General features: G+C 39.1%; 5 protein-coding genes across 6 annotated transcripts; 1 reads left to right on the top strand and 4 right to left on the bottom strand.

The window, feature by feature from the left end:
- Nucleotides 1-12,791: 12,791 nt before the first annotated feature.
- slc25a10b (solute carrier family 25 member 10b) lies at nucleotides 12,792-33,372 on the bottom strand. 2 transcript variants are annotated; one of them, XM_042485131.1, is made up of 11 exons: nucleotides 32,845-33,372; nucleotides 25,806-25,925; nucleotides 20,165-20,279; nucleotides 19,251-19,299; nucleotides 19,122-19,163; nucleotides 18,979-19,022; nucleotides 18,828-18,898; nucleotides 16,674-16,766; nucleotides 16,498-16,575; nucleotides 16,342-16,398; nucleotides 12,792-15,344 (listed from the first exon to the last, which is right to left on the bottom strand). In XM_042485131.1, exons 1-11 carry the CDS (start codon nucleotides 32,932-32,934, stop codon nucleotides 15,243-15,245), a joined length of 861 nt encoding a protein of 286 aa, XP_042341065.1. In that variant the 5' UTR covers nucleotides 32,935-33,372; the 3' UTR covers nucleotides 12,792-15,242. The 2 variants fall into 2 exon arrangements, with proteins under 2 accessions (XP_042341065.1, XP_042341066.1); XM_042485132.1 differs by lacking the exons at nucleotides 25,806-25,925; nucleotides 32,845-33,372 and adding an exon at nucleotides 22,940-23,123.
- A 3,387-nt stretch (nucleotides 33,373-36,759) lies between these two features.
- LOC121941799 (claudin-9-like) lies at nucleotides 36,760-38,048 on the bottom strand. The gene has a single exon (XM_042484675.1). The coding sequence runs from the start codon at nucleotides 37,857-37,859 to the stop codon at nucleotides 37,197-37,199; it is 663 nt and encodes a 220-aa protein (XP_042340609.1). The 5' UTR covers nucleotides 37,860-38,048; the 3' UTR covers nucleotides 36,760-37,196.
- A 2,206-nt stretch (nucleotides 38,049-40,254) lies between these two features.
- Nucleotides 40,255-44,116, top strand: LOC121941664. Its single transcript, XM_042484491.1, has 5 exons — nucleotides 40,255-40,381; nucleotides 40,498-41,364; nucleotides 42,681-42,688; nucleotides 42,797-42,881; nucleotides 43,007-44,116. The coding sequence occupies exons 1-5, from the start codon at nucleotides 40,360-40,362 to the stop codon at nucleotides 43,843-43,845; spliced, it is 1,821 nt and encodes a 606-aa protein (XP_042340425.1). The 5' UTR covers nucleotides 40,255-40,359; the 3' UTR covers nucleotides 43,846-44,116.
- Nucleotides 44,117-46,512: 2,396 nt separating this feature from the next.
- On the bottom strand, nucleotides 46,513-50,682 carry LOC121941797 (GTPase IMAP family member 7-like). The gene is made up of 3 exons (XM_042484672.1): nucleotides 50,591-50,682; nucleotides 50,320-50,391; nucleotides 46,513-48,450 (listed from the first exon to the last, which is right to left on the bottom strand). The coding sequence occupies exons 1-3, from the start codon at nucleotides 50,598-50,600 to the stop codon at nucleotides 47,519-47,521; spliced, it is 1,014 nt and encodes a 337-aa protein (XP_042340606.1). The 5' UTR covers nucleotides 50,601-50,682; the 3' UTR covers nucleotides 46,513-47,518.
- Nucleotides 50,683-51,651: 969 nt separating this feature from the next.
- LOC121941798 (GTPase IMAP family member 9-like) lies at nucleotides 51,652-54,597 on the bottom strand. Its single transcript, XM_042484674.1, has 3 exons — nucleotides 54,428-54,597; nucleotides 53,561-53,674; nucleotides 51,652-52,638 (listed from the first exon to the last, which is right to left on the bottom strand). The coding sequence occupies exons 2-3, from the start codon at nucleotides 53,652-53,654 to the stop codon at nucleotides 51,815-51,817; spliced, it is 918 nt and encodes a 305-aa protein (XP_042340608.1). The 5' UTR covers nucleotides 53,655-53,674; nucleotides 54,428-54,597; the 3' UTR covers nucleotides 51,652-51,814.
- Nucleotides 54,598-60,537: the final 5,940 nt, after the last annotated feature.

Here is a 60,537-nt window from a genome sequence, read left to right as displayed (position 1 = left end):
TTGAACACTAGTTTAGTAAAGGCTTTTTTCTTCAACTCCGGTGCCTCCTTGTCTGCGTTTCGTTCTTCAGTCCTGTTGTTTCATACACATCCGTGGTACACATGCTGATAAAGCAATGAGACTCGTGAGGGAAACGATAGTAGAGACCCTGTTAGTCTGTTATCTATTTGCTGAGTACAATCCCATGACTTGCAGCTCTGTAAACTGTCTGCATGTCTCAGTATCACAGGATTATCAGGCAATATAAAGAGGAAAAAGAATTGAAATGTATGCAAGTTTAGGCTTGCCAAGATTAAAATAAAATCACCCTAACAGATATTCAAATCAAATTTTCTGCAACAAAATAATAAAACAGAATGAAGTCAATATACAGGAAGGCAATCCAGACACAATTTAAAAAATGAGGAATTACATCAAAACAAGGATTACATCAAAAAGCCTTTAGTGGTTAAATCATTAAATGAGTCTACATGTTGAAATCACTGCTAGTCTTTGTCAGGACTTTAAAAATGAATGAAATCATCTTAATTATTATTTTATTTAACTTTTTTCTTTGTTAATATTTTTTGTTGTATGTGATGTAAATTACAAAATATCAGTTTGACCAAATCACAGCACGACTTATAGTGTACTTATTGCCCTGGTATTAGGCCTGTTAATTGCTTATAACTGGCATCAGAGTATATAATCATATTTTCCCTTTATTTTAAAATACACTATAAGGTGGTATAACCCATTGCCATATATGTCATTTTCTTGTCTGCTTTTATTTTTTACGGATGAGTTCTTTAAATATGTAACAATCTCCCCTGTCCCTTATGATTTTCCATTATTATGCTACTCTGCATTATTAAAAAGACCATGCTATTCATCATTACTCAGACAGATTTATTTCAGGGTCAGTGGCCCGTAATTGACAGCATAACCTCATTGACCAGGAAGAAGCAATAGGATAAATTGAAAGATGCTGTAAAGTATGAATGGATAAGAGCCACGCAGCTCAGCTCTATCAGAGTGATGAATGACACAGAGAGTGAATGAAGCAGTGAGCCCTTGCAGAACAACATTTTACAGTTAAATTACATGCAAACTGTAAAGAAATCATCTATTACATTTCACAAATGCACCTACTTAGTTCCCCTTTATATGAAATTAGCTGTGAAAGCACACAGGTTTACAGTGCAACACATTATTATTTATAATGCACATTTTGGATGTGTTAACCCTTTCACCTGAAAATAAGTGGTTTCGGTCAGTAGTATTAAACATGGCAAAACTTTCTGACCGCTTAAGTTGCTCTCTTGGATGTTGTACATCTGTCCTATGTTATTTCTACATGACATGGCTGGAGTGAAAGTGGTTGTTAAAACCCAGAATTTTTGTAAAACAGAATTTTTACTTGGGTGGACTCTAATCAGCCTTAATTAGACTTATAGAGGGTCAGACTGTTGAGAAAATAACATGTTTTAGCACCATAATCCTCATTATGGAAAGGGTGTGACTAGTGGGGTTTTTTTGGGCATACACGATAGCAGGACACTACGCTGACGAGCCCATCATAGCTGCCACAGCCTCTGAATGAGATCAGAAAAGGCTTCAGGATTCACTGGGTGTCAGTTTTGCTGGCGCCTGGAAATGTATATGAGAATCCATTAATCTGCGGCCCAGCGCAGCACGCTCAGATGAGATCTGATCTCAGGTCACACGCTGAACAGTCCCTGTAAAAGACATTATTGTCTTATAGCCTCTGCCTCACTCTGTGTCATATTGCTGGTGGTCTTTATGAAAAATGCAATTCAATATCAGAGTGGCCCCTGAACTCGAGCTGTTGCAGCCTCGTATGTGCTTAACACAGACCAGAAGCATTAAAAGATGATCCGCTAACGTAGGCTCTTTAGCACACACAGTTTGACACAGAAATGCAGAGAACAGCATCCACATGTCCAACATCATTTGCATACACATACCTGTACAAATGTACAAACACACACAAACATATGCACATATGATGCCAATGTACACATTTAATTCTATGTTTTAACTACACAAGACAAAATGACGCACAGGGATTCAAGATGTAAAATCGGATTAGATTTTAAAGTTTAGACAGAGTTGAAAGCAGTAGAAATTTGACAATGTCTGTTTTTCTAGTCAGCTGACAGTATTTTGTTGAATGAACAAAGAATTCATTTACTTCAGCCATATATATATATATATATATATATCTGAAGTAAATGAATTGTTTTTTCATTCAACAAAAGAGATCTAATATTAATGCAAGTTATGAGTCTATGAGAAAAAGAAAAGAAAGACCCACTGACATCTGATTTTTGCGCCAGTTGTTGCTAATTCATTAAAGTGATCACTGCAAAGCTCTGTGAACAGACTGACAGCTCTCATCTGAAGTTGGCAGTCATGTTTTGAGTTCATAAAGATGAATCTGGGCAATTAATTTGTAAACACTGTGCAGATGGCAATTGCAGATCTTCAAAATAACGAAACTCTTTGTTACCATCTGCTCAACTTGATTAGTTTATTTCTAATTTCCCTGACTAACTGAGACAAATCCTCCTTTGATTTTGTGTCTGTGAATATGTTTGCTTTTAAATGTGAGACAGAGTAAAAAAAAAATGAGACCGTCCTCGTACTCAAAGTCTGAGTGCTGTTTCTTAAATCAATTCTTCAAAAAATAATTAAAAACTGCAAGCTGATGAAAATTATCTGCCAGATACAAATTCACAATTTTCTCTGAAAATGGTTACAAAGTTACATGTATTAGTGAACTTGATGAGCAGATAGTTTCCTGTTTACACATCCAGCAGATAACATTAGCAATAATCTAGATTTGCGTTTCTGTCTAATGTAAGTGTTGACTCTGGTTTGGTGTCCACCAACATATTTCTGGCCCTGAATTATGCTTAAAAAAAAAACTACATTAAGCTGAAGAACTGCAGTGTCAAGTGATAATTCTCATTGAATTTGTCACAAGCATCACTATTTGCATTATACATGATCATTTTATGTATTGCTGATACAAGAGGATTGATTAAAGCAGCTCTAAGATGTAGCAATTATGGACATGAAGACAAGATACAGTGAGTTACATCGATGATACCGCCAAAAGAAATATGAGTGTGCATCACTGCAGTACACTGACTCCATCCCCCACCCCTCCAACCACTGACGATGTTAAAGTCCACACTGATAGGATTTCTGTCCCTTGACAATGGAAAAACAGAAATCATTGAATACGCCTCAATGGTCATAATCAACCTCACCCTGATGTTTCTTCCTCCTGAGCACCTTTGATTTTCGTCACCAGGTTAACTGATATAAGCAGACTTAAATCCTTTTCCCTGTTCTGCATTGATGTATTTATCCCGTCATAAAATCTATTCATGTTTCTATGCAAACGGTATTCAACAATATGGATAAAAACACCCGGAGTTGTCTTGTTGGTTGTTGTATCCTAAATGTCCTCAAACTTTCTTAAACTTACTGTCAAAAAACCTGTGATTATTACTTCCCACCTACAAATTCAATAATTCCAATTAGTCCTGATAAGCTCTCTTTGCTAAGTCCAGAGCTGGGAATCTGGAAATGCAGTTCACTTTGGCCTTGCAAACAAAGATGATTCATATAAAGATGCTTTGGAGATCCATCTCCAAATTTAGATTTTGCCTCCTTCTGGCTGATCTCAAGTCCCCATGAGTATGGTCATTATTGGGATTATAAAAATAATCAGCTCTACCGCCACATACATGCACATCGCACACTATGCACAGGGCATCTAATGCCGGAGTGTGCACTAAAACAGCTAATGACCATTAATCATAATCCTAATGATGAACTATATAAATTTAAGATGAGGCACAGCCACAATAGGCACCATTAGACCATTAAAGGAAATCAAACCATTAAAGGAAATTAATCATGTCAGAGGGTCATTAAATTAAGCAGTTATACTAAGGACAGCAACGTGGCCAATTTTTGTGTAATTGTTCATGTGTAGATGTCTTTTTGTGCTGTAGTTCAGCAGTGAACAATGAATATATATTGTGTCATTTTTCAGAACCACTCCTTATTTCAATCATATTTATTGTTCTTTCTTTCATTCTTCCACTAACTACTTAACCATTATTATCCAATATATACTAACCTTGGGAGAGCAAGGTTTAGGTACCATGCATCATTTAAATGGAATAAACTGCAAACTGCCTTCAAACTTTTGGTCACCTTGAAGGTTTTACAACTTGAAGGTTTTTTTTCTCCAAATGATTCTTGCAGTGGTTTTCATTTATTCTGCAGAATTGACTTTATTGTGACTTTACACATTGAACGTGTATGCTGGTTAAGTGAGTGGGTTTTTTTTAAAATGTAAATATGTTCTTAATGAGACTATCTGATTTATAAAAAAAAGTTACCAGGCAAGCACACAGTTTGCCCTCCAGCAAAGCATGTCTGATACGTCCTGTGGCTCGGGTTTATAAATATAAATGTATGCAAGTTAAAAATAGATAGATAACTAATGAAAACATTTTAATATATTCAAAGATGCTTTTAGGCCCAGACACACCAAACCAACATCAAAGAGCAAGGAGAACTCTTGCATCACCTCACGTTGACCGTGTTTCAGCCAAAAAGTTGTACTGAACACATCGAAAGAGGACAGCCAGTGGCCAACTAGTGCGTAAATTCTGCGCCTGCGTGAGAGGAGAATACTCTCCAAACCATAAGGCTATGGTAGTCTGTATTCACCATTCAGAGAAGGAAACCAAAAGACTGACAGGGAGCGAGGACACTACCAGTTGGCACATTAGCAACATAACCCAACAGGATATTTATCATGCTCTAGCAAGCAAGAAAACAAACAATCATAAACTGTTTCTGCTAAAGAACTAAATGGTTTTCCTGATATTTTGTTTGTTTTATATCAAACGTCCTCTCGACCTTTGCCGTTTGTTTGTTTGTTTTTCTCTTATTTCTCTAGTCAGGGTGTAATAAAGACCTAAATAAACATGATGGAACTAATATTTAATAATGTTGTAAAACTTCATAGTGAAAGTTTCCCCCAGCAATTACTGTGTGGAGAGAAAAGAGCGCTTAAATATGCATACATTTCAAATTATGCAGACCTTCTTAAACTTGTCCGAAACACTTCATTACTGATTACTGTAATAACAATTACAGATGCATGTGTTCACTTGCTGATTCAGTTAGTTAAAATTAATGTTGTATAATGGGTTGGAGCTCCATTGAGGCTGCAAATGTACAGGATCCAGATTTATGTGCTACACCACTGCATGTGATAGCATGAGCAGGAGTGAGTAAGCAAAAGAGAAACAGAAAAATATGACTCAAAAGCAGCCATGATCTGCAAACCCCTTTTTGGATGTATAAATAAGTATTCCTGAATAAAGCTTGAAAAATTATAGCACCCCATACAACTGACGCCTTCTCTAAGGAAGTCAAATGGTGTTTTTGAACCATTGTTTCATGTCTGTTTCCATCCCAGACATGAATGGGAATCATTATATGCATAAATGCAAATGATCTGTGCATGTCTTTTTCTAACTAGCTTATATTCCCCCCACTCCTAACATTTATAAGAAATATGGTTTTAATAGTTTTTTTCTGCATTGCTTCAGTGCCCTGTGAGACAATGTGGCAGCAATCTGCAAGTCCACATTTCACCAAACACATCTTGCATCACTGTCACACAGACAATAAAAAGAAAATAAACATGAACCATGAGTGGACATGTAAGGATAATGAAAATGTGAGTAAAATGAAGCTGGAAGGGAAAGAAAAACAACATATTGAAGTTATTCATGGAAGATTCACAGACACGTCACTTCAATTACACATAAGACAGAAACCTAATTGAAGTCAGCTTGTGTTCATAGATCAGGCCTGGATATCCTTTCACACAGCCACAGACATGTGTGCACATATATATAACGCCCTCAAAGACATAAGTTTCCTTTACTTGTCTTTACTCCCAATCTCTCTCATCCTTCCTGACACTCTCTCTCACCCACATCTAAAACACATACACACACACACACACACATACATACACACACTGAGTTATAAGTGTCACACAAGAGAAAACAGGTAATTACACCACACAGAGACAATTTGTCTCAAAGGAGAGCGATCAGTGTGTGTGAGGCTGTGGGTCAAGAAGGATTATCTCCCTGGCCACAAAGCACAAAGCCCGATATTTATCTTAATGCCGCTGATCAGAGGAGAAGTCATTCTGATCCGAGCTAACGACCACACACCCCGCCTGCCTGCATATACACACACATACACAACACACACTTCATGCCGGCGGCAAACATCTGCAGCTCCCCCCTTTTGTCCCACAGTCAGTCAGAGGGTGAGTTATGATCAGTCACATATTCCTCCCAGCAGAAATGTAATGGGAGTGCGTCAGACAGAGAATTTTCTTCTTGTTGCACACCCAATTTATAACACTGTTGGCTAGAGGCATCAGTCGAATTGGTCCTGATGAAGTCATGCAAGTGTGAGGTGAGGTATGTGTTCTAGTTTGTTTGTGTGAGAGAGACGTGGAGAGAAACAATTCAGTTACACACTGCCCTCTTGTATTTCTTATACTCTGATACAAGCCCATTTCCACTTGTGTTTTTGGAAACCAGTCGCCAGAAGAAAATGTTGGCATTGTAAATTTCTGCAAACCATGAATACATTGTATTTGCACATTTCATACAGTTGTTGTCGGGTGCAAACCTCATAGCTCCACATTTCACAATTTTTGTTTTTTAACATAAATTAATTCTATTGGTCCCCCTCTACGTCTATCAGTGGGTCTTACCATTTCTTAACCAATGAAGTGTTTCTAAAAAAGCTTGTGACTAAACCTATCTCCATTTGATCCTTTTAAAAACATAGCATTTTTTCCTAATTCTGGAAAATAACAATTTTGGAGATGGGACGTTTGTGCAGCATTATGTACAATAACAATATTTCTAAAGTGATGTGATTTAAGAGCTGACTTGGAGGGGACAGTGGATGGCATGTCACCAAGGCGAGACACTTGGCAAATATGGTCACTTCTGGCTCCAAAAAAACATCTGAAATGCTAAACTCAAGGCTTCAAAGTGACAATCCACAAATCAATGGGTGACCTCACAGTAGCTACATCGATGATTTATTCTGTCTATAGACCCATCACTGTGTTTAGACAGCTTTTTATCAAACGTGTGTGTTCTGAGTTATCCGTCCCTGCAGAATTTTTTTTTTTTTTTTTTTATGAAAAGTGGTTGCTTTTTATGAAAACATCGCAGATTGTGCCCTTGAAACCAGGTATTTTAAGCCAAAACATGATCTTTTTCTCACCATTACCGAGTGGATTATGTGTCTAAACTTAACCACACTTTGTGTTGTAGAAAAGTAACGTTAAATGTATCCACTACATAATAATAACGTAACGTATTAGTGATTTGAGGAAATGTACAATGCCAATATTTTTTCTGAATAATGGGTTGCTTTGTGTCTGTTTTGCATTTTGTTACCTTACTCTACATGTATACCTTTCTGATCCTTGCTGTAACGAGGGTCTCACATGAAAGTCCATTTGGCTGAAAAACATTTCCTGATGAATTAAGTGTCAGCTCACCTGCATGTTCAATGCCTCGTCATTTAATCATCCCACTGATGTGAACTGAAATCCTACCACAGAACTGTAACATCTCACGTGTCGTGTATGGATCACCCATCCCTGCACACTGTTTGTGGTGGGGAGGTCACGACCTTGTAAGCAGAATAATGAAAGCAGAATGTGAACTGACAGCAGGCGCTGAACTCTGTCCATCTTCACGTGTCTTAGGGATTCGTGTGATTGTGGATGGAGTGGAAGTGTGTGGGTAGAGGCTGAGTAAAAGAAAGAGAATGTAGGGGTGTCAACGTTTACAATTTTTTCTACACGTGTAAACGGGACTTCTAACCGACGTGTACCCGGTTACACGATTTATGATCTTTTTCTATCGCAGTTGCGCTATATAACCACTAGATGATTCTGTCTCCATTCAAATACCTCCTAATCTCATTAAATCAAAGCCATTCCAGTAGTTAGTTATCGGACGAAAACGTTTATTCAGCGAACAGAACTTAAAAAGTAGGCAATCCATCTCACCATTTAAGGCTTAGACCTACTTATGACAGAAAGTAAAATGAGTTGAAAATAAAATCATCAATTTTGACAGACAAGAAAACGTACAAGTGAAAGCTGGAAAAGGTTTAACCTTCTTTTTTAATCATTGTTTTAACTATTGCTCACTTTTGTACAATATATTTTTTTAAGCTCCGCTTGTTCATCGCTTGTTGCTTGTTGTCCATGCGGCCCCGAGTCAACTCGAAGTGACGCGACACTGGCTGTGGCTGCGTTTTTTTTTTAATATCAACGTAACATTGCCACCTGTGCATCTATTATGTATGCGGATAACTGCATTAGTAGGAACATTTAAGTGTATAGTTAGTTAATGTTATTATCTTAAGCTTTCAGGCAACATTATCACCCCTAAAAATACTATTGGTGAGAAATGAACGAGGAGGAGGAGAGGAAAAAATGACGTGTAAACGGTTATTGATTTTTCTGAATGGTTATGATTTGTTATCCGTGTACCCGTTTACACGTGTAGATGTTGACATCCCTAAGAGAATGAGTGAGAGATAACATGGGACATTGATTTATTCCATTTGATGAACTATAATGATTTACACCAATTAAAAATGCTGTAAACGTAAACATTATAGACATAACATTTAACAGTAAACACGAAAAACAGATTATGTTAATGTTTTATAACACCTGTTGCCTTGCTACAACTGTTGATTTATATGGCATATTTCATATACAAAGGCAATAAAGTGCATTACTCTACATAAAGACAAGTCCTCCAAACCAGATGACCACACAGGTTGTTGTTCCAAGGGCAAATTATGAAACAAAAGGGCCCCTAGGCATAGAAATGCAAAAGGCCTCATCACCTCTCCAACATAAAGATGGACATGTAGACCTTAGCCCGATTCTTACTACACAAAAAACCTGCAAACACCCACTAACATCTGTCTTTTTAATTCAACGCGAATGCGTATGATCAGCATCCACACCTAGGTGAAATGACTCTGCAGAAGACATGGGTTTTTATCGCCTCCGGCTCTGATCAGCATTGATGGGAACACAACATCTGGGTGAATGCAGTAATTTCAGCTCCTCAACCAGTGAGATGCAATGGCACACCATCACTAATTATCCTCTGTCTCTTTCCAAGCTGCACTCAAACATTATTCCAACTTAGTCTGCACTGAGTTTGAAAGAGAGACTGAATAAGTAAGATTTAAAAGGAGAAGAAACCACTGAAAGGTTTTCAAAAGACCTCTGTCCTGCTGCTGGTGATCTGCTCTCCTGCCTGTCCATGATGTCACACGCACACACCAACAAAACAACCCACACACACACATATTTAGCAGGTTTACCTCTGTTTGAAAAATTCACATGCACACCGTAATTCTGGTGGGAAAGGGGTACTTGTGGCTCCCCCACTTTCCCTTTGGAGCAATATTTTTTAACCATAACAGCATGTATTGATAGGAAGTTCAAACAGTGGTCATTCAATGTTGTGATGTTTTCTGAGTGTATATAAGTTCAGTGAAATTGAGGCGGGCTTGGGCAAATATACATTATAGCTGCTTTAAATATGTGCACAAATCATAATGGGGGGAATTATTTCACCCTATCTTTAAAAAACAATAAAAATTCTAATTTATAATGGATATTTTTCCATAACCAGCTTAGTTGCCATTTACCAAGCAACAGGCAGAAAATAGAAAGTTAACTTTATTCTGAGCTCACTGTCTTTTGGGTTTCACCATGGCCTTTGAGATAACATGCTGTTTCTCCATCAGCCTTAGCTCAAAGCACACAATCACTTTTCTTTGAGCCCTCGACCATGCTCAGATTAAACTGAACTGTAGCAGGCCTTTTAGAATTACACACTGGCCACAGAAGTGAGGAGTTTCTTTGTTATTCCCACTCCGCCCAGTACTGTCAGCGCTCTCTCTGAGGCAGATCCCATTTCTGATTGAAAATAAATAACCCACAAACTTTACAGAGCTGAGTGAATGGAAGCCATCACTCTTATTATTTATTAATTATAGCAAAATTCATATCTGTATTAATTGCTTTGATGCATACATGCTTAACTCTCAGCCTCACATTTTGCCTTATAAAGTCTTTATAGTAAACAGTTGCATATTTGGGCCAACACATCCAACAGAGAGCGATGTTAACATTAACCGGGTGTTGTGCTTATGGCTTAGTGAAAAATGTAAGGGAATATTCACTCTCCTTTTAGATTTGTTTTTGTTTCCACCAACTCCTGAGGGAAATATTTTTCTCTAACGTGTGTCTCATGTTGTATTTTCATCAAATAACGCTACATTTTTCTCAGAGCAGTTGGGTAAAGGAACTTTGCTATTCGTTGCTATTTCAATAGCAACTGTGTATACATTTAGATTTTGCTATCAGCTGCAAGAGACTGTACAGCATGATAACATACTCACAATGGTAGAGCAAGAATGCTGATGTTAGCAGACACTGTTAACACCTGGTATAAACATGTGTTTTGGTGATCTGATCACAAGTGGATAGCACTAAATACAAGAGGTGGTCTGGGATTCATTTAGGCACAATTTTTTTGCAGTGTTAATGCTAATATTTCCTGATGCATCCCGATAAGGCCTATCAATGCTGAGTGTGGTGGATGTTTTGATGACATCATGCTAACAGTCTGTAACTTACCCATTTTATGTCGTGTTGGAGGAAGAGTTGCGTGACCATCTATCAGTTTGTCCATGGAAGACATGGAGACACGTTTAAGTCTTCTGACAGCGATAACTACAGCTATACTGATGCATACACTACACTGACCTCTAAGCGTGCTACAACTAGCAAAATTAATAACTATGCATCGGGAAGTCACAAAATTTAAACACGTGGTCAGCTGGAGACGCATGACAGACACAGGCATGAACAGCGATGTGTCCTGATGTCCACTTGTGTTCTGAATACCGAGGTGCATGTTAATACCAGGTCTAAACAGGCTCAATGTTGCTTGCTACCCAGCTGCTAAAGCAGCCAGTTTTGGGAAGCATATTAGAAACAGCTGATGCCAATCAGCCAGTAGACCCTGCTCTCCCTGAACTCATGCTATGCTTCATGTCGGCCACACATACTTGGTATTGGCTAATGTTTGCTTGTTTTGCACCCACTCATGACTTGAAACTTGCATCTCTATTACTTACTGTGGCTCCTTAGAGGTGCCTTTTATCAACACAAATGGAAGAAATGCTTGTTCCTGTTGCAAGGTCCTTTAATGGTCCTTTCAAACACTTAAAGATGATTTTTTTCACTCGGCCTCCATGTATCCTTGGAAAAAGGTTAAAGGATGACATAAGAGAATGAGTTCAAACATTTAAAGACATGATGCTACCATGTTGCAGAGAACAAAAATGGGAGAGTGGTGAAGTAAAATATGTTGCTTGACCATATGAACACAACTTAATTAGAAGTCATAATCATAATTTCAGGGTATTGCCTACACAAAAGCATATATTTATAGACATGGAACCTAAATTGCTTGACTGTCAATCGCATGGATGACAGACAATATGTAGACCTACAGCTTGAGTTTCCTTTTCATTCAGGCAGCATATACCTCTGTTGTGCAAAAATAGCAGTCCACGGAGCGACATTAAGTTCACAAAGTCCCACACATGCATGTGATAGTAGAGGTGAGTGCTCACGGTCATTAATGCTTTGCATGTGATGGATAGTATTAATAATACATTAGACAGCAATGTTCATCTAGGTGCAGGAACAGAGTGACACGGACACCATTCATCACTGCAGGTGAATATCACCACTTAATTGTAGATGGTCCTGCCACGTGGATCAGGCTGGGTGACTGTAGTTCTGCACAAGAAGTAATGATGTTAGGTCTGTGGGCTGGTGTCCAAAATGAGAAGTGCTAAGACTAAAATTTGTCCTTGTTCTTTGAGGGCAGATCCCAAAAGAAATACCAACACATTCTCATCCCAAATTGCCATGTTGCCACTTGGTCAGTGGACTTCCGTATCAACATATTAAGCTACAGGTATCCTTCTATATCTGCTGTTGATGTTCCAGGATGCTTCTACCGACACCAGGATGTCAGCAGAAGCACATGATGGGTTTACGCTCCAAAAACTCGTGGTTATGTCTAGGCAGTACAAGTACATGGCAACCACTGGGACATCAGCAAAAGCACATGCCCTGGATTAGGCAACAAAGATACAAATGGTTGGCTTTGGGCAAATAGGGCACATGGTTATGTGTACAAAAAAAAACTATCACATTCAGATGGGAAGCAAAAGCTGGAAGGGTTTCAACCTGACGCTGTCCAGAGGCATTTCATGTGGCCGTAACAGACTCCTTCTGGACGAGTTCTCAGACCATCCGCGTCGATTTTGGGCTAGGATAAGGGTTTAGGGTTAGGGCGCAACCCCCTCAATACTCAATGCTCAAAATGTGCATTTGTCCTTCTCAATAAAAAACATGAAAGTATCAGAGAACTTTTACTTTGTCAAAATAAAACACATTTAAACCATAAACTGATGCAGATTATAGTGATTTACAACAGATCTGATTAACTACCAAAATAAAAGTTTACAGCCAGACAGACTGAATAAAAGTAGATAGTGAGAAAAAAACACAGAAACACATATTTTCCATTAGTATTTTAATTCCAAAATCATTAGTTAGCAATCTACAAAATATAAAGTCACAACACCCAGAACTCTGGGTCCCTCCAGTTTAATTTCTGTGCATCATGAATAAAGCTGGGGTTAAATTACTTACTATGGCTGATCTACAGAACCTCACATTGTTGAGGGGAGCATAAGAACCTGTGGATTTACAGTCATTATCTGAGGTTACTCCAAGATTGTGGATCTTTTTTTCTTTAAATGCATTCCTGGATGAAGGTTTCTGGGTTTCACAGGAAACCCAAAAGAGGATCATTCAGGTTGTTGGCATTGAAATCAATTACACATTACTATACTGCCCTCTGGAGGACGCTTACTGTAAGGCAACATGACTTGACAAGGTCTCTGTCAACAGAGCAGGCACAGCACAGAGAATGCATTTTCTCACTGAATGATCCAACAATAACTGGCAAGTCACAAAGTATAAACAGACTGATCTAAACTGGAACCATTAACAATGTAAATTCAACAACATTTTCACTTTTAGAACAGGTTATAGTATGCAGCATGTGTGTTTCTACGCAGCAGGTTAGTCAGTATGAGTCCAGGGATTCTAATAAAGTGCCGTTTAAAACATAGCATCCTGAGTCATAGAGTCTGACATGCATTCAGCCTGACTAAACAGTAACAATACGGATGGAAATGCTACATGTACACTTGTACGGTCCAGCAGTTCTCTACAGGCATCTCTATTCTAACAGTAAGAACTTTTAAGAGATGGAGTGGTCATGAAGGATTTCACTGAGACTGGAAAACTAAAGAGAGACGCCACCAAAATTACCTCTGCTCTCTGCGATTCGGTTTCCCCACAAACTCCTTTACTTACTTAAAAACATGAGACAAACAAGCTTGGTCCTCTTCTCCAAAGATGTGAGATTGATGACAGAGGAATGAAGTAAATTAGATTTTGTTAAACACATTTAAACCTGCTAGTGGTTCATTTCCAGTCATAAAACATTAATCAGGTGAAGAAAAAGCAAACAAACAAAGTGTTGACTTCAGGGTGCATCACATTTGGTCACCACTGTTGGGAATGATTACTATGTAATTACATAACAGCTTTGTTCAGTCACATTTTAGAAATGGCTTTTGGGAATTGTTATAGAATGGCACTGATGACAAGGCTACACTGTGCTCGTTTGCATTTTGTACCTCTGCTATATCACAAACTCTGTCCTGGCTTTATGTGATAGCTAATGTTTTAGACCACAATCATTAAACACCGCTGTGAGCTCTGAAGGCGTTGTGCCCTACAGGTGTTTAAGTACTGCTCAAAATTAAAACATAAATCATAAATCTCATCTGGATTTAGTTTTAGTCTGTTTGTCAAAATAACCGATGAATTTCTCAAGTAATTAATACTAAATCTCAATAAGTCACGTAACTACACTAGACGAATACATTACCCCTCTGCTACGAATTTTAATTATCTTTTTGTATTTGGCAGGTCATTCCAATAGGTGCCATGCCACTGCTACAACAGCCCATAACTGCGAAGCTCCAAAAAAAATGTTTGACTGGACCAAAAGCCCTTTTCTCCGACAGCCCGTTAACCCAAAACTAAATGGCCATTGCTCTGAAAAATCACACTTTCTGCAGGTAGTTTCAGTTTCCCAGTGACATTTGAGCCACCAATGCCGAGTGTTTTGATCGAGTCTTCGTGCCGTTTCCCAGCGGTGTTAAGACCGCCAAACCCAAATGTCGTCATCAATCCTTTGCTACATTTCTCAGCAACATTTGAGCCACAAATCTCAGGTGTTTTTAATGACCATTGGCAGCATTTCCCAGCTGCATCTGAGCCACATAACCTGGTTGTTTTTGTTGACCCATCACTGCATTTCTTGGCAGTTTTTTCGAGCCACTGATCCCGGTTCATTTTGCCGACCGTTTGTGGCGTGTCCCGACGGAGCCACCAATCCCAAGTGTTTTCTCCAACCTGGGTGTTTTGTTCAGAAATATGACAAATCTGTGGTTTACAGAAAAGTGCACTACAGAAACTGGACTGGACTACAAAGCAATTGGCGTCTGTATTTGGGATAACAGGCCGTCAGAGAAATGGGCTTTTGGTCAACTGGAAATTTTTAGGGCTTTGGAATTTTGGGATATTGGTGCAATGGGAAGCCCCCTTCCAAAAACTCCAATCTGAAGCACTTTTTTGTTAAGCATGCTCTTTCAAAACATCATATTGATGTTCTAGAGAAATCATCTGTAGGTGCTCATTGATATAATTACTCCACGTGAGATAGAGGTAGAGCAAAGGGAAATGGAAAACATGCACAAGTCTAAAATAAACTGTCCATGAGTCCCTTTCTTCCCTTCTTTTCTTGTAAATGCCAAGAGTAGAGCGATGAGCGGGTGCTGTGTGGCGGAGCCGGTGACAGTGGAGGGGGGTAGCTGAGGAGTGGCCGTACTCAGGAGATGATGCGGATGCCAAAGTTTTTCTTGAGCTGCTCGAGGAAGATGAAGGTGAGCACTGTGTGAGGAATCAAGCGGATCCCTGCGGGGACGAGACCCTGCAACAAAAATTTGCATTCGATTACTATTTGTAGTTTTCTTCCAGTACGTCAGTCAATTACAGCTGCCTTTGCCTATGCAGTAAGTGTAAAACAGGTACTTCATCACTGAGGGGGGGATTACCTGCAACTCTAAATGCAGGTAATTTAACACACTTAACCTCCAGCCAGTATGCTTTTTAATGCCAACGCCTTCTGCTGTCAAAAATCCAATTAAAGTGATTTGACACTTTTTTCATGGTTTAAATTGTTTTTGTTTGTTGTGAGTTTTTGTTTAACTCCTCTTTACGCCCCTGATTGGGCAGGTCTGTTTGTGTTTGCCTGACAGCTGATCTGGTAGAGGCATTGTGGGACAATGTTAACAATTTTGCAGAAGTAACAGTAGCTTGAAGGCTGTGGGCAGACAGTGTTTTGTTAGCATTGGTGTTGGAAGAAAAGGACAACGTCATTTGGCTTCTCAAAAAATACAGACTTTTCAACTGAAGATCAGTTATGAAACTGCTGCTGCAGCTGTACTGGCTGCTACAGAGGCTGTGAAAGAAGAGACGAGTGTCCATGCATGTAGATAAGAGGGAGACCTTAGCTAGAGAGATAATGGCAGCTGTTGTGTCAGAGCCTGTTTGGCCTCTGGTTTGGAGAAAAAATAACCTCTCAAATATCTTATAATGTCCTTAAAGGTTGGTTTTAATAATTGTCTCAAAAAGGAAGAGCGCTCTCTCTCTCTCTCTAAGTAATAATAATAATAATAATAATAATAATAATGATAATAATGATGATGATTTTAGATACTATCATTATTATTATTATTATTATTATTATTATTATTATTATTATTATTATTATTGTTGTTGTTGTTAATATTATTGCATTCATAGAAATTTTATGTTTAAGGAGTCCAAAATATTTATGGTATACTGTTGATAAATAAATAATTAAATAAAGTGTCATCAGGTCACCGCAGTGGTGATAATGTGTAGTGTGCAGGACTGTTTTTTACCTTATAAAATGCCAGTGGACCGAGTCTGGCAGTTTCTCGTAAGCAATGTGTCACCCCCTAAAGAGAGACGCACAGGATTAGAATGAATACTGATATGGAAGAGGATGGACAAACAAAAACAGAGCAATGAGAGGATTAGTGGAGACAGACACTCACTGTGTACTCTCCCTTAGAGTTCATCAGCCTCGTCTTTAGTACATCCAGAGGTTGACATAAGAACGTGGCACAGCCTCCCTGCAGAGGAGCAGACCATCAGTTTACAGAAGACCTATTCAAACTTCACACTGACTCAATCAGGACTCCTGGACACACAAATAAAACCTGATACTTACAGCAATGAAGCTGGAAAGAAAGTGTGTGAATATGTTATCTCCCATCATGCCTGTTCCCAGCACGAGCTGCTTGGCCTGGTCATAACATGCCAACTAAAGGTGGGAAAATAAAAGAAGAAAAATGTATCATTTCAATGATCACTCTGTGCCGTGGTGATTAACAAAGACTCATAATCCCACAAAATCTTGTGCATATTAGGGTCACTAGCTGGAATTATGGCATTTTAAACACATTTAGTCCGTTTGCCTTGCAGTGGTTCACAAATAAATATCAATCAACACATTCTTTCTGCCAGCTCCTCAAATACTGATGCTTGGGCAGTGGTCCTACACGTCAAACTATGGCACCGCCAATTTTGGACGCGTAGGGATGGTGTGCTTATGAATGCTTTGCTGCATCATTTCTTTTCAAAATAGTTTTATAGTTTCTGCTCAAAAAATGTGTGCATTCTCCTGAGTTATCTTTTTTTTTTTTCCTGGGTGAAAAAAATGTTTTTAGGCTTACTGTCTTGGGTTTAGGCAACAAAAGTCAGTATTTGACAACTTGGGAGTGGGACCAGACTTTCTGAAAATTGCCAACTTTGGCATCCTCCCCAATGGTGTTTATATATATATATACATACTAGTGCTGGGCCGTTAACGGCGTTAACGTGCTGCGTTAACGCGGGATTCTTATCGCGCGATAAGCAAATTATCGCGCGATAAACTATTCACTAAGTTGGGTCTATACAGTGAGCAAGGCACCAATTTCACTTTGTTGTTTAAGCGCAGATGTATACCTGGTCAAATTACGCGGAGGGGGCGTGAACAAGGCGGAAGCTGGTCTGCCTGAGTGACTGGAGTGATTGGCTCAAGCCGTGTCACAAAGCTGCTGACTGTTAATGGTCTTCTTCATGACCTCTAATGTAGGCCCACAGTTCAGTTAGGGTCATGTTATCAGAGGCTGCGCCCTCTGCTGTTCATTCCAGTTAGCAGGAAAAAGCTTTTTTCCACATGGAGACAGAACCTGTGTTCCTAAATGTCTGTGTTTCACAAAATAAAAAAAAGTTAAACATCAAAGTAAATCTTATGGAACATTATTTTCTTTACCAAATATTATAGTGGAACAGCTTTCTCAAGCAGTTTGTGATGCATTTTCATCTTTTATTTAGATACATATTATTTTGAATGTCTTTGACAAAATTCAAATCTATAATTTTAATCTAGATTAATCTAGATTAACTACAGGATTGCAGTGAGATTAATCTAGATTAAAAAAATTAATCTATGCCCAGCACTAATACATACATATACATGTTTCTGTTACCACTGTAGGATCTTCGGTATTCAGTGTATGCACAGGTCAGAAATTTTTTGCTAGCAACTTAAAAGCTGCATGTTCTGGCTTTTGAAGAAAATATTTTTTGTTTAATTTGGGGGGAAAAAAAATAACCCAGTTGTATCAAAACCTTTGTCACAATAAGCAATAAAATTCCTCAATTAACACCTCAATCGCATTTTGTCTTGCTAATGCATCTGTACATTAACTGTCATGTAAAGTCTAGTGATCAACAAATCGAAGCAGATGAGACTAATGGCTCTGATAAACTGGTACTGTAACTGTGGAATCATGGAAAACTCTTCAAAATAATGACAGGAAATGCTGTTATACATTGAGCAGCGGACTCAAGTTGCTGCCTTCAACAACCTGCTGATAGTACTGTATATTTAGAGCACGCCCAGTGCTGTGCTAACATATAATGAACTCTAAACTGTACCTTATTGTGTGGTCTATATTTAATCTTTAACAAGTGAAGAGAGGCTGAGTGAGTATGGATTTATGCATAATGTATTGTGCATTGTTTAAATGGAACCATTTGTACAGACAGCCAGTTCATTAGATTGATTCACCGCTGATAAATTAATGTACCTTTTATTAAAAGCAATTTAACTCCATTATCTTATTAAAAGGACTTACAGATGGATTCTGAATTTGGCAATTCATTAAGCATGATAAACATATATCTTTTTAATATACTGAGAGGAACCATTTATCTACATTGTGATTGTGATAGCTCAGGTGGAATAAAGTTCAATGCAAAACAACAGACGTTGCTCTTCACAGAACATTTCAAAGGACATTTTAAAGTTAGAGATTTCGTGACTGTGACTTGCCTGTCCAACAGTGACCATCGCTCCTCTGCTGGAGGCCATGGTGGCTCCTGAGAACAGTCTCCTCACACCCTCTGTGGGACAGGACACAGGTCACATGATGCCACTGTGTACCTCACATGAAGTTACACACACTATATGGCCTGGGATTTACCTTCTCTGAAGACTCTGAAGAGTCCGTCGATGGCATGTTTGTAGCTGAGCGAAAGAAAAAAAAACATTCAGGGTCAAATTACAGTGAGAGATTTTGAGCGTCCAAACTGAACATTTGTATTGAGCGTAAGTTACAGCACTCACTTTCTCCTCTGTTCTGGTGGTAGTTTCATGTCATTCTGCATCCTAGAGGCAAAAATAAACCAAGACTGGTTTGCTTGTTTATAATAATTTGAAATGTGTACAAATGAATGAGGGTGTTTGGCATGTTACCTGACGTTCACCATGTCTGCCGGCGTCCCAACAAACCCACCGGTGAAACCTGTCGGCAGAGAAATCTGGTTGGCTCACAATCCTTTTCAGGTTATACTTTGTGCTGCAAAAACAGCTGGGCAATATGTCAATATTATATCAATATCATCATATGAGACTAGATAGCCTCTTAGATTTTGGGTAACATAATATCTTATGGTTTTTTTCTGATTTTAAAGGCTGAATTATAGTAAAGTTAAGTATATCTGACCTTACCAGTTTTAGCTTTTTTTATTGTCCGTACCCTCTTGATCATCATGCCCACCGTACTCCGATGAATATTTTTCAAAAATCATTTTGTGTTAGCCTAAGTACACTGTTTTTAACTTGTTGACACTTGTCAGTTTTTGCTAGCAAGCTACTGCAATGTGGGAGGTAGTTTAATTGGACATGCTAATATATAGGACTTTAATCTATTTCAATTCATTATTTATTTTTTATTTAGACATTTTCTTTTATAAATTACCTGTTAACTTTAAACCCCAAGTTTGCACACAGCCCACACTGTCTGCTCAAATTTTCAAAGCACCTTTCTCCCTTAAGTTGCTTGCTAACTAACTCACCACATGGCACATTTAACATTGTATTTGATAAAATATTGGATTTATTTGGCAAATGAGTGGATTGTGTCTGCCTGTGATGCAGTGAAAGGTTTATATCAGTCTGCAGAACAAGGTGAATTTGTGAGTAAATAACTTTTTTATTTTCATTATATTCACATTATTTTTCATGAATCACCATAAATTATTATGGTAATTATTAATAGTATTGGAATTATGCAACCCTAGTCAAACTGTGTGTGTGTGTGTGTGTGTGTGTGTGTGTGTGAGAGTGAGAGTGAAAGAGGAAGAGATGCAGAATGTGTGTGTTCCCACCTCCGAAGGCTCCCAGTAGGACCTTCTGGTAAAAGGGCATGGGGCCCTGGCTTGTGCTGCCCATCATGTCCCTCACTGTCTCATAGATGGCAAATCTGGTGAGGGAATAGGACATCTGAGAGCAGAGGGGAGGTAAAAAGAATGAGTATATTAAACTTTCCTCAATTTTTAACATTTTCTTTTTTTAACCACTTAGAGGCGCCTTAGGCAACACAACCGGTTTTTGTCATTTAGAGTCGTTAGCCTCAAATAAACAAAATGCACTATTTACAGGATAAAACATATCCTACTCCTGCAGACACAAGCCAACATTTTGGTCATAAGCCAAAAGAAATTTCACATGAAGTGAGAATTACCACAGGACACATTTTAGAAGTAAACTCACTGAGGCAACAGTGTTCAGATGTACTTGAACCTCATTAGAATGCACTTGTTACAGATGTGTTACCTTAAAAATCTATTCTGATGCTTTCTATCCCTCTAACCAGAAACAGACTTTAGCTGGTGAACACATTATTCAATTTAATAGATTTTAATTTAATTTCTAAGAAAAACATCTGAGACAAATGTACTATTTTTTTCTTTTTTTTTTTTTTTAATACATATGGATTTGTATCGTGTCATTTTTTTCTTTTTTTTTAACCATTTTGGCTGTTTCGCTGCGGTTTTGCTCCGTGGTCCATCGTCTGTCAATCCCCCAGTGGTGCATGAAGCACAGAAAGCGTTTTTTTCCGGGTTTAGTGTAAAATACACGGATCTACAGATCACGGATCAGAGTGCGGCCGAGTGTATCCGAGCACTGACTCCGACTCACTGGCTCGCTCACACAAATGACGAGCACTCCTCTGGTGGTAGTAGTCAGTCAGTCAGTCATTTTCTGTAACCGCTTGTCCTCGTAAGGGTCGCAGTTCGCCAGACCATCGCAGGGCTGACACATATAGACAGACAACCATACACACTCACAGTCACACAATTTAGAGTCACCAATCAACCTGAGCTGCATGTCTTTGGACTGTGGGAGGAAGCCGGAGACCCCGGAGAGAACCGGGGAGAACATGCAAACTCCACACAGAAGGGCCCCCCCCGCCCAGACTGGACCCGTTCCAACCGGGGTTCGAACCAGGGACCCCCTTGTTGTGACACAACAGTGCTAACCACAAAGCCACCGTGCTCCCCCCTCTGGTAGTATCTTAGCTAACTAGCAAGAGCCACTAATCAGCTATATGACAGCCGTGCTGTTGGTTTTAATATTTAGGTGATAATCAGATAATGGTATCTCTCTCTCTCTACACAAACACACACACACACATACATACACAATTACATACAACTTATCAGGGAATCATATCCACCGGAGAAATTAAATTAACAGAATAAAAAAGCGTTGTGTCCACAAAAATATAATAAAAGGTGGTGCCTTGTAACATTGCCCAGTGTTTTATTACACAGTCCATCTTGAAGTAAATACTAAGTTCAGTACCGTTTAATAACAACGGTTGGAATGATGTCATAAAGTTTTAGATGATGTCATAACGTTTTAGAATGTTTCAGAATGTTTGGCCTTTATGATGTCATGAACATGTTCCATGAATACTCCCTCAGGCCTGCTTCCAGTCAGCAGCTTTCCAGTCATAGTGAGACAGAATTTAGCTGTGTTATCTTTTCTTGGTTAGTTTTTGGAAATATTTATCGTCAGAAATGGATAATCCAGGGGCAGATAGCAGCAGTAGCGTGGAGGTAGAGTCTGAACCATTTGATATAGAAAAGCATGACATACTTTATAGCAAGTCTGCACGCTACCTTATAGTAGACTTTAATGGAGAGGGATGTTTTGGCAAAGTTGCCAAGTGCATAAACCTAGAAACTCTCGAGACTACGGCCATTAAGATCCACCACCAGTGTGATAATGACACTATTGAAAGAGAAGTGGAAATGCTCCAAGAGCTCAGCCCCTTTGATCCTGAAAGTAATAACTTGGTGGAATACAAAGGCCATTTCATGCACAAAGAAAAGTCTTGTCTAGCCTTTGAGATGTTAGACAGGAGCCTTATGGACTTGGTTGAGGAGAGAGGGGCACCACTATCTCTGAATGAAATCCGCCCAATCGCACAGCAGCTACTTGTAGCATTTGAAGCGCTTAAGGGTGTTGGCATCATTCACTCTGACCTGAAACCTGACAACGTTATGCTTGTAAACCAACAGGATCAGCCCCTCAGAGTGAAATTGATTGATTTTGGTTTGGCCTTTCCAGCCAATGAAGCAGTGTCTGGAATGCTGTTACAAGCACCAGTGTACAGAGCTCCAGAGGTGTTCTTGGGTCTCCCATTTTCTGAGGCAATTGACATGTGGGGACTGGGATGTGTACTTGCATTCCTGTATTCTGGATACGACATCTTCCTTGCTGACTCAACAGCCAATATCATGCAAGCGATTTGCAAGCTGTGTGGTCAGCCAGGAGATGATCTGCTGAATGCTGGAAAGTACACTAGACAGTTTTTCACCAGGGGATGGAGCTCGACCAACCCAGGATGGAGACTGAAAACGAAGGGGGAATACATTAATGAATACGGTGACGAGCCCCCAAGTAGGAAATTGGTTTTTGACACTGGCAGAAATACGGAAAGAGTAGGGGGCCAGTCAAAGAAAGGGGATAATATTGAGTCAAGAGACGAGATGGCTTTTCTGTCCCTCTTACAACAGTTGCTTAATGTGGAGCCTGCAAGCAGAATCACGCCTGGAGACGCTCTACAGCATTGTTTTATTACAATGGCGCACCTGAAAGAGGAGATGGAAACCAGCTCTTACGCAGAAACTGCCTTTGAGTTGATGGCTGTCTGTCCCCCCCCACATGATTCCAATGATTCTGATGGATCAGATGATTCCAATGATGTAGTTGGATCAGATGATTCCAACGATGTAGTTGGATCAGATGATTCCAACGATGTAGTTGGATCAGATGATTCCAACGATGTAGTTGGATCAGATGATTCCAACGATGTTTGGATGATGATTCTGGTGTATTGGATCAGATGGATCAGATGATTCATCAGATGATTCTAATGATTCTGGGGGTTCACATGGCTGGTTCGGCTGGTTAGGATGGTTCCGAAGGTTCCGATGGTTCAGAAGGGGTTAGTTGGTTGTTTGGTTGGTTGGTTGGGTGAGTGGGTTGGTTGGTTGGTTGGTTGGGTGAGTGGGTTGGTTGGTTGGTTTGGTTGGTTGTGGGTTGGTTGGTTGGTTGGGTGTGGAGGGGCACAGTGGTGAGGTGGTTAGCACTGTCACCTGACAGCAAGAGAGTTTTGTGACTTCTTCTGAACGGAGTTTGCATGTTCTCCCTGTGCTCTTGTGGGTTTTCTCCGGGTGCTCCGGTTTCCTCCCACTATCCAAAAATATGCATGTTAGGTTAATTGGTGATTGTAATTTGTCTTTGTTATTTGTTTCAATAAAGTCTAAAAAAAATATATAAATATATTATTAAATATTTTTATTTATTGAGTATTTAGGAGAAATTAAGAATACCCACAAAGACTTTTAGGAAGCAAAAAGTGGATTCCTTTGCTTCTAAAGGTCTGTAGCAGTACCACTGATATTATTTGTAACTTGAGTATAGTAGCAAGGTGTAACAAGCACAATAGCCAAAGCACTCCAGCAAGGTCCATCATCATTGTTCACTACAGAAAAATAACAGCTGAAGCCTGGAGGTAGTGGTCAGGTTTAACTGTGCTTTGAAATTGGTAAAAATTACAAGAAAATTACCTGAAAAAAAGTAAAAACTAAAATATAATAATAATTCTATGAAATATTTCTAAAAATGTAATTATGTTAATTAGAAATCTAATTTTCTTGACATTTTTTCCTAGCTTTTTAAAAAATATTTTTCTATATCTATTTTCTTACAATATGCATGACATTTTATGCCAAATTGCTCATTGCCTTTTACCCCATGCTTTTGAAGGAAAACAAATCAATTTGCTCAGGATTTACAGGTTTAAACACTTAGGCAAATTGGTACATCCACTCAGATAGTCAGACATAAAGAAATACAGAGGTTAAGGTATGTATTTGTACAGGTATAAATTAAGTACAAATTACTCAAGTATAACTAGTAAATAGAAAAAAATCAGGCAGTAAAAAAGAAATATGCATCACAATTAGCATATTAACCCTTCAAAACCTGAGCTAATTTGCTTGATTTCTTTCAATGACATGGGGAGAAGGCAATGAGCAACAAAAGAAGATATGACCCAAAAAAAATATGCAAGAAATTGGTTTTCAAAAAAGTACAAGAATATAAGATGAAACTTTTGTAAATTAACAAAGAATTAGAAAACAAGAAACAAAATAAAATAAAGACTATATAATAAATAACCACGGTTGCACCAGGCCCCCAGGAAGTGCGCCACCCTCTGAAGCAAAATTTACATAGTGGCCGAAAGTGGAACTACAGCGTCACGTGACGTACACTGGCCCAGAGAGACCTTCAGAACACATTTTATAATAGCCATTATTAAAAACATTAAGTCCTAAAGACGTAAAATGCGCCATTTTCCAAATCAAGATTTGGAATTCAGTATTTCTCCAGACATAAAATGAACTCCACACTGTTGGAGTCCCTGACACAGCACAGGCTTCATGCTGTCTGAAGTAATGTATATTTTTGAATCATAATTCATCATTTTTACCATCTTACATTTTTCATATGCTGCTGGCTGTAAAGCCTGTAATATGGACGTCTTACCGTGTCTGTATCACAGACCGTATATACAGTCTACGGTCTGTATTCAAACTACCAGTTATCAGTGAGCAGCGCGAAGCACTAGTGACAGTTACTAAAAGGTAATGAACGTAGTATTTACTTAAAGTTGAGCTGTGTATTAATACACGGGGCAAGATTACAAGGCACCACCTTTTATTATATTTCTCTGGGCACAACATTTTTTGATTCTATTAATTTAATTTCTCCAGTTGTGATTACGATATGATTCCCCGATAAGTTGTATGTATATTTGTGTGTGTATATGTATATGTGTGTGTGTGTGTGTGTGTAGAGAGAGATAAATATATCATTATTGGATTGTCACGTAAATATTAAAAAGTCGTTATACTGCTGATTAGCCGCTGTTGCTAATAAGCTAAGCAACTACAAGAGGAATGCTCGTGAACGAGCGCTGTTCGCTTTGAGCTCTCAACTCGGGTAACTTGTATGAGCGAGCCAGTGAGTCGGAGTCAGTGCTTCCGTACACTCGGCCGAGTTCGACTGTCATTAATCACTTCTACGCATGCTCTATGGGCCAGTAGATCCGGGTATTTTACACTTTTCTAAACCCGGAAAAAGAGTTTTCTCTGCTTCATGCACCACTGAGCGTACCTGATCCGCAAGCCTCTGCACTGCCGGAGCTGAGACGGAGTTGATCCACAACGCAGCAGAGCCAGTGGAAATTGACACAGACTATAGTGTAATCTATTTGCTCCGTCTGCCGTGACGGAGCGGAGCCGGAAAGCACACAGATCTGGTGGAAATTAGGGTTTAGTGGGATTTGCCCGGTTAGATTCAGATAAAAAAACAGAGTACAAACTGATGAACACAACAGCATACACAAGCACAACAACAGTGTTAGGAGACGCACACAGACACACATACCTGTCTACAAAGAGAGGCAGAGAGGCCATTATAAAGAGCCAGTACACCGTCGCTCTTCACCACATGAATGGCCATCCCCATCATCCTCTTCTTCACCTCCTGTTGTGTCTGCAGGTGCACCTGAAAGGATCGTCATATATTAGCAATGGCGTCATTTTTATTTACAAGTAATGACACAGACACAACAACCTAAACAACTTTTTCTTGCTGGGCAACTGAATGTAGACACCAGTTCACACATTTGGGCAGCTAAATTAGTCAAGGAGCTACATGTGTCACCTCCTAAAGGTGTTTAGCATTGCACTCCCATAGAGTTGTGAGACTATTGAAAAGCAAATATAAAAACATTGACCAAACACCAGTCAGAAGAGGGCGACATATCCTCATATTTAGTCTTTAGTATGAGTCAAACTTCAAGAACACTGGCTCCTACTCTTCCCATGATGCAACTCAAAACCATCTTTAATGACACCCTTGCTGTCTGGTAAGCACACGTGTCTTTCAAACTCCACGTATCCAGTTTTAACACAGGTTTTCAAGAGGTCCCTGATGACATCGCTATGACATCAGAGGGGTTGTTTTCTCAAACTTGAAAATGTTTTCCCAGAGTTACAGAGGACGTCATACAACTGATTTCACAAGATGAGTAATGCTGACCACAGTGTGCAAAGAGGAAAGTGTGTGTGTGTGTGTCTTACAGAGGTCATCAGCAGCTCTACCAAGTGGCCTTTGTCCTCTAGTCTAATCAGTATTTGAGGCCACCAAGCCCTTAAATTACAATCTTTTTACTATCCTTTATTATATTTACCCTCATTAGTCAAGACTGAGTATGGACATGGGACGTTGGACTGGGGCACTTAACACAGACAGGACTGACTGGGCTTAGACAGTCACAGTGATGGCTGCCTGAGTCTCTGATACCTCTATGGACTAAATCTGACTCTGACTAGGATGGTTGATGTATATATCTGCTATGTGACCCATACCTCTGTAAACTATACAACTGCCTTATCTTAATAATTGATCCTACAGGTGTTGAGATATTTTGGTACGGTCCAGAGTGGTGGAATGACCGAAGATATTGCCAGCAATAGAGATGGGGAGCTAAAAGCCACTGAAACATCTTACAAACTTGGCTATTTTAAAAACTGAGCCGGGTTTCACAGTGGGATAAAATCAAATGCTTGCATGAGTCCTTGAGGATGCAATATAGATGTAACTCTGGGATTTTCCTTAAAGCTATGATAAAGGGAACCTCAAAGTGTTATGCAAACAGTTTGCTAAGCCACTGGCGAGCTAATGTGTACAGGAACACACACTCACACAACATGATGAAATATTACACTTAGAGGAGCTGATAAGTGTCTGGCATAAAAGGTCGTTTTAGGTGAGGTCAAGTAAATCCTGTTCAGGAGAACAATGGAGCAGCCTATCTGCTGGTGTAATGTGATGTCCTGGGATAACACGAAAGAGGAAACCAATAAAACATGACTAAGCAGTTTTTATCCATGTGATATGTGTGTTTGCTTAAGCCCTATTTCCCTGCTCAGAAACACATTCACATACTCCCTCCTTTAAATCACACTTCAGTGTTAACTTTAGATGCCATGCTGTGTGTAAAGCATTATGAGGCCTTTCACTTTTCAAACTCTGCAAGATGTTGCTACAAAGTCAACAAAGTGCTGATAGAGATCACAGCAAACCTTGGGTTTCCTAGTGTGTGGCTTCTCCCCTATGTCATGGTAAATCTACGGCGGGATCTTCAGAAGCAGCTCTGCTTGTTGGTGGACTGTTTGGACTGTTTGCTCAGAGTTTCATGTCATGCTACAATTATTAACTATTAATTATTAACAAAATGCTGCAATAACAATATTACACTGGTGCAGTTTGGTTTCTGGAAAACCAGACGAATCGGAGAGCTAATGTTTTATTGGCTCTGTTTTATTTCCTCTAGCACACCTCAAGCTGATTTACAGCAGCCTGAAATGTCCATGGCCAATTACAAACATTTATATAATACTGGGCTGGTTTCAAATGAAGACTGCAAAAAGAAATGCCATTGATATATTATAAAACAACCAAAGTTGCTGCTTTTTTGATAAAAGAGCCATCAAATGCATATTTCTTGTGAGAAAAGCTGTGTTTTCTGAAGTTCCCAAAGGATTTGGCAAAAGTTTTTATACAAACTCACTGTACCAGCTCATCTCTGCTTACATTTTTCTGTCACTTGCACCAAGTCCTCCCTGAATATACTGTGACTGGCAATCTAGACTAAGCAAACCTGGTTGCCTCAGCACTACGTCAAAGGTTGATAACCTGCTGATGACATCTGGAGATCAAAAACACAGGGGCTACAGACTAATGTGCATTTGCAACATGGTTTGGTGATGTCAGGCTAGCATTTTGGACCACCCAAGGTTAAAATATACAAGAGTGAAATACAAATGTGTAACTTTCTGAAGACTCATCTTGTGATGATTCATCTTTTGATGTTATCATTCTACAAATCTTCTGCCTGAATGAATGATTCTGAGCATGCTGCAATTAAAGATTAACAAATTGAGTTAGCAATGTTTTTGCTTTAAACATATGACAAGCTTGGTCTCATGTAGTAGATCACAGTGGAGCGCAGGTCACTTGGATTATATTTTCCATAGGATTTTTGCATACTTTTGCCTAGTTGTGATATTTATCTCACACACATCTGTCATCACACACACTGGTTTATACATTCACTGTGCTGATCTCATTGACTATAGACAGGGCTCACACACTCATACATAACAATTCAATTCCAGTGTGTGTGAGTGATAATTTCTCAGTGAGTTTTTATTGTGTTCTTGCACATATTATCACATTATCTGAGTTTTAGAGAATGTTGAGGGTTTTTTTTTTAATTTCAAGCATCTTTTTGAGACGAGGGCTTCCTTTTACCAGCTAAAGCACTAGTCCTAAAAGTGAACCAGACACGATGTTGCCTATCCCACACCAGCAACACTCCTCACCTGACATTTTAGCAGTTTGATTGGTGTAAAACCACATGACTATATTTGGCAAAGTGTGTGAGTATTTGGGCTATGACACATTCTTTTGTTCTGCCAGCTCTGTACTCCAGCACATTTAGACCTGAAAGGAAACAATGACTTTGAAGTTTAGATACTGACTCTCAGCTTTTAAGTACTGTGTTAGGTGAAAGGGAGTTGCTGTGGTTTAAACCACCGATTTAACCCATTTAGCAACACAGTCAGCAGTAAGACCTGGTGCAGTGATTGTGAGTAAGGTTCCTCATTTTCTTTTAGGGACCTGATGAGAACAATTCACAGCTAACCCTTTCTTTAATGTGAGTTTCCCTTAAGAAAATCCATAGTAATACACATTGAAACATTTTTACTTTTATTTGAACAATACTTTAAAGTAGTTTTTACCCACCAAGGCTAGAAACCATTCACTAGGGGTGGCAATAAAGAACCAGTTCCAGTTAAGAACCTGTGCAAAAGGTCAGACTTAAATGCCTCCCAATTTATCAATTCCTTTCACTGATGCAGGCATGCAGGGCAGGAATTTCCCCAGCGGTCATCTGTCCGGCCTTGATGTCCATCTTAAAATCATATGCAGTGGCCTTGATGTACCATTTTCTGCCTTTTTCACAACAAGTGATGACAAGGAAGCAAGATGGCTCATTCGTTTAGTCCTTCTATCATTAACTTTGGACAAAACGATGTGTTTACTTCAGAGTGTTAGTGAACAATCCCATACAAAAATCTGACTTATAACAAAATATGAAAAATTGCCCCGCTGCAGGCCAAGTGGCGTTGCCTCAACAATTACATAATTCCAGGCCTACTGGCATGCTCTTCTGACAGTTGTGCATTGCAACAAAAAAAGGCATCAAATACATGCATCTACACTGTTGGAAATTTGCAGTAAGTACTCATGGCAGAGAGGAAGAATTTGTCGAAATTTCAAAAATTTCATTTCACAAAGCAAGATGACAACAGTGCTGTTTGCAATGTCTGTAAAATCATCATTTCAAGTTAGGGTGGAAACACCAGCAATATGATGAAACATCTTTTTACACAACATGGGCTTAAAGGGGAATGCCACCTAAATTATGAATCCCAATGTTATTTCCATGGCCTAGAAAGTTTAATCAATATATGTGAACACGAGCGACTCTCTCAAAGCCAGAAACCTGTTGAAATCTATGGAGCAGCTCTACACTTAATACCCTATGGCATCACAAATTTGAGTTTAGCGCTCTACTTTTTGTATTTGAGAGTTTTTTATGTTTACTAATGTTTTGGAGCTGTTTTAGACCTTAGAGATAACATGAATGACTGTTCAATATGGGTGTAGTTTCCCTTTAAATTCCAGGAGTGCCATGTACTTGACACTCTAAGCCACTGCTCCCCAACCGAGCAGCACGTCCGTTACCGAGGGTAAATACCCAGTAAAATTAGCGCCTCGCAGGCAGGATTAGCAGATTTTTTGACCAGTTACAGTTGAGAACAGGTTCCAGACTAAACAGCTGATAAACATTGCAGATTTTAGACATCTGACTCACATGCATACCGTTTTTCTACTGTGTTTCTATACTGTGTGTGTGTGTGTGTGTGTGTAGTCTCAGAAATAATTAAAAGCACTTTCATTGACACTGAATACCTGTGTAGGCCTACTTAATTCCCCACAGAAAATTAATCAGTAATCAGTAAGGGAATAGATGAAGAATTGGATCGATAAGCAGGATGAATTATGGCATTGGTATCAATAAAACCTCCCATTCCCAATCACCACAGACAAACTGATCAGCTGGAATCAGCATCCAATGAATGAATGAAAACAGCAGGTTGACTCCATTAAGCTGCTGACAAAGAGGTTGCATTTGTTATTATAAATCAGAGGATGGGAATGTCCTCAGACAAGGTCAGCACACCATTATACACCAGTGCCCACAACACATACGTGGTTTTTTTTTTTATCTGAGATCTCCTTAAGAGACTCTACTTGTTTTATTTATAGATTTGATCAAAACTCCAGGGAATCCAGGAAACACACACACACCTACTGGGAGTGTCTGGGACAGAAACAGAGCGGTTGCAATTTGTGGTTTTTGTAGGTTAACAGAGTCTCAGAGTTACTCTAAAGTCGCCTTTCTTAAAGAACTACCACTTATTGACCCTGATCATGTGCACTCAATCTAGTCCTAAAACAGAGAGGACATTTTGAGTCATTAGGTCATTTTGTTGGTAAACCTTATTTTCTACAAGAAAAACACAAAAGGAAAAACACTGAAAACACTGAAAGTGAGAATTTTAGTTTAGAAATCAGTTTTGGGAAAATTAATGTTCCTAACAGCCACTCTTCTTCTCTCCATATTACTATTATAGACAGAATTATACTTGTGTTTACTGTACTGTGTGCAGTAATGGGTTCTTTTTTTACGTAGCTTTAAGATGTCGTATGGTGGAAATCATACATCAGAAAACTTGCCAACTCTAACACTAAGGTTGTTCTCTCTTTATACAGAATTAATACAGCTACACTGAAAACTATGAACACGAAGTAGAAAGCAATAAAGAGAAGTAAAGCAACTAAATCAAAAGACTCAAAGTTTAACGTCTCAATTTTACACTATGAGGCCTATAATTTTATATGGCATCACCAGCTAACTAGCAAGCAGGGTTGGGCCAAAATGAAGCACACTGTAGGGCATTTTTACTGCAATGAGATGATTACCAGCCTTGCCTACATAATTACACATCACATGACTGGAAGTTAGTGTTACTTATCAGGGTCATGTGAGGTCTTCAGTGCAACCAAAAGAGAGGTGCAAGTAGCATTTTGGAAGCATTTTGGCATCGGCTAGAGTTGTACTGTTTTACTCTGTGCAGCAGGCAAAGATTAACAAGAGTGAACAGGCATGACCCCACTGACTCTCTCTCTCTCACACACACACACACACACACACACACACATCTGCTGATAGGCGATGACAGGCTGCTTACGAAGGGGCCACACATATTCCCCTAGGTCAGTGTGATCTTACAATTACAATATTATTTATATCTCAATAAAACTATTAAATGTCTAAAGCTACATTGGGCCATTCTAACTACTATAAAGGTCCCATACTATGCTAATTTTCAGATTCATGCTCGTATTTTGGGTTTATACTACAACACATTTACTTGCTTTAATGTTCAAAAAAATACTTAATTTTCCTCAAACTGCCTGCCTGAATATAGCTGTATTCACCCTCTTTCAGGAATGCTCTGCTTTTCACATACACTGCAAAACAAACCTTCATGGAACATGAAGGGACCAATTTGAAAAGGTTTATAAGGAGAACCCCAGTGATGAGTCCTAAAACCTGGAAATAAGTTGGCATTTTAGCACCTCTGGTTCCCTCATCTCAAAGTCAATTGGGTTTTTTGAATGTGTTTTTGGTTAGAAGCCTTAAGGTTAGAAGCATACTATGCAAAGTGTTTAAAAATAAAAAAATAGTGAGAAACAATTAGTACACGTGTATATTTAAAATTCTAAGCATGTATAATGTGCTGACTGTGTAAAGCTACTAAAAATATAAAACTTTGTGCCTCATTCTACAATGCTATGTATAACACTAGTATGTGAGGTTAAAAGTTAAACAAATATGCGAGATGCTGCAATGCACAACAGATATATAAACATAAATATATATACATCAGTAGCGGTTAATATCAGCCGGTCTAACCAGCTTTCTTGTCCAAACCTGTGCCCTATATTTGAACAGCCTTGCACATCCTAAGAGACATTGCAGTGATGCCATAGCAGACATGTGATACCTCAGAGCATGGCATGGCATGCCCACTAACAGCTATCTGCGGTTATAGCACGCACACGGTGATAAACAGTGACATGGTGAGTGGTCAGGAAATAAATAACTGTTATGTAGCCTGTTTTAGGACCGCAGCTGGAAACAGCTGTAGCCTGGTGCTCAGGCCTGCTCTCCTCTATCCGTTGGCGGAGGGTTACACACATACTGCTCCCTACAGCTCACCTTCAGCAGATCCAGAGGATGCGTACAGCAGGCTGCTCCACATGAAGCCAGCCCACCAAAATACCACCGCGACATCCGTTTCTCGGTCATGGTTCCGCGCTCTGCCGTGGTCCGATGCAGCTACAGCGGTGACTTGCTTCCTCTCTGTCCGCCTTCGACACGCTGTCCGCCCTCTCTGTCGGCTTGTTGGCCTGCAGGCTACAGCTGGCAGTGGCTCGTGGTCTATAGGACTCGGGTAACCTCGTTAATCTTCAAACATTCCGATAAGAGACTGCACCAAGGACCGGGGGACTTTGGGCTCCGGCAGCATCGCGCACACTCGCGCCACATTACGTGCGTGTAAAAAAGTGTGTGTGCACCGTCCTGTGTTTGGGCCACGATGTGCAGCAGGAAGCAGCTGAGAGAATAGCGCAGCCAATTGCCACCGTGAACGACGGAGCTGCCCACTCGCCCCGGGGCACCGAGCTCCAAAGGTCGACGGCGGGGTATGAGAATGCAAAAGCCCCGCACAGCATCGACTCGCAACCAGCCCACTTTCACCCCGACTAACTGTCATGTGGGGTTTAAAGTGACACGCATCCTTCCTGCAGCTGCAGAGGGTGCAAATATTGACTCTGTCGCTTTAAGAGCAGTAGTAGAAAACTTGACGTCCTCAGTCAACTACAAACTTGTAGTGGTGAGATTATTTGTTACAAGTGTCTACATGCATTGTCACAAGACTAACACATTCTCAGGGTTTGAATTCAGACGAGAAAGCAATGCCATCAATGAGCCCTGAAACGTTTTATTTAAAAAAAAAGTCTACGCCACACCAAGTTTTTTTTGTATCTGATTAAACAACGTCAACGTGCATTGAAATTGCATTGTATTGTATTGAAAATTAATTAATCACCAGAGGCAGGATAATATAAATGCTGAATTAATAAATAATGTACTCTAAATAAATAATAATTAAAAGGTAAATGTAAGGATACCAGCACTAATAATAATTGATAAAATTGTTTAAACAAAAAACAACAAATTAAAGGATCTTAATCTTAAACCCATCCTGAAACACACTGGGAGCCAATGCAGAGACTTTAAAATCTGTGTAATGCATTTAATTACTGTCAGTGATACATAGCCTAAAATAAAGCTGAAATTTGACCATGATTGTATGTAATTCTGAGTATTTTATCTTAAGAATAAAGACTTATAAGAGTTATAAAACTGGTTGATTTATTATTTTATTTAAAGCAGATGACATTCCTGTGGAATCCCTAAGAGACAATGTGAAATAAAAATGGTGTAGGGAATGTTGCCCAAAAGTTTATTTACTATGTGCATGATACTGTGGTCTACCTTTGGAGTGTTATCTCCTACAAACCCAATATCATTTCCTATGTATGAAATGTCATGTCCTACATAGAGGATACTATTTTCAATTTTGCAGATAAACTAAATTTGGCAGTTTTGACAAGTAGAAAGTCATGCGTGAAGTGCTTTGAGCATTGAAAAAAGACATTGAAATGTGAATGCAGCATGAACTAAAGGTTTTATGTTCTCGGTTAATGATAAATGTCCACTGTGAAACATAATGGAGCTCTGCAGTGGCGCAGGCAGGATTCTATTTCATACACACAACAGAAGCACCCATCTGCAACGTGTACTCCCACGTGTGCACACTCAGTCTACTCAGCAAACGAGTGAGAGAGTAAGAAAAAGAGATCTACTTTTTTTTCTACATTAATGTTACCAATGCAATACCAGCACAGCCGTCTGATTAGCCCACCACACACGCTTCAAACAGCCTGCAGGCCGAATTTGTACAATCACCATTGCAGCTCTTATGCAGTAACTCATATTTGCCGAAGAGTCATGCAGAGGACCCAGTGCAGCACACACACAGCCCGCAGCAAGAGTAACGTGTAAACCAATAACCCCCCCCCCCAACACATACACACACACACACACACCATATCAACAGCTAAGGGCTGTTGTAATAGAAACAACTGTTTGTGTTTTGCACATAGGTCTTGTATAACGTCTATATACAGTCTATGGTCTTGCAGCTCTCTCTCTCATTTCCAATATTTGCATTGCGACATTGAAGGAAATAGAATTAGGGTCTAAAGTTATGACCATGTCAAACAAGCAAGGCTGAATTAAAGTGATCTGTCTATTTATTCTCTGCTCTATTCAGTTCTTGGGCCCAACGCAAATAGCTAAGACATCTGTCTCCAACATGCCGAACCAGCCAGGAAATAAACCAGCTAAATTCTGTCACCAAGCAGAGGTGTATTACGGAAAACATATTAGGTCACTTTTTATATTCAGTCCATGATGTGACAGGCGTTTTCAGACAGTGAATGCAATAGTATTCCCTATCCAAATGACCCCCCTCCTCAGGGAGAGTTACCTTCTGATGGTTGGGTTTCCATGTTTGCTATAGTAAACTTGATTCCACTCTTCATCAAATGTTTACATTGTCTTGTTTCTGTTAAGCGTCTTTGAGTATTGTGAACAGCATTTTTTGTTGTGTCCACTAGCTGTACCTATATAATAATCCTTATTGCAGTGGGTGTTACTATATGTGACACTTCATGTTAGAGAGCGCAGCGGTTAGTGAGTGTTTACTGCCCCCAAGTGCACCATAGCTGCTGTCACCACTCATAATGATTAAATAATGGTTGGGGATTCAACTGGGATTAAATAGTTGACCATTTAAATTATTAGGAGTTGGAGTGAGTGTGCAGTTAGTCGTGATATCCAATAACCTTGCACCCACAGCTGATCTGCATATAATTATGCTCATTTTGTGTTTTTGACTCATCCCTTTGTGACCAAAAGTGTACCAAAAGTAAAGTGAAAAAGCAAAGAAAAAAATGTGTCTGGCGGCAAACAAATTGCTTGCAAGAAGAAAGGAATAATCCTCTTTCAAGCACGCATATGTGAAGGATGGTGAAACGATGACTAATCAGAGCAGATGCGACTTTTTTTCAGAGGAGACCAATGCTAAAGCAGAGCATTTCAGACAGATGGTGAATACAGGTGTATTTAGGCAGAGTAAGAAAAAAAGTGTTTCTTGAATATTAAAGCATCTAAACAAGATCTGTTAGAAACCTAAAATGAAAATATGAACCTTAAAATTGGCATCATATAAGAACCTTTAATGTATATCTAAAAACAGTTGTAATGGAAACTAAATATGTATGTTTGTTTTGAACAGTGTGGTTAGAAGACAGTCATACTGTATGGTGTTATTTAGTCAACTGTAACCAAAGGCAGATGAAACATGATAAAAGGTACTACATGTTAAGGCTTGAAGCTATGCAGTTTATATACAGTAATTGGGAGAATTTGGGGCGTCAGTGGCTGAGTGGATAGAGCCAGCGCCCCATGAATGAAGGCAGTGTCATCGCCGCAGCAGCCTTGAGCTCGATTCCCGCTTGAGGCCCTTTGCTGCATGTCATCCCCTCTCTCTCACCCCTTTCACGCTATTAATCTGTCCTATCTAATATAGGCTAAAACACCAAATAAAGAAAAAAAAGTAATTGTGAGAATTTGTAAGCTACAGAAACACATAAAGCCAGGAAACACAAATGTCAAAATTGAAACAGTTTTATTTAGATCATCAACAATTTTTTTTTTTGTTAAATTTCATAAACAAAACCACTACTGCTGGAAATAATAGTATTTTAACAACAGTAGTCATTATTTATGATATGTAAGCAAAAGAAATAAAATAAAGACAACAGGGCTGTTTGAGCTGATATTAATAAAAGTGTACAATAGAAATACATATTGCATAGCCACAGTAAAAATAAATATAAATAAGATAAAAGCAATAAATCACAAAAAAATATAGAGAGAGTAAATTTGCTAAAAAAAAAAAAAAATGCAATTACTCCTTTGTAAAAAGTAAATAAACAAGCAGCGCTCATACTGCCCACACATCTTTTCAGTGAATACACCAGCATACACAGATATACTATGTACACTGGCCTTCTGTACACAGACCACCCACACACACACACACACACACACACACAAACAGAAGTGGAGGCAGAGTGGAATTTGAGAAATGTAAGTCACACACATTAGTAAAGCTCGAAACATTTAAATCCTCCCACAATGCATGTCAACTCCCACTCTGATAAATTATATTAGAAAGCCTTTGTTATGTAGTTTTAAGTAAGTAGTAAGTATTTACCAAAGTGTAATGAAATCCATACTCTACCTTAAAGAAACATATACAAACTGCATAATATAAAAGACAATATGTGCTAGATGTCCTCTGATAGTAGGTGACTTTGTCGTTTCCAGAAGGTTGTTTGACGAGGTTTTGACCTCACAAGTACAATAAAATTATTTCATACAAAAGATTTTTCCTGTTGCTTCACCTCTCCTGCTGCCCCTGGGTTGTCCTTCACTGCTCCTCCCAAAACAGGCAGCGTTTTCCCTCCTGGTGGAGATGAGCCCGCGTGCAGCAGGGAGCCACCCACCAGGAGCAGCAAGCTGGCCCCCCAGCCCAGGTACAGCGCCGGCCCCAGCTCTCTCTTTAAAGGCGCTGCGACGTTTGGATCATAGAAGTCCCTGATGATTGCATGAGCAGTCCAACAGATTGGTATCAAGTAGGCCAAGCCAGCCACAAGAAAGAAAACCCCCGCCACCCTAGCCAGCCGAGCTTTGGACGCCTGGTTACCATCACCCATGCAGTGGGTGCACTTGGCCCCGGCCACCCCGAGCATGAGGGCCAGCAGGCAGAGGAGCAGGGAGAGAACAGTGAGGCCCCGGGCAGCTTGGGCAGACAGGGGCAGGGCCAGAGTGGAGTCATAGGTCTTGCATTGGATCTGGCCTGTGGTCTGAGAGAGGCAGTTCATCCACAGTCCCTCCCACAACACCTGGGCAATCACCAGCTCTCCACCCACGAAGGCTGACACACGCCACAGAGGAGCCGCACACACCAGAGCCCCGCACACCCAACCCAGCACAGCCAACACCAAGCCCAGCAGCTGAAGACCTGTTGATGCCATGGTTGCTGAAGAAACACTCTCAATGTCAACAAAATGTTCCTGAAAAAAGATTTTTCTTGTCTTTCTCACTGGAAGGTTATCAAGCACTCAGTAGATCGCACACACTCTTCAACAAGTCAACGCTGCCCACAGTTTATTCATAGTCATGAAGTCCAGTGATTATGAGTTGCTGAGATGAGTCCCCTTCTTCTTCTCACGGTCCTTTCTTGTTTAACACCTGCTGTTAAAATGACAGTTAAAATTAGTACAACATATACAGCAATGGTGCAACGTAACAGTAAATACAGGAATGAAAGTATAAACCTTCTGAAATCTGAGCAAAATGGCTTGATGTCAAAAACATGGGAAGAAGGCAATGACTAACTTAACAAGATATTGCCCCAAAAATAACAAGAAATTAATGAAGTTATAAGACAATTAGCAAAAAAAAAAGTGTAGCAAAAATGAAACAAGAAAAAAAGGGAAAGTGAAAATTTTATATATATATATTTAAATACTACAAATATAGTTTTGTAAAGGTTCTCTATTTTTATGATGTCTAATAATGTGTAATGTGTAATAATGTGGTTTAATTAGAAATCAAACCAATTTTCCCAGATTTGAGGGGTTTAAATCCTTGTGAAAAGCATCTGAACGCATCACAACGAAACTGATGCTGATCTGGGGTCTACAGGGTTAAACCTGCTCCAGCTTGAGCAGCTCTTCCACAACCCCAGCAAAATGAAACTCTACAAAACTCACCTTTCAATCACTAATAAAGCAACCAGATGTCCACAGGCCGGCGTGTTGATGATCCTTTGTGAGTTTCTTGGCGGCGTAGTGGTGTGATGTGAGTAGCTGGTGTCTTTCTTCTGTTATGACTGAACAGCTTGTCTCTCTGGATCTCATACACAGGGGGTGTGGGAGGGCAGCTGTGTGTAATACTGCATATTAAACACACACACACACAGCTAGTTATGCAAAAAATGACAGCACAAGGACACTTTGTTACAGACTGTTGATTGCTACCATGCTGTCATTTCTTGGAGTTGGAGTGGCCATAATGAGGCAATAGATGGAGCCGGGGTGGAGAAAGCTGAGACCTGAAAAGCAAAACATTAAACAACCTAAATATGGTATTGTCATACAAAATACCAACAGAAGTGGAAATGGACTCTCAGATCAGTGGGAAAAAAAATGCATTCACTATTGCGGCTATTTTTGTGCCACTTGAGTGTGGACACTTTGACAGGATGCAGTTTTGCAAATTAAAAGTTGCTCTGTGAAGCCACTAGATGGCATTATGTTGTCACCATTCTCACACACTCTTCAACATCCTCTCTTTCCAGGTGCTTGGGCAAAGTGTGGTCATTATTTGCATTCTGCTCATTGCAGAAAGAGGTGTTCGGGTCATTAACTGCCTGGCAGGATTTCTGTACTTTACTGAGGCTGGCAGCAGAGTGTGGGATCAAAGTGCACTGGGTTTTGATTACTGCAGTGCAGGCTGATGGGCCACACTTGTTGACATGTATATATTTGTGTCCCATGCCCCAAAGTGGCCATAAAATCTGTTGATGCAGGTTAATGTTATTCTTTTTTAATGTCTGTGTCTCATCCGCACAGTTTTTCAGTGTGCAATATGATGTGGTGACAGCGGCATTTCATTGTGCGGTCCTGTATAATGCCAATAAAAATAGGCTAAACCTTGAAACTGGACTATTAACAGTGGTGGATGAAAGCTATATTTGAGTAAAAGTACAGATGTTTACCAAAAAAATGACTATGTTGGAAGTTAAAGTCACCTGTTAGAATATTACTTGACTTAAAGTCTTAAAGAATCTAATATTTACTGTACTCAAGTACCAAAAGTCATTGTATTACAGTAAATGTACTTAAGAATTGAAATTAAGACCACCTCACCACCTCAAAAATTGTGCTTAAACAACACTTTAAGAACAAAAAGGTCTTCTTCATAACTTAAAGGATTTAACAAAATACAGTTTTCCATTTCCTCTCATTCCTTAAATTGTCTGTTCATCCCCTCCTCCCTTCCTTCTCTATTTTGTAGAAACTCAAGTACTTGAGTGTAGTGGAATAAAATTTAAAGTTGACAGAAATATTAAAATTGTTGTTAAATATAAACACTCCTAAAAATACTAAAGTACTGTAACAAAGTATTGTTACATTACACCACTGATTATCAATGCATGTTACATATCATAGAGAAGTTAGTATAGATCTCAAGTTTCTGTCTGCAAAAAGGAGATGCAAATGAGTAATGGCACCAAGTATTCTTTAAGAGTGTGTGCCAAAGCGACATTTATGGCCGTTGTCTACTTTAGCGTATGATAACTGTACATGTAAGCTTTCTGCAAGTTGTAGTTTCACTTTCCTAGAAACCACTGAGGTGGGGAGAAAGGGGAGGAGCTAGCAAACAGAAGATCCGAAAGAAAAGATTTAGAAACACACACACAGATTTCAGCTTTGACTTGTTCCCTGGTATGTTTTTCACTACATCAAAATGGGTTTAAGTTCAACTGAAGGTGAGTGTTTTTACTTGTGTTTGCATATATTCAGGATTTCTACACTCCTTATGTGAGCTGACCCAAAAACCCCACAAATCAAAAGTAACTTTCCTTGGATCTTTTTCTGTCCACAGACTCACACAGCTCTCCTGTTGTCAGAGACCTGAGGATTGTCCTGCTGGGGAAGACTGGATCAGGAAAAAGTGCAACCGGGAACACCATCCTGGGACGAAAAGTTTTCACCTCAGAGATTTCTCCGTCTTCTGTGACAAAGACGTGTGAAAAACAAACAAGCCACTTTGATGACAGAACCGTGACTGTGGTGGACACCCCTGGTGTCTTTGACACATCGAGAAAGGAAAACCAGCTGAAAAGTGAAATACAGGAATGTATGGCGCTGTCTGACCCTGGACCCCATGTATTCCTGCTGGTGATCAGACTAGATGTGAGGTTCACAGAAGAGGAGAAGAATACCATTGAGTTGATCAAGAGCAACTTTGGAGAGGAAGCGGCTAATTATACACTGGTGGTTTTCACTCGGGGAGATGAGCTCCAGGATAAATCCATTGGTGATTATTTAGACCAAAATTCTGAACTCAAGGAGTTTGTTAATGGCTGCTCAACTGGATACACTGTTTTTGACAACACACGCATGGAAAATCGCACACAGGTGGCCGATCTTTTTGAAGTAATAGATGAGATAGTGCAGCTAAATGATAACTGGTATACCAGAGGCATGTTCGAAGAGGCCCAGAGAAAGAAGAATTCAAAGGAACGGTGGAGAAAATGGGGAGGCTATATGAACACTGCAGGTAATCATTTGTTTGGGGCAGCAGTGCTCACAGCTGTCCCTGTAGCTGGTGCAGGTTTGGTGGCAGAGGAAGCAGCCCCTGCAGCTACTGCTATTTTTGCAGCAGCTACATCCATGAGAGCGATTTCAATGGTCGCAAGTGGAGGGATTTCTAAAGCCATTGGCTGGTGGATGAAACCTAAAACAGACAGCTGAGTCATGTCAAGGCATGATCATTCAGGCAACCCTGAAGTCATTCCACTGATTTCTTTTTCATACATGAATCTGTCCTTTTTGTAATTTTTTATTGCATTTATTCATTTCGATCATATGCATCTTAACTTGCCTGCTTTAATGATAAATTTACATTTTGTGACAAATCCTTTAAATGTTGATGCTGTACACTCTTAAGCTGAATATCATTTTGTGTGGAGAACACTATTGTAATTTATTTGTTTTGTGGTTTGTAAATAAAATGAAAATATGTGACAACAATATCAAAAAGTGTCATTTGTTGTTGTAGCAAAATACGTTAAAATCCCAGTCAAAAGACTCAACACTAATGCTTGTTTGAGATAAACCTTGAAAGGTTGAATTCATAAGAGTCACCATACCATATGTTAATAAATTAATGACGTCATCCAAGAGGGGAAAAATGCATTTTTCAAATCATAGGAAATAAAAATAGAGACATATTTACTGCTGCTTTTAGTGATTTTCTCATTTAACTTTTAGCAAAAGAAGTGAATAAGAGCATTATCCAAAATGAGTTACTTTGAAGGTATAAGAAATATGAGTATATTACATACACAATATGCATGATAAAGGAAGACAAGGACATAGGTTTTGTTTCAACATTGAAGAAGACATATTAAATGGGGGTCCTCAACAGAAACTTTTGTGCACCATACACTGCATTTTCTGCCTTCTGGTGAATACTTTTGCTCCAGTTTGTTCCTTTTCTGTATCAATTTATAATGTAAATGTCTTTAATTTTGTCAAAAATATGGTACTCGGCTACTTTCATGTTGAAACGGATGATTCATGTTGTCTTCTTTTTTTCATTATAGCTTTACAGTTACATCACTCAGATTGTGCACGTACAGTGTGACAATTTGTAGATAAATTGAAGTTTGTGGGGTTTTTTTCATTTCTTCATTCTACCTTGTTGTGTTTTTCAAAGGTCTTTTTTTTTTCAAATTTAAAATTTCCCTTACACAACTTTTCAGAGTGCATTAAGGGCAGCCATTGCACTTCATTGTGCACACCCACATTGCATAATACCAATACAAACAAACCTTGAACCATCATTATCAAAGAAATGGACACATCATTCAATTAGTCAACTAGATCTCCAAGTCAGTGCCATGTCTGGTTTAAGAGTTGGTGCCAAAACTGAGATTAGGGTTTCACCCGCTTTGGCATGCAACAAGTCTCCATCTAAAATATTTTAATAATGTTTTGAACCTCACACAAGAGCTTTCTGCAAGTTTAAGTTTCACTTTCCGGGAAACCAATGGTGGGCAGAGAGGGGAGTAAGTTTCATTTCTGTGGAAACACTGATGGTTGAGAGAGAGAGAGAAAGGGAAGGGGGCGGATAACTGGACCACAGAAATACAGATGAATGGAAGCAAAAAGCTTAGAAAAGTTGGAAACACAAAACAGGTTTGACACTTTTTTCCTGGAATTTCTGTCCTTACCGCAAGATGGATCTGAGCTTCACTCAAGGTGAGTACTTGTGTGTGTGTGTGTGTGTGTATATTTGCAGGATTTCTATACTCCTTATGTGAGCTGATGCGAAACCCACAAATTCAAATTCAAATTAACTTTCTCTCCATCTTATTTTTGCACAGACTCACACAGCTCTCCTGTTGTCAGCGACCTGAGGATTGTCCTGCTGGGGAAGACTGGATCGGGAAAAAGTGCAACGGGGAACACCATCCTGGGACGACAAGCTTTTCCCACAGACATTTCTCCATCTTCTGTGACAGAGAAATGTGAAAAAGGCACCAGCCGCTTTGATGACAGAACCGTGACTGTGGTGGACACCCCTGGTGTCTTTGACACATCGATTAAGAAAGATCAGCTGAAAAGTGAAATAGAAAAATGTATCATGCTGTCTCTCCCAGGACCCCATGTATTCCTGCTGGTGATCAGATTGGGCAGGTTCACAGAAGAGGAGAAGAATGCCATCAAGTGGATCAAGAGCAACTTTGGAGAGGAAGCGTCCAATTATACACTGGTGCTTTTCACTGGGGGAGATGAGCTCAAGGGTAAATCCATAGGTGATTATTTAGACCAAAATTCTGAACTCAAGGAGTTTATTAGTGGCTGTACAGCTGGATACACTGTGTTTGACAACACACGCATGGAAAATCGCACACAGGTGGTCAATCTTTTTGAAATGATAGATGAGATAGTGCAGCTAAATGATAATTGTTATACCAGAAGCATGTACGAAGAGGCCCAGAGAAAGAAGAATTCGAGGGAACGGTGGAGCAGGTGGGGAAACACTATGAACACGCTCAGTAATCAGTTGATGGTGGCAGCAGTGCTCACAGCTGCACTTAATGCTCCAGCAGCTGGTGCTGCTGCTGCAGCAGCGACATCCATAAGACCAGTTTTAATGGTCGCAGGTGCAGGAATTTCCAAAGCGGTCAGTTGGTGGATGAAACCTAAAACAGACAGCTGACTCATGCCAAGATGCTTCAGACAATTGTGAAGGCATTGTGTTGACTGCCTTTTCATTTAAATTCATATTTGATTTTTTTCTTTATTGCATTTCTTTATTTCATTTATTAGTCATAGCTTGCCTGTTTTGAAACATAACTTCATTGTTTAGGACAAATCTTTAAATTGTTGATGCTGCACACTTTTAGCATAAATATCATTTTGTATGGTGGACACTAATGTGATTGTTCTGTTAGAGTAAAATAAAACAATATCACAACTATTTCAAAAAATGTCATTTGCTATTGTACCAAATTCTTTATTACATGAAAATCACATTTACTAAAGCATAAATTCCTACAAAAGCTTCCAGGGCTCCAAACTGCTGCTTTTTGGCATTAAGCACACGCATATTCAAAATACTTGGTATGTGAAGGTATTTAACAAGAGATAAGCTGCAAAGACAATACAGAATCACACTCATCACAACAGAAAAGTAACTTCCTGTCTTCCACTCTCCAGCACTCATACTGTGATTATTTCAGCATGGTTAGATCCAACGGACAGGAACAATTGTTACTGTGCACATTATTTTGGGGTTATTTTAGTTACAGAATACTGTGGAAAGATGAATAGTTTCACATGGTAATTCAAAATTGTTATTTTGGACTTATGGAGTTCATTTGCATTATGTCATACAGTAATCATCCCTTTATCAGTACTTAAGTTATTGTTTTGTTTGTATATGTTTATGTGTACCTGTAAGATTACAAACTAACTCTACATAAAAGTGGGATTTTTGTTGGGTTTGCTGTTTGTGGAGTTAGGTGCACAAGTCACTTTACACTCAGTGACTTTACACTTTAAAGCAGTTGTAGTAGCTGAAATATCTACCTTTAGCATTTCATCCAAATTCTAAATCGTAGTTTATATATTAATGCTGTCACGGTTCCTGCCTCTCATCCACCTCCTGCCACTCTGCCAGTGTTTTTCCACTCACCCTCTCTACCGGCTAGCCACGCCTACCTCCTCTGCCACCTCGTCTCACTCACCTCTCAGCTGCAGCCTATCAGCAATCAGTGCCTGATAAAAGCCTCCTCAACACACACACACATCGCCAGATCGTTCTTTCGCAGCATGCAAGACTTTCCAGCGTTTACCTGCCTGATCACACGAAGCCGACCCTGCCTGTCCCCGACCTGCTCTACAAGCCTGCTCCCTGGAGAACCTACCTGCCTTCTGTTCCTGACCACGTGCTCTGCTTCGGCGTTCCTGATCCACTTCGCTGGTTACGAGACCTCCGCCTGTCCCCAACGACCCTTCTGCCTGCTCCCCATCGGCACTGCTGCGTTTACGGACTGCTCCGCCGGCTACGAAATCTCCGCCTGTCCCCGACAATCCTTCTGCCTGCTCCCCATCGGCACCGCTGCATTTACGGACTGCTCCGCCGGCTACGAAATCTCCGCCTGTCCCCGACCACTCTTCTGCTCTCTCCTCGACGGCACCCCCACACGTGTCGCCGATCCAGTGGACGACGGGATTTCCTCCTCGAGGGCGTCGAGTGCAGTAAGCTCCGTTTCTTCCCAACGTTTATGCACCAGAGACTCTGTTTGGGCGTTCCGCTCGAAGAACGGACTATTGCCATTACTGTTTCACCAGCATTGGTGCATTTTCTGTGTTGGTTTAAATAAACGTCATTACCAACTAGAACTGTTAATCGGTGTACTGCATCTGGGTCTACACCTCACCCGTTACAAATGCAGCTGCCACCGCTGACTTACATCAAAAAGTTGACCCATAAGTAATATGGTAATACTGCATGCCATATAATTTAAATGTTCCGTTTTGTTTATTATATCATGGAAAGTACAGTGTTTAATATCTGACACCATTATTCATTATCCTCTCAGATTTTGAGTCCTTGAAAACATCAGCAAAACCTCCTGTATACTGGACAAAGAAATAAGCCTTCTCTTTTCCTTTAAATATAATGCTGCACAGAGAGGAGAAGCCTTATGGGTCAAAATCCTAATGTGATAGATACAAATATGAATTATTTTTGCATAATGTGGTGAAAAAATACACTGCACAAAGAAGCCAGCAAAAATGGACAATTTGAAAGTGAAAACTGCAAATATTAATAATTGTAAAAATTCATTTTTCCCACTTGTGTGTTACCATTATGTATTATGACTTAATCTGAAAGATATGCAAAATGTCTGAAATAAACAAAGGAAGCTAAACACCGATCAATCGTGCATTTGCTAAACCCACATGCCACCTTGCACTCATTTCACATTACGAGAGGGAATCAGCAGTTAAGTTTGACTGAAATCAACAAACTGCAGTCTGAGATATTCTACAAAGAGTTTGTGAATAAAATGGGATTCAGCTTCATCACTGCATTTAAAAGCTGAAGTACCCATACTTTGACCTGTGTCTGACACAGACTGGCCTACATTTCACCATTTTAAAGTTTCTTTGTCATGCTACAGATGGTATGTTGTGGCAGGGATGTGGTGGCAGTGTAGTGAGCAGTTGCTCTGTTAAGAATGCTTCCTTAGTGAAATGTGATCGCCCAGCGGAAGTTTACCATTGTCTCTCATTTCCTTTAGGGAAGTGAGCTTGTAATGTTGCTAATAATAAAGTGAAGGAAGCAACACATCACAGTTTAAATAAGTAACAGTAATTGACCTGCATGAACATTTTATTTAAGCAACTTCAAGTTATGAAAGTATAAACTGTGCAAACATGTATACAGACTTTATGAGATCTATAGCACAATGTGTTGAGACATTCTTAAATTACTCACAACCCGGTCGCTGGGAGAAAATGTTGCCATTGTACATTTCGGCAAATGTTGTTCCATGTTTCATGTGTATCATATTAACGTTTCTAAAGTGACGTATAACTTTAAATTTGTCATCTGGAGATGGAGAGGATGGTGGATGGTGGATGGTGTGACACCTAGGTGAGACCAAGCTCCAAATCATTGCAGACCACTGTTTGAGACCAACAAGCAACTACTTTGTACACTGGTTCTGATTTTGCAAGTCATTGCTGTGTTTTCAGCGGCTTTTGGGCACCAAATATGGGTGATTTAGGAGGCCTGTTGTTGTGTTCCCAGCAGCTTCTTAGGTACAAAAAAGTGGTTGTTTTATCACTACTTTTCTTGCTGGGATTGTACGATCCAAACTGGCTAATTTAAGCCCAAACATGACCATAACCAAGTGAATTTTGTGCCTAAACGTTACCACAGCATTGCTTGAATGTTAGGTTTTGATGTATCTGCTACATAATATTTTTTCAAATGTATAGGTGGTTTGCAGAAATGTACAATGCCAACACTTTTTTGACACTGTTTCTCACAAGCCAGAAAATACTAGTTCAAGTAAAACTCATGATGTTGGTTTCATATGAAAGCTTCAAACAATAAATGAGTGAAAAGAAAACAAACAAAAGAAAAGAATTGCATTTCATACCGTTTTTTTACTGTCAGCATTAAATTCACATCTGTTATCGTAATCTTATGACAAAACTTAATAATTTTGGGAGCACAATGCAGAAAAGGCCCAAACAACATCATTCACTGATTGGTTATAAACAGTAATAATGTGTGCAGTACTTTGACTGTATATTCAGCGTCAAATATATGCAGATGGATCAAAATGTCCTTGTCACTAGCGTCCATCTAGTTATACCGGAACATTTGCTTTGGCTTTGCATCTTATGCCCTTCCATATGCAAAAGGCAGCTAAACCACATAACACTCCCAGGACGAGCACAGGAGCTCCTAGAGCCAGAGCCACCACGGTGTCGGCTCCCACCGCTATGACCACCCCAGCCAACACCAACAGAACAGCCGCAGCCGAGGCAACACGTATATTCTTTCTTTTCGCCTTTTTCTCCTTTTCTCTCTCTTTCTCTTTCTTCTCCCTCTCTGCATCCCACATTTTCCTCTCCTCCTCTTTCTTCTCTTCCTCCTCTTGCTTCCTCCGCTCCTCCTCCTCTCTCAGTTTCCTCTGAGCTTTCTCGTACATCTCATTGGTGTAGTGTTTCCCCCCGTTCTCCTGTATCATTTCCTTGATCATGGTGATCAGCTCTTTAACCTGTACTTGGTCCTCCGCATCGTTGTTGTTGAAGGCATGGTACCTGCGACCAAACGTAATAGAGAGTCTCCGCAGCTCCTTGCACTCCTTCAGAGCATTGTCAGCTTTGGCCTGATCTTTGCATGTAAACAGCATGATAGTGTACATGGAGGCATCGTCGCCAAAGTTATCCTGGATCCACTTCACGGCATTTCTCTCCTCCTCTGTGAACCTTACTCCGAGCCTGATCACCAGCAGGAAGGCGTGAGGGCCGGGCACCGACATCGTGACGCACTCCTCTATCCTGGTTTTTAATTCTTCCTCTGAGATGCCTGTGTCAAACAGACCTGGAGTGTCAATCACCTGGACCACAGTGCCGTCCACTTCTCCGCTCTGTGTCTCACAGTGTTTGGTCACAGACACAGGGCTCGGGTCCTCTTTGAAGGCCGCTCTCCCAAGGATGGTGTTTCCTGATGCACTCTTACCTGATCCAGTCTTGCCCACCAGGACTATCCTCAACCCTCCGGACAAATCCAGAGCTGTAACAGCAGAAACAAAATTAATGTTGAGCACAAGGCAAAAGTGAATCCATTCCCTTCTTTTTTTTTTTTTTTCTCTTTTTTTTTTGGCATGTTGGTTTGCAGTGAGTACTCTGATTTATGGGCACCACTTGTGTTGCATAGGTTGTTAAAAAAACCTCTTTGAGTGGTGTAAATATCCTTCTAAATTGTTTTTTCTTTTTAATTATTTCTTTAAAGGCTACCTGGAGAGAATTTGAGAACTATTAGCACTATGGAGCAACGTTTTTGCATGAGGATGCACATGGACAACATTTCACTGATCAACCGATTGTGGCAGTAATGGGCAAAGAAGTAAAGTATGTGCCGACAAAGGCACAGAAAAAAAGAATGCTTCAAGCTAGCAAACATGGATGCTAGATATAATCCGGCCAGTCAGCTTTACCGCCAGTTTACGCCAGGTGGTCAACTGTGGGACTGTGGTTAAAAAAAAATCCTGTGGCCCAAAAAGTATTGCAAAGGAGACATCCATAAAAATGTTTATAGAAGAACTCAAACAGCAAATAAGGGTTATTATTCCTATATTGTGTTTTTTCAAACTATGGAGGTAAAACTTCAGCTTATTAAAAGTATTTTTATGTTTGTGAAATAAGGTTGACATGGTTGTCACCTCAGTGTAAATCTTATGGGCCAAATGGGATCGTGTGGGTGGGGTCAATGGAAAAATCATGATAACTCATGTGCTTGGCTTAGTGATTTTACTTCAAAGGACTGGGTGCCATGTGGCAGTCTAAACACTCTCACTCCGAAATCATCAAATAAAGAAGGCAATACTGACGCACCAAGGCGCCCTTAAGCATTGGTACGAGATGCAGTAGGCAGCTACAATATTTGACTCTCTGAGTAACTGCTGTAGTATAATGAGTGAGAAAGTTATGAATGACATGAATTCCTTAACTTAAAGTTACAAAGTTGGTTTTAGGCCAGTGAGGTTACTGTTGTCAGTTTTAGGGAAAGTTCCAGGGGAAAGTCTTGCGTTTTGTGACTCATCCACCACTCCAACTGTTTAGCAAATGATGGCTTCCTCATTTACAACCATCAGTACATTGCTCATGTGATCGCAGCTTCCTTCCAAAACAAATAGGTTATGCACAAATTAGTGGCTCATCTTTGCATGGGAGCAGCCTGCAGTGTTTAACGAACTGGAATTGACAATGTTTTGGGCAGTCTGGTATCCAGTTTTTATCATAATACATGCATGATGTCAACCTTGCACAAAGAAAATATTGTAAACATTGGTGTTGCAAGTGAGGAAACACTTTTAACACACCTCAAGGATAGCAAAATACCCGTAATGTTGTCATAACTTTGGGCAACTTTTATCCCTCAGGAAAAGCGTTCAACCACTTACTGTTTGGAAAAGAGCTGCTGGGCAACTGGAACAAAATGTGTTTATATATTAATTATTTTTACAACCACAGACATATGTTTTTTTGTCAAGAAAGAACCCCTTTATTAATGACTTAGTGGCATAATACTTATTTTTAAGTGCAAGAATATATGTTAAAAAGGTTATTAATTAGCTCTGAAGTCTGCAGTTTTGTTAAAGAGTCATTAACTAGGGTTTTGTTGGCATTTTCTGATGAGACATAAAAAAAGAGCAGCTATAAAGATATGTCAATAAATACTAGAAAATAAAAAACACCAGACAAAGGAGCTTTTCTCAACCTGGCAACCCCAATTTTGTTACTGATGCTGAAAGCGCTAATAAACCCTGTATTTACATTAATAAAGCCATTAATTTAAGCCTTTATAAAGTTTTCCTAGTTAGAAGGTGGTATACATTTATAGTATGTCTAATTTAATGAGAGAGACAATGAATGAGCATACCGTCAAAGTTGTTGAGACCACACCCATCAGACCGAGGGAGAGTTTTCTGCTTCTTTTCTCGTAGTGGTATTGCTGTTATTTTAAATTATACCATTGAGACACAAAAGAAAATACACTATTAGTCACTGACATCATTATCAAGGTCTACATTTTTACGATTTCCCTCTTTTGCTCTTTCCAGTGTCACAGTGTCACAGCAAGTGTAACATCTTACAGTATTTAAGAATAATGCTGTTTTGTCTTTTAACACAAGTCAGATAAATCATCTTACCTTCAGCCATTACTTCAGATTCACCTTTTTCCAGTTCCCTGGTGGCCAAAGCGTTGTTCCAGGCCTGAGTTGTGAACTCTCAGAGGCTCTGTGGCTTGACTTTGGACATTGATTTTCTGGGAAACTTCTGGAAGCCTGGCCTGTGCATAGGGGGCTTCCTATTTCCTTGTATTGTCTTTGGTTTACATCTGAAAACCTGCGTCCCTAAAGAGGCTGTCCATAGCTCTGTGGATATGCTGATCAGGTTTGTGTATGGGCATGGCTGGTTTGTTTTAGAAAGTGCAACACGAAAACAGCATTCATTTCAACCATTTTAATTGATATACATTAGGATATTTCACTGTAACCATGTATTGACGCCTGGTTGTTTAAAGTAAGGAAAGAAGAAAACTGCTGAAAACCCCCCACATCCTTTCACTGTTGACATCGCCCATCAAAACCTAAGTATTGTAAATATATCTGTACATTTTCAACAAACATACCAAAAATATGGATTACCTTTTAAAGCGTGCACCTATTTCCAATCTGTTACAAATATGTGTAGCTATTTCTCTTTCTAAAACACAGATGTATCTTGTACCCTAAAATGTCATCACCTTTAATTTTTTATTAGACATTTGCATGATATTTTGCCATAATTAGGATACGAATTGAAGTCACAATGGTCCAGACCTTCAAACACCAAAATTTTAATCCGTTTATTCCCTAGTCCAAGTTGATGTTTGTGCCAAATTTGAGGAAACTCCCTCAAGGTGTTTTTGAATATTATGTGCATGAGATTGAGATGGATGCAAGGTCACAGTGACCTTTGACCACAAAATCTAATCAGTTCATCATTAAATTCAAGTAAGCATTTGTGCAAAATTTAAAGAAATTCCCTCAAGATCTGATACAACACGTTAACAAGAATGGGACGGATAGACGGACCAAAGGATAGACAGACAAACAGATGGAAAACACAAAAACCTAATGTCTCTGGCTACAGCCATCGCAAATGCGAAGGCATAAAACTGAAATGAAACCAGTTATGAATGCCAGGAAAAGTAAACTGAATTTCAGACTTCATTGAAAATGTTTTTATCACACACCATCACATATTAACCATGTACACTGATATTTCACTGACAGGATTCTTAGTAAAGGCAATTACTTGCTTCAAGCTCAGCAATCATTTATTACTTCTTTTGTCTTTTTGTCAAAGGCCCCATAACTACATGAACATATTTACTGTGCAATTACTAGTCCAAGTGCTCCACCGATTGTCATGGCAGCAGCATATGAGGGATTAAATACTGCTGTCCCAATAACTCCCAAGGAAGCATAAGCTAGCTTTTTCAACCAAGCAGCATATTCTTTCTCCTCTTTGATCCTTTCCCTCTCTTCCCTCCTTCTTCGCTTTTCCTCCTCCATCTTCTTTCTCTCTTTCTCAAGTTCCTCCTGGGCTCTCTGGTACATCTCACTGGTGTAGTGTTTTCCTCCATTAGACGTCACCATTTGCTGTATCTTATCCAGGAGTTCTCTGACCTGGAGTCTGCTCTGTCTCTTGTCATTGATGAGTGAATGGTATCGTCCTCCACAGTTGTTTTTCAGTCTTAGTAGATGTTTGCTCTCTGACACATAGTCCTCCACAGATTTACCATCTAGCAGGTCAGCATGTGTAAACAGGACAATCGTATACATGGAAGCGTCTGAGCCGAAGTTGTCTTGAATCCACTTCACAGCTGCCTTCTCCTCATCAGTGAATCTTGACTTCAGACTGATCACTAACAGAAAAGCATGCGGCCCAGGAACTGACTTCTTAATACACTCCTCAATTTTCACTTTGACTTCTTTTTGGGTTTTGTTTGTGTCAAACAAACCTGGGCTGTCGATGACAACAATCTTCCTGCCGCCATCCCTTACCTCTTCTCTGTGACAGCCTTTAGTCACAGATTCAGGTGACATCTCCTCTTTAAAGGCATTTTCTCTTTCCAGGATGGTGTTTCCAGAAGCACTCTTTCCTGATCCTGTCTTTCCGACTAGAACGAGTCTCAGGTCTTCCCGATGTGCTGAATCAGAGGGCAATCAACAAGAGATTGAGTCAATAATTAAATGGTAAAGGGACTGCACTTTTCCAGTCTTTGACCACTCAAAGCAATTTTACACTACATGTCACATTCATTCATTCATTCATTCATTCATTCATTCATTCATTCATTCATTCATTCATTCATTCATTCATTCATTCATTCATTCATTCATTCATTCATTCATTCATTCATTCATTCATTCATTCATTCATTCATTCATTCATTCATTCATTCATTCATTCATTCATTCATTCATTCATTCATTCATTCATTCATTCATTCATTCATTCATTCATTCATTCATTCATTCATTCATTCATTCATTCATTCATTCATTCATTCATTCATTCATTCATTCATTCATTCATTCATTCATTCATTCATTCATTCATACATACATTCATTCATTCATTCATTCATTCATTCATACACTGGTGGCTACATACATGGTGCCTCATGCTACTACAATGCTAGGCTTTTTCACTTTTGCAAAACAGTGTGCCTTGGTATTTATTTATTTATTTTTGATCATGAAATATTTCTGTTTTAAAGCAAAGTCTAACCTCCCCCTGATTTTTTGGTCATAATTGTCCTTTGATCAAAGCAGCACTCCTCCTAAGCCAAACTCTTTTATAGATATTTCCATTTTCAATGTCTATAGAGCAGCTCCAGACTGTATAATTATTGCCATCAAAATTTGAGTTTTAGCACCCTAGTTTTTGAAACTGAGTTGTTCATTTCTATTAATATTTTTTGACTGTCATAGACCATAGGAATAAAATGTAATCAATACATTTTGAAAATGGTTAGTTTCCTCTCAAGAAAGAAAAAAACATAGTTTGGAAGTTGAATTTCTTAAGGTTCTGTTGCTACAGTTCACTGATTTTTTTAGATCACATACCTTTGTGTTGATTTTGGCAGTGAGCACAGTCACCAAATAATGCAACCAGCACAAGCAGGGTCAAACCTGGGATCCAAGTTTTTCTTTTCAACATCTCTTAATGTAGTGTACTCTCTGTCAAAAACAAAAAATAACACACAAGAAATAAATAAAAAAGAAAGAATTGAAGCAGGTAGAAATTAGATGTATTTTTTTGGTTTGTTTATTTTGTTTTTATTGGAGACCCTGTTCCCTCCCACAAGTGAAGCTATACAGCAGAGTTTCAGGAGCCGGACCACACCTCTACTGCACCTCTTCCAGCTTAAATATCCTCCTAACCCGATCTCCCCCTTTCATTCTCGTTATTCTGCACCCCTCCCCTCCTCCCTCGATCTCTTTCCTTTTCCTCCTTCTCTCCGTAGGGCCCTCGGGGGTCTGTCGTGCCCGGGAGCCACAGCGGATTCCCACAGAAGCTTCCCCACACCGCACTCAACCATTCATTCCAATAATTCAACATCAATGTTTATACCAAATCTACATTCACGTCAATAAATTGTTAAAACGAATTCCTATTGAGGTGTGGTCCTTGCTAGTGAAATAACCCAAACAAATTCAGGGTAAAGTGACAGCTTGACTCCCAATATGTTAACACAAGCATCGAGGTTTCCAGTGAAAGTACTGCACACAGTCACACAATGTTCAGAGGAGTTGGGCATACAGGAGGAAATAAACCAAAACTAACAACAAAGCTATCCATCACAGCTTGTAGCAATTAAACATTTGATCAGAACAGAAATTTTCGAACAAAGCTCTAAATAGTTTGGCTGAATAATCAAACAATGTAGGCAAATCAATCCTCTGACATTAGAGCTGATATTTTTACTGTACCTGTGCAAAGTGTCTTTCCTCAGCTGTCTGATATTTTGGCAAGTGAGGAGACTTTTTTGTAGCACAACAGTCAGAGCACACCCTCTGTTCAAACCAACACTGACTCTGAACAAGTTTAATCACATCCAAACATTGCATTCGCATCACTGAGTCTTGTTTCATTTCCCAAGAAAACAGAAGTTAAACAACAGCAGCTGAGAGAGGAGAGAGCCATCCATGCCTCGGTATTTATTTATTTATTTTTGGTTATGAAATATTTCTATTTTAAATCAAAGTCTAACCTCCCCCTGATTTTTGGTCATAACTGTCCTTGGATCAAAGCAGCATTCAGCACTATGATTGCATTTCCTTAATACAATCATACATGCTGAAACCTTTCAACTTTAAAATGAGAAAAGAATTTCAGCTGTCGAAACCTGCACTTAAACTAAAGTACACTAGAAAAATAATCAATTTGTTTTAACTCAAAAAGACGTGTCCAGGCGGCCTTAAAATATCAAACTGACTGAATGTGAGAACACAAGTTGAGGTAATTTCAGAATTTAAGGTATCCCAGACATTAATTTTTTTAAGATAAAACAAATACTTTATTTATTTATTTGAACTTTTTATTTATTCAACACAAATAGAACACATAGAACACACAACACAGAGGATATGTTCACAATAACGTTTACATACTTACCGTAGTTTTGGCAATTTCATGTCCATATTCAATACTAAGTACACATCTTCAATGGTAATACATTTTTCAAAAAATGTGTTTAATTTTTTTTTCTGTCTTCAAATAACAGCAGAGTCTCTATGTTGCTTTAAAAATAAATTCATATGCAGAAGTTAATGCATAATCACATTTCTTACTTTAAAATTGTAGCTGCTTCGGTATCATCTGTGAACATACGAAAAGCTGTCCAAGCTGATGTACAGAAAAACAAACAATGAATACCAAGACACTTAAACTGAAGTTACCACTTTTTATTCAAGAATAGTGGGAGCCCACAATCAGAAATGATTTAATGATCAGCAAAATACATTAGATTTTTCACATTTTTGACGTTAACCACTGCATCTTACGATATACCTCAGGCAATTTAATTATATTTTTTCAAGCACTTGCATTTAATGACAAAATTCTTTTTAAACTCACATTATTTACAATAGAGAGATGACAGGAAATGACGACTTAATGAGATTGAAATTTGCACAAAACTAAATAATTCCTTTGACAGGGATTACATACAGGCTAAAGACATATTTCTTTAATGCAAGCACAATAATGTCGACAACATCCAGGATATGAAGTTTTAAGAAACGCTGGGACAAAAGGGAGAAAAAGGTTAAAGGTTTAAAGAAATGCCATCACACTAGGGATAAAAGGTTCAAGATATTTCAGTTTATCAGGGAAAACCTGCTCAAGACATGCAAATCCAATAGCTAAAAAAGGTTTAAGATAGTTAAGTTTACCAGGGAAAAAAGGTTCAAGAGATGCCATTTCATTAGGGATAAACGGTTTAAGATATTTGAGTTCATCAGGGTAAACAGTTTCAAGATATTCCAGTACAATAGGAATAAAAGGTTTCAAATATTTATATTCATCAGGGAAAAAAGGTTCAAAAGATGTCATCTCATTTGGCAGAAAAGGTTTAAGACATGCAAGTTCATCAGGGTAAACAGTTTCAAGATATGCCAGAACAATAGGGATTAAAGGTTTAAGATATGTCAGGTGATCAGGTAAAAAATTCATTAAACCTGATGTGTCAGTTGACTGTTTTACCAGTGTTTGGCAAACCAGTGCCACTGTTTTTTTCCATCGCCCTTCTTCCTTCTCCCTGTTTGTCTCCTCCTCTTCAAATGTTTCCCGATCTCTGTTAGTGCAGTGTTTTCCTCTGCAGTCACTCTTCACTGCCTTCTCTGTGAACCATTGAAAGAACTTTGGGGTTACTGATTAGAATAATTATAACCTCGCTTGTCAATGTCAAATTTTTATTGATTGGCTCCAGAATCGAACTCTGTGTATGCTGATGGCCCTCTAGTGGACATTAGGAAGCATGGCATCATACCTGTTGTGTAACAAAAAAGTTATGTAACATGGTAGCACACAGATTTCATGGAAACATCATGTGTGAATAATGTACTGTACCGTTGTGTTGATTTTTGCTGTGAGCACCAAGGATTTGATTGCATAAGGTGAGCAGTACAAGCAGGGTGCAACCTGAGATCCAAGCTTTTCCTCGTAACATCTCTGTATCTGTAATTTTTACCCAAAGAAGTATAAAAAAAGATTAAAGATAGGAAAGATTAACTTTAAATGCACAAAAAATATTGGCAGAAATCTGTTCAACCAGATTCCAATAACACATTACATCTAGAATGGAAATCATAGGAAATCATAGGAAATATATGCATGGTTAACCTACCTTTGCAAGTGTTTCCACAACTGTCTGGTGTGTGTGAAGGTCAGAGAGACTTTTGTATCACAACACTCAGAACACACCCAACCCTTTAATAACAATGATGGTGACCTATTTAAACTTCAAGTTTTGCTTTGGCATTTATATTTTAGTTACATTTCTTATAGTCATTTGAGAGCAATTATGCAAACTCACTGAACAGGCCAATCCAGATGAGAGGAGGGATCCAAAACTGGGAGCAGGTATGTATGTGTTTTTGTTCCATTTCTAGCATTATATTTCCCTGTCACCTAATTGCGTGACAAGCTGCCTGCCTCCCTCCATCTTTATATCTATGACACGATCTTGCCTCAGCTGCTGTGAACTAGAGACTGATTGGACTGTTGAAAGCACAACTTTCCGTGCACCATAGAGTACACTTGCTAACGTTCCCGCCTCGTGGTTGAAGTCATAGAAAGTGATGTGATGACAGCATGTAGCAGATGCTCTGATCCTGATCGTGTGCATCATGAGACCAGAAATCATAGGCCTTCTCCTCAGTTACACCGTTACAAACTAGACAGACAAGTCAAGTTTATGTGTATATCCAGCTTTATGTGTCTCAGTGGAGTGCATCGCAAATATCAGTTTCCATAGTCAAAAAGAAAAAACTCCTTGAAAAACAATGAAAAGGGACATTTAGAAATAAAGAGATGAAGATTGTCACATTCACAAAAACTGAACAGAAAGCTTTAGTAACAGTTTTCAAAAACACATCTGTTTATTATCCTCTTTACTATAAAAAATAAACAATTTGTTTTAACTTAAAAAAGTTAGTGTCCAGGCTGCTTTATCATTTTAAGCTGACTAAATTTAAGAAGATAAGTTGAGGTAATTTAGCAATGATTTACGTTGTCTTTTAAAATTCAGTCCACTTCAAAAATTACGGCAGCCTGGACACTAACTTTTTTAAGTTAAAACAAATTATTTTTACAGTGTTGAGCCAGACTCTCCAACAGATTAACTACGATGGCATCCAGTGTGGTACAACAAAATACAAAGTAATACATTCGGTTTGTAAAACGGAGGATTTGTGATCCAATTTATTTACATTTTTTTTATAAAGCCCAATATCATAAACTCACAAGAGCCTCAGAGGGCTTTACATTATATGACATCCCTCTGTCCTTGGAAACCTCAACGCAGCTAAGGAAGAAATCTCTTCAGGAAAACCCTTTAACCCTTAGAAATGTAAGCAAATGGGCTTAATTTTTTTCGAAAACATTAAAAGACAACAATGAGCAACTAAAAAAGACATGACCCAGAAATGAGCAATAAATAAGTGAAAAGTACAATTAGATTAACTGTAAATTTACATTAAAAAAAAGAACAAACAAAAAACCCAGAACCACAAACAAACAAAAAACATGAAACAAACCAACAAGGAAATGACATGAAAAACAAGCTTTAAAATGATAATAATAAGTAAAAACTAAGTAAAAACTAATTTTATATATTTAATTATGATAATTATAATTAGAGTTGTCTAGACATTTTCCCTTAGCTTATTAAAGAAAATTCTGAATTGCTTTCAGTTTGTGGGATCTTTCTTGCCAAGTTGCTCATTGCCTTTTTCCCCATGTTTTTGAAGAAACCAATTTGTTTGAGTTTTAATGGTTTAAATACTTGTGAAACTTGTGTGACTGCAATACAAGAATGGTGATTTCGATGCAGGTTTTGAAGGGTTAACAAGGGGTGAAACCTCAGGGAGAACAAATGAGGAGGGATCCAGGATGGACAGATGTCGTATGATTGTCAGCAGCCTCAGCAGAATAACAATTTTTCCAGCAAAGGACAAGGTTGAGTAGAGAAACCGCATCACGTTTCAATAGTGACTAGAAGCAAAACTGTGTGTGTTTGTGTGTGTGAGAGAGAGAGAGAGAGAAAGAGAGAGAGAGAGAGAGGGAGAAAGAGACAGAACAACAGGAACATATGTGAATCCTCCCCACGTGCAGTCACGGGCAGGAGCATCTGTTCATAAGTGTTTAGCTTTATGTGCGCGTGAATGTGTGTGTGTTTGTGTGTGCGGTGATTGCTTTAACAAAGAACAGTACAACAAGTGTCACTGCACGTGGAATATAGTCCTTGGGGAGTGAAAATGGCTCAGATTTCCTGCAATGTGAACTTCCCATCACGCGACAGCAGCAACGCATAGTTCAGGCTGCCTCACTGCAGAGGCAGAAAATATGACAGAACAGCCCCTTGACACAGATTGAATAGTATGAGTATTGCAAAACATTAAATTTTTACACAATGAAGAATAACAACATCAGATATACTGTACAGTATGTGAACAATATTCTACTTTCAATATAACAACAAACAGAGTTAATGGACAGAGCAGTGGGAGATGTACAGAATGGAAATCCGCACATCAGGTGGCAATGTCGACAGAATGACCTTAAAATGATACATAGATACAATCCATATCAACATTATTGCTATTGAAAAAACATCTGAAAAGGTTGAAAACTTTTTGTCATTTATACATTTTATCGACTTTGTAGGCCTATTTATATTAGAATGCTGCTTAATAGTGTGTAGTTGTGTAGTAGCATGGGTGTATTACCGAATGGGACTACCAGGCCCAGTCTTAGGGGCCCAAAGGCTAAGGGGGGCCCCCAGAGCCAGACCCTCTGTATGAAGTCACTATTATAAACTCTGCATTTCTTGTCAAAGGGCTTGAGATTTATGTCAATAATAGGGCCCCTATTAAACTGAAGGAGTTGCCTAAACATTCACTTTGCAGATGTCTCAAGAGAAAAAAACATCTTGATTCATTTTAAGTCAGTGTTAATTCCTGCGGTTTATCGATAATACCATAACTCTATGGGGAGAAACAACAGCACGTTTCCAGCCAGAGGGGGATATAGGGGGGGCTTTCACTTGTCCAAGCTCAGAGGCCAATTGTGTCATAATTAACCTCTGTCTAGTAGGCAGATCTAACTAAAAGCTTGATCTGGGTAGCAACAGTAAGGGGGCAAAGGCCTGTTTGTTGGTTTTGTTTCTTTCTGATAGTATGTTGTTATTTTTCTTATTGGTGAGTTGTAGGAAATAAGGATAATACACACTAATGAATGTCAGATTTCCTCGAGCAGTGTCCAGTTTCATCGCTCATCTCTTAAGTGGCATAAGAGATGAAAATTTTACTGGTAGGGATGCATGAAATTAGATTTTTTGCCAATATCCGTTGTGCTGATACAACTCATATGGTCAATAACCAATACTGATATCAAGCTATCCACTTTTTCCCCCTAAGAGATCATTCTATTCAAGTCTATTCTGCAGTGGAATTAACATCATATTATGCATACTCTTACCATGATGTCCCATTGGGAGATGGAGATATGAAATATAATGCTTTTCAATGTATGTAACATATATTAATTATGCAAAATAAGAACAAAAATACTTCAACTAAGCACTGATGTTTAGTACATGTTTACTTTGTTAATTGAAAAAAAAATCTTGCTTTGAGATAACAGCAGAAAAAAGGATGTTGGCTAATTCCGATATTTCATTTTAAAGCCAATAACTGCTGATACTGATGATGTGCATCCCCGGTTACTGGTCTTCAGTTCACTGTACATGTCACTGGTCTACTGAATCCTCGCTACGTGTTATTAGGAGCAGGTCTTTTTAGTCAAAAAATATAGTTTT

Source organism: Plectropomus leopardus, chromosome 4, assembly GCF_008729295.1.
Source record: "Plectropomus leopardus isolate mb chromosome 4, YSFRI_Pleo_2.0, whole genome shotgun sequence".
NCBI lineage: Eukaryota > Metazoa > Chordata > Actinopteri > Perciformes > Serranidae > Plectropomus > Plectropomus leopardus.
Note: the sequence above shows the minus strand (reverse complement) of the source record. Positions and strands in the feature narration are given on the sequence as shown.

Bases quoted from the DNA above. Each gene is read 5' to 3' on its own strand.
- slc25a10b (XM_042485131.1), bottom strand. From the start codon at position 32,934: ATGACCGAGAAACGGATGTCGCGGTGGTATTTTGGTGGGCTGGCTTCA. The intron at 19,300-20,164 runs GTGGGAACACAC...CTCTGCCGACAG, and splicing joins CCTACTGGGAGCCTTCGGAG to GTTTCACCGGTGGGTTTGTT. The intron at 19,164-19,250 runs GTAACATGCCAA...TTTTGCCTCTAG, and splicing joins GCAGACATGGTGAACGTCAG to GATGCAGAATGACATGAAAC.
- LOC121941664 (XM_042484491.1), top strand. From the start codon at position 40,360: ATGGGTTTAAGTTCAACTGAAG. The intron at 40,382-40,497 runs GTGAGTGTTTTT...TTCTGTCCACAG, and splicing joins GGGTTTAAGTTCAACTGAAG to ACTCACACAGCTCTCCTGTT. The intron at 42,882-43,006 runs GTGAGTACTTGT...ATTTTTGCACAG, and splicing joins GGATCTGAGCTTCACTCAAG to ACTCACACAGCTCTCCTGTT.
- LOC121941799 (XM_042484675.1), bottom strand. From the start codon at position 37,859: ATGGCATCAACAGGTCTTCAGCTGCTGGGCTTGGTGTTGGCTGTGCTG.
- LOC121941798 (XM_042484674.1), bottom strand. From the start codon at position 53,654: ATGTTGAAAAGAAAAACTTGGATCCCAGGTTTGACCCTGCTTGTGCTG. The intron at 52,639-53,560 runs GTATGTGATCTA...CCTCTGATTCAG, and splicing joins CTGCCAAAATCAACACAAAG to CACATCGGGAAGACCTGAGA.
- LOC121941797 (XM_042484672.1), bottom strand. The intron at 48,451-50,319 runs GTATGCTCATTC...CTGCTGTTACAG, and splicing joins TGGTCTCAACAACTTTGACG to CTCTGGATTTGTCCGGAGGG.